The following is a 67295-nucleotide window of genomic DNA, read 5'->3' on the forward strand; positions in this document are numbered from 1 at the left end:
TCAGACAGCTGCACGTTCCCATTCTGACAGCTCCTTCTGGCCAATTTTTAAAAGCCCATTTGGGCAGCCATCGAGCTGTGGTATTAAATTGTACCAGGGAGGATGTGTAGGTGTGAAGTTGCAGGCTCTCCGCTCTAACGAGTTTTGGAGATCTTTCTGGTCATTATCACCTGCCTCTTCTGCTTCTCGCATTCGCGCCGCAACAGCCAGTGACTTTGAAACGCAAACTTGAGAGAACAAGAAGCCTCTGATTGTGTCCGGGCGGCATAACAGAGATACTGAAACAGAGTAGTGAAAACATAGAGACTTTGCCGAATGCCTCCATAAGCTAACTCTGAGGATCAAACCGTGCACAAAAGGTAGAATCCATTTTTCGAAACTTGTTGAGAGTGGAATTTCTTGGCGGACGGGAGGATTTATCTTGTCAGGCTACAAAGCAAAACAAAAATATCAATATTTTCCTCTGTCACTGCGGCTACATGGTCAGAAAGCCCAGGGAAATCGCAGATCACGCTAGCAGGTTTCACCAAGCAGATGATGGCAAATTAGCAAGGTTGATTTATTGGGACCTGTCGGCATGTTGACTCCTATAAATGGGTGTGATACAGTCCCGTTGGTTGCCTGTTAATTGCCTGTCAACACCTTTGGGCAATGAAAGAGAAGACCCTAACACGCAAAGGAAAAGGTGTGAGATATTGGCCTCCTTAAAGATAAAAGAAAGAAAACGAGGGCCTTTGGTTGAAAGTCACATAGAGGACTGCATGTGATGATAACTGGCGCTTGATAGCTACTGGTTTGGCTTGGTCTGGGGTCAATATGGCACAACAGGGAAGGGGAGCGATAAAAGATGGGTTAGAAATGAATTTGCTAAGCAGTGCTGGACAAGATGACAGGGAGAATTCGAAACCAATGGGACCAGAGGTTCTTGAAGGATTGGACTAAATTTGAGAAATATTTGAAAGACAATTGTAAACAAAAAATGACGCTTGTAGGTTTACAAGAAGTTTTGTAAGGAGAACTATATGAAATAGTTCCCCCAGAGTGGCTGGGGGAACCCAGCCAGATGGGCGGGGTATAAATAATACCGTATAATAATAATAATAATAATAATAATAATAATAATAATAATAATAATAATTACAGGGAAAAGGTAAGAAAGTAAAATTTGGTTATTGTTTTTTAAAGTACTAGCGAATTACAGAATAGAAGAAGAAGTTAGGATGATTGGAAATCTTTAGACGTGGCTGAGGAAAGTCCAAAAAGATTGTATAAGATGTGAAGAAACGTTAAATGATGTATGGGATGTATGCAAAAACTTAATAAAGTATTTATTTTTAAAAAAATAGAAATGAATTTGCTAAGTGGATCAGAGCCTGGAAAAAGCCTTGCTTGTCACAAAAAGGGAATAATGTGCCTAATTTGCTGTGAACATGAAGAGCAATCTGATATTGCAATGCCCATTGTGATGGACTGGGTATCTAAAACCATAGAGCAAAGAGGAGGCAGAGGCATATCGAGCGGTTGGTGAAACCAGCTCCAGGAGAGGTGCAAAAATCACCCCGTAAATCTATCTCCAGTTATCTGTGTAAGGTCTTGAGTTCAGACAAAAGCTCGGATCTGAGCGGTAGAAGAAATGGCAAGGCGGCAAGAAGGGGGAGACTATGGAGTGTTTGGCATATATGTTTATGTGTCGTGCCACTGCTGTTGCGGCGAGATCAAGCATGGGAGAAGCTTCCTGTCTTTCTCACACTGCGGCACAAAGACATGCAGTAAAGTGTTGTTGTTTTTCTGGTGGGGGGGTGCCAATACAGTTCCTTCCTTGCCAAGGGTGCAAGAGACCCCATGTTTGCCTCTGAGAGGAGGAACCTAGAATCTTTGAACTGAAAGCTACTATTGACGATGGTAGGCTATGGATTTTTCTGCACGCAGATAGGAGTGCCCCTTTATCATTGCATCTCTGTGGCGCAAGCCTTATGTTATCAGCATCAGCAGTCAGCGGTACATTTAGGTAATTTTAGATTCTTTCTCGACAGGAACAGGGAACTGAATCCAGCAGGCAGACCGGATCCTTATCTCCCCTTCCTTATTCCAAAGAAATGGATCCCTGGGCAAGCACCCAGAAACCCTGGGATCCTGCACTGCTTGAAGATTGGGGTGGCATGCAACAAAATTTGCAAGCTGCCAAGTCCTTCTCTCACCCACAAAAAAAAACAAGTGGTCTGGCATTGCTTATTTTTGTCTCAAATTTGTTTGTTTGTTTCTAGTACAGTGGTACCTTGGTTCTCGAACTCAATCCATTCTGGAAGTCTGTTTGACTTCCAAAACATTCAGAAACCAAGGCGTGGTTTCTGATTGGCTGGTTGGCCTTGGAAACAATGGCGACTGTCGAGACAGGATTTTTTGCTTCCAAAAAAACGTTCACAAACACCGGGTTTGCATGGACAGGTGGAGTCCCCCAAACCCCAGGCAACCCCTGAGTGGAATAATGACTCAAGACAACTTGCTATGGGATTAAAATTGGCCACAACATTATTAAGATTCAGGTGTAGGGAGACCTTGGCTCAGGCATTGGGAGTTTATCCCTCCCAGCCTGGGAGACTTCAGGGTTATCCAGAATGTGTGGGGATTGGGCTGGCGCTGGAGAACATATGTTCAAGCAGAGAGCCTGCCCCCCATTCGCCGCCGCTGGAGGGGAGAGCAAAAGTTGTGATGTATTGCTACGGGAAAGGCGAAACCTGCCAATGCAGGAAAATTCATTTCCGGCCCTTCAACAGTGGCCCTGACGTAGCAGCGCCTGCGTATCTATGGAAAATAGAGGTTAACCTGCATTTTCCAGGGAGAAGCCCTGGAGCCGACTGGTGCTTCCCAGATAAGATTCACCTTCTTTCTGTGTGCTGTATGATCCCTCCCCTTACCTGGCAACCCCCTGGCAACTCCTCCCCAGGCGGGATTGGCTGATTGGCTGAGGTAGGCGGAGACCCCAGGTATCCAGCCTGGGGAGGATGCCAGTCCAAACTACCAGGGGCCGCTCTGGGATCCAGGGGGCTGCGCGTGACTGCGCAAAAGTCACCCCCCATTTGATGTGGGGAGCAGTCATTGGGGTGTTTGGGAGCTGATTTGTTCAGAAGCCAAGCCATCCGGGAACCAAGGTACCACTGTACTGCCACTGTTAGAAGGTGGAAAATGCAAATAACCCCCCCCCATTAAACTGTAGACTATGGCCAAGTGCCAATTGCACTTAACATAATTGCATGCAGTGAACATCTCGAACACAAACTCTGGATTCCCCCCCCCATTGCAGCACCATGGAATGGCAGTGAAAGGGTTTTTAACGCCATCTCCAACTCCTCAAAAGATTCCATCAATGATGTCTCCGAAAATTTGTATGCATCACTAGGAAAGACAGGCAGACTAATGTCAGTGTACTGGAAGAAGCAAAGACCACTAGCGTCGAAGCAAGCATTCTTCAACATAAACTTCATTGGACTGGTCATGTGGTGAGCAAGGGCGTACCCACCACGGGGCAAGTTAGGGCAGCTGCCCTACTCTAGAAGCAGGGCTGGTGGGCAGAGGCGGAGCACAGCCCAGCGGAGCGCGAGTTCGCCATTCCCGCCGTGCCGCGCCGCACCCTCCCTCCAGCTCCCCGGCGCGCCCTCAGGCAAGGCCAAGCGCGGCGGGGAACCAGGGAGCGCGGCGCGGTGGGCGGGAACGCCGAACTCGCGCTCCGCTGGGCTGGGCTCCGCCTCCGCCCACCAGCCCTGCTTCTAGGGAGGGGCACAGCCCGGCGGAGCGCGGGTTCGCCGTTCCCGCCCGCCGCGCTGCGCCCTCCCTCCAGCTCCCCGTCGCGCTCTCTGGCAAGGCCAAGCGCGGCGGGGAACCAGAGAGCGCGGCGCGGCGGGCGGGAACGCTGAACTCGTGCTCCGCTGGGCTGGGCTCCGCCTCCGCCCACCAGCCCTGCTTCTAGGGAGGGGCACAGCCCGGCGGAGCGCGAGTTCGCCGTTCCCGCCCACTTTGTGGCCCCTCCCCTTGCCCCCCCTAATTTTGATCCTGGGTACGCCCATGGTGGTGAGGATGCCTGATTATCGTCTTCCAAAGCAACTACTCTATTCCCAACTCAAAAGGCAAATCTGAAAAAGGTAGTATAAACACCGACAACTGGGAAACACTGGCCTGCGAGCGCTCCAATGGGAGAACAGCCTTTACCAAAGGTGCCATGGGCTTTGAAGAAGCACAAACTCAGGACGAAAGGGAGAAAAGTGCTAAGAGGAAGGCACGTTTGGCAAACCCTCTCCATGATCAACTCCTGCCTGAACACCTATATCCCCACCGTGGAAGGATGTGTGCATCCAGAATTGGCCTCCAGTGTCACTTATGGACTCACGGTTAAGGCCACGTTCATGGAAGACAATCTTACTCGGTTTTGAGTGATCGGCAAAGAAGAAGGGTTTTTTGTTGTAGTTTCTGCTTTTAAAAAATGGCATTTAACTGGGTGACATGTTATTAAAAACACTTGTTCACCAAATTTGAATAAAGGGTCTCCCTGTGGAAGTCCTGCTAGTGGCACAGAAGGATAATGGTGAGCCAATGGTGTTTGTGGAGGAATAATGAAAGGTAATGCTTGGCTTGCTAGACTTGTGATGATAATGTGAGCTGGAAAGAGAAGCCATCTTACCGCTGAGAGTGAATCTGCACCTAGAAGATTAAACAAAAAACAAAAAACCACCCTCTTCAAAAATGAGCTATTTGATCTGGATTCAGGCACAGTCTCTATGGAAACCCTGCAAGGCCATTTCTGAATAATAACTTTTCTGGTAGTGCCAGCTGAAAGAGGGAAGGAAGAGCAGAAGATGAGACACACACCCCCTGGAGGAAAAAAAGATACGTGGTCAAACTGTAAGTTCACCTGCCACAGTAACAAAGAAATGTGAAAGGCACAAATATATTCATCTTCATAAGGGCAGTTAAAAGCAGATTGTAGAGCATGGAATTGGATGTCTCTCATCTCCTATAGCATCCGCTGGCCCAGCTGCATCAGATTTATCTGTGAGAATTTTATGATCCCGCTCTACAGTCCAAAAAAAAAAAAATGCTCCCAGACCACCTTCCAAACCGCCCACCATCTATAGAGACACGACGCAAAAGGAAAATGAACTGGGAGGGAGAAGGAAATAATCAAGTTCTTAGCTACAAGTTGTTCTTAAGACTGACCTGCTGAGATGGAAAAGTTCGAAGGGGTGGGGCAGTTCAATTGTGCCAGCATCTGCAGCCTGAATCTCTCAAACTATATGTAGAATGCCCAGGTTTCCCCTGGAAAGTCTTAAGATGCGAGTGGAAGACCTTAGACCCAGGGGTGTCTCTCCCTGGCCCGGCTTCACAGTCTGAGTAGCTTTTGCCTGGCTAAAATGTGTCTCAGACTCTGAAATCGGCTCCCTCTTGTCTCTGTGGAAGTTAGAGAGAAGTGTGTGTGCGTGTTGTGTGTGTACAAAGGTGAAAAATTTGATTAGTTGCTCCACCCTCTCCGATAAGAATTTCTCAGCCACTTCAGTAAATAACCTTTCCTAGGATTCTCAGAGGACAATTGGTTTAAATCTGCAGCACAGATACGCCCTCATGTGCTACTCTCCTTCAACGGTGGAGAGAACAGCCAAGTCGTGAAGCCTAGCAGTGTGGCCTAGCAGTCAGAGTGTCAGACTGGGCCCTGGATCCCCACTATCCCAGGAAGCTCCCTGGGTGCTGCCTCTCAGCCTAACCTACCTCACAGGGCTGTTGTGAGGATAGAAAAAGGAGGGGGAACCCAGAAGGAAATATGCCAAGCGAGCATAATCTGCCATGTTTGGATACCTTTTCAGTGTGGATCTTAAATATACATATTTGTTGTCAGGGTGCCAAGCCTTCCGGCAAACTCTGCTGTGCAAATCATTAACCAAGCAGAGGTGGAATTCCCCCAAGCTGACCTTTGGAACTGTTCCCAGCTTGCCTATTCCTTCTTGCAAACAGAAAGGAAAAGAAAGGGTAGCCGGAGTATTTTTCTTTTTCTTTTTACTTCCTTTTGCAGCATACACACACAAAAAGCAGCTCCGGTGGCGAAAGGATTTTGGTTTTAGCCTAAAATACCCCCTCTTCCTTCTCTGTTATGCTCTCTGTACAGGGTTCAGTCGAGTTTTGCAAAGCCAAAAGAAGATGAGATCACGCCCTGCCACTGCGGAGAAGGTGTCTTAACAACTGTTTGTCGGAGGGGAGTGCGAGAAATTGCAGATTTAAGAAAACCAGGTGAGTCATGAAGAGAACTAGAGGATTGGAGGTCCCTGTTAGATTCCCCATCATAGTTTGTGTGTTCTAGGTGGATATGAACCACCACCTCCCTCCTCCTCCTAGATATTTACAAGATTAAATGGGGGGGGAGGCATAATTTAAGTTTAATCAGTAGAGGACAAGCAACCATCTACACAACAGACACTTAAATACTTGGTCTATTTTAAATGAATTGTTAATAGTGCTAGGTAGTAAGTGTTATGTAGTATTCTGTGCCAGCCCTGCTGTTAGGCACTGTGATACAACTGCCTCAGGCGGCAGATGATGGTGGGCAGCCTCTCTTGCAAACCCCCCTGTTGCAACATGGTCTCTCCCGGGACCCCTAATCTCAACTGCTGCCTCAAGCATGGTCAGGGCCGTCTTAAGCCTATCTGGCGCCGTAATGCAGGGATCCCTCGGGCGCCCCCCCACTCTTCCCTCCCTTCCGCCACCTCGATGAAGCGCAACAGGAGGTCCCCAGCCTGGGAATCCAGCCCCTGTCTCTTCCCTCCGGCCCCAAAGAAGGGCTCGTGCAGGTTTCCTGGCCTGGAGCACAAACGGGGCCACTGCACCGCTCCTCCTCCCACGGCTCCTCTGCCCCCCCCCCGGGCAGACGAGCCGTCTCCACTTTACGAAGATTGTAAAGGTGGCGGCGGCGGTGGCAGAAAGGGAGGCAGGAACACTGCCACCTGTGCTCCACCTCCGCCTGCTCGGCCGAAGCGGCTGCGCAACGCTGCCACCCAGGGAGCCCTGGCTGCCACGCCAACGGGAGGTTTGTGGCCAGCTTCCCCGCCAGGGCCGTCTCAAGCCGGTCGGGTGCCCTGGCGCCGTGGCGAGGAGATCACTCCGGCGCTGCTGCCCTGGTGGGCGGGCGCAGCGCCCTCCTGCCGGCCCGGCGCCCTGGCACCCCGCGCCACCGAGACAACCCCTAGAGCCAGCCCTGTTCCCCGCAACAGCGCCCGCAGCCCGAGAAGAGGCGGGCAAGAGCGGCGCTGCGGCAGGGCTTGAGGGTGGCTCCTCCTGCAGGGAGGAGGCTCTGGGCACAGCACGGCATGGCGGAGGCGCCCTCCAAAGCGCCCTCCAGAACGTGGCACCGTGGCGCCTTGCGCCAGTAGCCTCTATGGCTAAGACGCCCCTGAGCATGGTGGAAGAGACCATTCCATCACTAGTGTTGAAGCAAACTTCATTTGCCTGTATAGCTGGCTTCTGTATGTGGATTGGGGAGAGGGCACTGCCTTGTCCTTTTCTTCAGACAGCAAGATGTCTGTCCTTTTGTTTTTTTAAAAAAATAAATCATTAGCTGTACTTTTTCTTCCCCGCCCCACCTGCTGAAATTCCTTCCGCAACACATTATTAAAAGCACAGGAGCCCCATTTTCCCCCTTTCCTCTTGGCCAGCCTACCAAACACGGCGTTACAAGAACGGATTGCACGTTTCAAAACCACAGAGCAGCAACCATGGCGATTGACGTATTTCTGATTTCAGAAAACTTAAGGTATCTGAGCCGCACCTCGCGGGGCCCCTTTTAACCGAGGCGGAGTGTCCAAATGAGGGTTCGCCTTACAGGTCAGAAACAAGTACTGAATCGACTCCAGAGAGGAGAGGCCAATAAGCAGTGCAGGGAAAAATCAATCCCTGGACTTGCCTTGAGCCGCTTGAGATCCTTGGAGGTTTTCCATCTCCAGCTTCACTCAACAGATTGACAGAGAGGAAGGGAGTCCTATTATAGTCTGGAGATTGAATGTCATCTTTTTAGTAGGTCAGGGACATGCCTGGATGTAGCAATGAACACATCTGGCCTGGCCGGTGGCGGAGTGGCAAAATTCAAAGTGTGGGAGCTCATCATTACAGCCATTATAACCGGGCCTGCAAGGAGACAGCTGGGTTTGATTCATCGTTGTTAGGGATGGGGGTTGGAAATTCAATTAAGTTGGCTCTTTAAATGCAAACTTAACCAATTCGGATTTTTTTTTAAAAAAAAATGATGTGCAAGCAGCCAGGCTTCAAAATTTGAAGTTCTCCAAATTTGGAAATGTACAGGTGAAACTCGGAAAATTAGAATATCGTCGAAAAGTGCATTTATTTCAGTAATGCAACTTTTTATTTTTTATTTTTATTTTTACCAATGATTTCTTTTGGAAATTCCACAGCAATAAAACAAATAGTTACAATAATACAAAAATAAACATCGCTATTACATTTCATTATTTACATTCCATTTATAATTGACCTGCCGAACGACAAATAATTACAATTACAACAAATAAAGGCTTGACATACCTTGCTTTGCATGTCATGCATCTATCTCATATATTGGTTTCACCTTTTAAGTTGCGTTACTGAAATAAATGCACTTTTCGACGATATTCTAATTTTCCGAGTTTCACCTGTAGTTCTCCAGCCAAGTAATGTGTCAAAAAATGCATGTATTGGGGTAAAATGTATTCATGAAAATCATACAAAACTGCACTATATTAGGGGGGAACTGGTTTGCAAAAATGTGTGCATTGGACAAAATAGCATACAAAAGTTAGGTTTCTTATGATAAATTCGCTGCTGAATTTTCACAGCGATTTTGAAAAGATGCAAATTGCCAAAGAAATTTGAAAAAGAACTTGAGAAAACCCAAACTGACAGATCTGCATCCCTAGTTGCTGCAAAATGTCCAACAGCAATGGGAGGAAACTGTGTTTATTACCCCTGGTGTAAGGTCATTGTGATTCAGTTATCATTTAAAGGCATACCTATCCAGTACTCACTTTCTGAAGGCATAATCTCCAATATTTCTCCGATGAAAATAGGGACGTAAGGAACATTGAGAAGTGAGCGTGAGCTCTTTCCATCAAAGCCCCATGATGAGTTCATTTATTAGTCATGCCCATAATAGAATCATAGAGTTGGAAGAGACCACAAGGGCCATCCAGTCCAACCCCCTGCCAAGCAGGAAACACCATCAAAGCATTACTGACAGACGGCTGTCAAGCCTCCGCTTAAAGACCTCCAAAGAAGGAGACTCCACCACACTCCTTGGTAGCAAATTCCACTGTCGAACAGCTCTTACTGCCAGGAAGATGTTTAGGTGTGTTTAGGTGGAATCTTCTTTCCTGTAGCTTGAATCCATTGCTCCTAGCCTGGGACCAAACGATGTGGCTTATGGGTGGTGTGTGGGCAGGGCCAGAATAAGACCTTTAGGGGCCCTAAGCACTTAAAAGATTTGGGTGCCCCCCATTAGGGCTGCCATACATTCAGAATTTCCCAGACATAGCCTGGATTCGTCCATCAAAAACCCAGGTGTATGGCAGCCCATACTGGAAGTGCAGGTTTTTTGGTGATTTTCTAAAAAGAAAAGAAAAGCTCAACAACATTGCCAAAAAAAAGCTTGTGTCTGGATTTTCACTTTTTGAAATATGTCAACCTTAGTCCCCATATTTATCTAATTCAATATATATACTGTAAAATCATTTATCCCCTGCCCCCGAAATGAAACGAAACCTACTGTAAGATGGGAAATAACGCTTATTTTTGTACACTTCCACATTATTTATATTTTGGGGTGGAAATTCCCCTACTTTTTTTAATTGCAAACAAAGCCTTTGATCAGATCCTCAAAACTAATATTACACAACACATCTGCTTCCAGAGTTAGCAGAGATAAGGCATCCAGCCTGCTTTGTTGCATAGTTGTTCTGTCAGGATTTTTAATGTACTTCAGCGGAGAAAATGAACACTCGGCTAAGCAATTTGCGACCATTAATGTTTAAAATCCGGCAATGGAATATTTCTGTGGCACACACACACACCTTTCTTGATGCATGTGCTTATTTCACCTAATGATTAATTCAATCCTGAGTATGGGTGCTTAAATCTCTTCTGGAATGAAAGGGGCAGGGTGGGTGTGCAACAGTGGCCTCTGCCATTAGCTGGCAGTATGACTGTATATGTTGGGACGTGGGTGGCGCTGTGGGTTAAACCACAGAGCCTAGGGCTTGCCAATCAGAAGGTCGGCGGTTCGAATCCCCGCAACGGGGTGAGCTCCCGTTGCTCGGTCCCATTTCCTGCCAACCTAGCAGTTTGAAAGCACGTCAAAGTGCAAGTAGATAAGTAGGTAAAGCGGGAAGGTAAACAGCATGTCCATGCACTGCTCTGGTTTGCCAGAAGTGGCTTTGTCATGCTGGCCACATGACCTGGAAGCTGTACGCCGGCTCCCTCAGCCAATAATGCGAAATGAGTGCCACAACCCCAGAGTCGGTCACGACTGAACCTAATGGTCAGGGGTCCCTTTACCTTTTCCTTTACCTTTATGACTCATCCAGCCTCTGTCCTTGGAAACAGTCGCCCAGCCCAAACCTTTTCTCTGTACTTGCAGAGACCTCTTCGCATCTAATCTGGTGCTGTTTTTCACTAGCAGTCAGCTAGACACCACCCTCCAAACTGGTTCTTACCATTTTTATGGTCAAGCAATGTTGTGTGTGTAGACCCTTTAACTTTCCCCAAATAAATTCAGACAAGACTCAAATTTTTGGTTTGGTTTTTGGCAGAATTTAGGCCACAACTTTACTGATTACAATCAAAAAAATTCCTTCAGTAGCACCTTAAAGACCAACTAAGTTTTTATTTTGGTATGAGCTTTCGTGTGCATGCACACTTCTTCAGATACAGTGAAATGGGAGTCACCAGGCACTTATGTAGAGAAGGGGTGGGGAGGGGTGGGGATGGGGATGGGGGATCACTCAGAAGGGTGGTGGAAATGGGTGATTGACTGACTGATAGCTGTTGATGACCGAAAACGACTGCAAATGATTACAATCAAGTGAGTGGTTGCATAGGCTCTGGTTCGACTAGCTCCCGGCACCCTTACAGGCAGCGCTGACCCAGGTCACACCATAGGTCCACCTTGGGTAAACACCTGGCATAGTGGAAGGTGGGGTCAAGCCAGTCCACCAGCCAGATGCCCCCCTGGACTCTGGCTCTGGGCACAACCCCTCTCAGGGTTGACCAACCAAGAGTCCCAGGATAACTTTAACGGAATACCGTTACCAGACTGCTCTGCCACCCCATCACCTGAACCAGAGCCTTACAACCTTACAAGTTGTGACGATTTGCTACACAGCAGGCAAAACCCAAATGACACCAGGCAATCAGCCAAGTGGGGGAAATTCCTGCCGTAACCCTGTCCCCATGACAGACGACACACGACAGCATAGCAAGGTCATGCGTGCAAGCCCTAAATATAGGGAGAGGTGGGTGGGTGTTCCGATGCACTGGCCCAAAAGAAGAAGCTCAGGGACATGTGCATGGGCTTCAATAGAGGTCCCTCAATACAATTTTGCTTGTGTCCCATTGGTCTGATTGCATCCAGCATTGAGGGACCTCCAATAGGGTGCTGTGGCCATCCAAACGTTCCCGCCCACAACACAGGGTCTGGTTGCCAGGTCACACCGCAACACGTGCCCTCTTGTTAGGAAGGACCTGATATACCATTACATATGTAAAGCTGGCTTTACTGATAGTGGTTTTCTACTGCACATGGCAGCAATAGTTGTTTCCTGCCTTCCACTTCTGTAGCGTACTGATTAACTTTCCTACTTTGTTTTTTTTTTTCGCCCCCCCCCCCAGTAATAAAATAAAAGAGGAGAAAGGGAGACAAGTGAGGAAATGGAATTGCCAGGGTCTCCAGAAAAATGCCAAGAGAGTGAAATCGGCGGTTGTCTTCCCAAAGATTCTCCGCCCTTGAGTCAGCAAGGAGAAAATGAGCCCCAAAACTTCATCAGGGGTATCAGAGAAGCGCTGAGCTTCAGGGGAAAGGCATCAAAACTGACCAAAGAGAAAAAATATGTAAAGCTGGCTTTACTGATAGTGGTTTTCTACTGCACATGGTAGCAATAGTTGTTTCCTGCCTTCCACTTCTGTAGCGTACTGATTAACTTTCCTACTTTGTTTTTTTTTCCGCCCCCCCCCCCCCCAGTAATAAAATAAAAGAGGAGAAAGGGAGACAAGTGAGGAAATGGAATTGCCAGGGTCTCCAGAAAAATGCCAAGAGAGTGAAATTTGCGGTTGTCTTCCCAAAGATTCTCCGCCCTTGAGTCAGCAAGGAGAAAATGAGCCCCAAAACTTCATCAGGGGTATCAGAGAAGCGCTGAGCTTCAGGGGAAAGGCATCAAAACTGACCAAAGAGAAAAAATATGTAAAGCTGGCTTTACTGATAGTGGTTTTCTACTGCACATGGTAGCAATAGTTGTTTCCTGCCTTCCACTTCTGTAGCGTACTGATTAACTTTCCTACTTTGTTTTTTTTTTTCGCCCCCCCCCCCAGTAATAAAATAAAAGAGGAGAAAGGGAGACAAGTGAGGAAATGGAATTGCCAGGGTCTCCAGAAAAATGCCAAGATAGTGAAATCGGCGGTTGTCTTCCCAAAGATTCTCCGCCCTTGAGTCAGCAAGGAGAAAATGAGCCCCAAAACTTCATCAGGGGTATCAGAGAAGCGCTGAGCTTCAGGGGAAAGGCATCAAAACTGACCAAAGAGAAACTGGTTGAAGCTAAAATGGATGGAGATAAAACAGAAATAAGCGGGAGGAATGGGAAATTGGAAAAGCCATCGCAGCCGGAGTCTCCAGCGGAAAGTGAAAGTCTACACTGCCCTCCCAAAGACTGTCCACCCTTGTATAAACAAGGAGAAAACGAGCCAAAAAACTTCATCAGGGGTATCGGAGAAGTGCTGAGCTTCAGGAAACCACGATCGAAAAGTCTCAAAGAGAAATTAAGTGACACTAACATGGATGGGTATAGAACAGAAGCAAGAGAGACTGATGGGGAAATGGAGCTGGCGTCAGAACCAAAGTCTCCTGCAAAATGCACGGACGGTGGAGAGGCATCGAAATCTGCCGAAGAGAAATCTACTGAAGTCAACGTGGGTGAAGACAAGACAGAAATAAGGGAGGCGGACGGGAAAATGGAGCTGCCATCAGAGCCAAAGTCTCTGGCAAAACATACGGAGGGGAGTGAAGATGGCAATTGCCTTCCCAAAGAAAAGGAGCCCCCAAACATCAATAGGGGCCTGAAAATAAGAGGGAACTTGAGGAAAGGTAGATCAAAATCTCTCAAAGAGAAATCGGTTGAACCTAAACTGCATGAAACTAAAGCAGAAATAAGGGAGAAGGAGGAACAGGAGGAGGAGGAGAAAATGGAGCTCCCAGAACCTTCAGTGAACTACACAGAAAGAGAAGGTGACCACTTATTGTTGTCAATTGTTTTTAATGTTGTTTTTATTGCTGTAACCTGCCTTGGGACCTTAGGGTGAAGGGTGGGAAATCAATCAATCAATCAATCAATCAATCATTGTCTTCCCAAAGGTTATCATCAAGGAGAAGACGAGCCAAAGAAATTCAAACGATGGAGCTTGAGCTTGATAGGAAGTGCATCAAAATCTGTCAAAGAGCAATCGGCTGAAGAAGTGGATCCCTCCAGGTCCAGCACACGTCTTTCATTCTTAAAGAAAATAAAGACCAGGCTTCCAAAGGAGAGTAAGGAGCCTGAAGAAGAAGAAGAAGAAGACCATGTTCAGAAAGAACCACTGTCTGGTAAGAAATTGAAGATGCTTGATGTTGTTTTTCTGGGTTGTTCCGGATGCCCAGTCTTGAAAACAGGTGTACAGTTCTTTCAGCATATCACAATACAGGGCATATTTACTATACCAAATCAAATATTGAAACTGAGTTGAGTGCTGGTGCCTTCCTTGTAAATTTGGTCAATGACGTTTATCAGATACCCCTACTGAACGAGACTCAATGGGTGTCTATTGGAAGCAGGGACTTTTGGGTGGTGGTGCCATCCTGACCACTGGCTGTGTTGTTTCATGGATCTCAGGGTCCTGTACCGTTCAGCCCCCTTTAATTTTTATTCACATATCAACCTGGGGAGGGTGGTTAGATCTGAAAGATACTGCTCTGAGAGCTCACAGTGAGCTTTCTGGATGAGCAGGGAACTGAATTCAGGTGTCCCACAGCTATTATAATTTGTGGGAACGACAATTAGGAGACTTGCTTTCTTGCTTATAAGTGGCTCTTCTGCTTTTGCTTGCTTTCAGTTTTGCGCAAATCTCTTTTTATCTGCCGGAATGTGCTCAGTGCTTGTTTCAACTTTGCCTTGAAAGGAAAATTGGGAAATTAATTGGGGTCAGCCACTTTTTCGAAATCTAATCTTCAGCGCCTGCCAGAGCCCAAACTCTCTGTCTGTCAGCGGTATTTTGGTACAAGTCATTACTAGCCAGCTGCCTTTGCTCACATCACACACAGAGGGACGGCACAAATAATTTCTGTGCATGTGAACTACACAACCGCAAAGTGCAGAGCAGGAATTTAACTGGGCCATGATGGGAGCAGTCTCTCATTACATTACACAGTTTTATCAATCTCCGTCATGTCCTTACTTATTGAGTAGAATTCCATGACACTGACTTCCTTGCAAAGCATTTTGAGGACAAAACTGCTTGCATCCATTGTGATCTTGACTCCACTGTTACAGCAGATGAATATCATGAGTACCTCTGGATTAAAGTACAAGGTTCTCTTGAGAACACAGAAGAAGTTCTGTAACTCCTTTTATTCTTGTTCTGCATGAAAGATCCTCCTCCTGCCGTGAGACTTAAACAATAGCCAAAGCATCTTGTTTAGGTTCAATTTTATTCCAACAGAGCATGGGTGGGACACCTCTGGCCCTCCAGATGTTTACTGACTCCAGCTCCCACCAGCGCAAGCCAGCTTGGCTAATGGTCAGGGGTTTAGGGGCCTGGAGTCCAGCAACAAGTACGAGGTCACGGGTTCCCCACCATTGGCCCAGAGGAACTATTCCAAATTATTTCCGAAGATGAAAACATGCAGTAGATGTGGCTTGCTCTCACATTCCATTTCTCTCTTTAGTTATGCAGATCAATGAACTTATTAAAAACAGGCAACTTCTAGAAGCCTTCGAAAACATCAAGGGTTTAGAAAGGGAGCTTCTGGCTGAAATTGATGCCAAGAAATATGAAGACAACCCCAAGGAATGCATTGTGAAGGCCAAGGACGTTGACTTGCTCTACGACTCTGTTTCTAAGGCCATCCAGCATATCGTGGAGGAAACCCTGGAGCTTCCCAGGGTAAATGCAAAGGCTTTAAACACTCTTGTGACTCTGATTGCAGAGGAAGAAAAAGCCCATGCTGGGGCTACAAGCATCGCCGCCCCATCCGAGGCCTTGTCCCACCTTGGGTTAGCCAGGAACTGGAGGCAGCTTTGGGAAGACGCTGTAAGGCAAAGTGTGGAAATCAGGGTCTCAAAAGTGCCTGTGCCACTGAAGGAGGACAACACGTCTTGGCTGTCTATACACTTAGGATATCTCAAAGAAGTCATAAGAAATGATTTGTTGACAATCAAGCACTGGGTACACAAATGCTATCCACCAGACTACAGTGTGGGCGATGTATACCTGAAGGCTTTCCACGAAGCCGTCTCTTCGCATTTACGAAGCATCCTGGAAGAAGATGAGAGCCTGGGATACAATCAATTCTATGCAGTACTCAACTGGGTCACTAATGTATACCGCAGGTAAGTTTACCATTAATTACATGGTGATTAAAGGTCAAGGTACCCCTGACCATTAGGTCCATCGCAGACGACTCTGGGGTTGCTCCCAGTACGTTTCCGAGCACAGTTCAAAGTGTTGGTGCTAACCTTTAAAGCCCTAAATGGCCTCAGTCCAGTATACCTGAAGGAGCGTCTCCACCCCCATCGTTCTACCCGGACACTGAGGTCCAGTACCGAGGGCCTTCTGGCGGTTCCCTCGTTGCGAGAAGCCAAGTTGCAGGGAACCAGGCAGAGGGCCTTCTCGGTGGTGGCACCTGCCCTGTGGAACGCCCTCCCATCAGATGTCAAAGAGAAAAACAGCTACCAGATTTTTAGAAGGCATCTGAAGGCAGCCCTGTTTAGGGAGGCTTTTAATGTTTAATGGATTATTTTATTTCATAGTTCACAACAGAAAAATACAAAATGAAAATACAGAATGCATAATAAAACAAAAACAAACCAATAACCCTTCTCCCACAAAAGCATTTTAAAAGCCATGGATTTTAAAAATGTGTATGTTAGTAAAAAATAACACACCAAAACGCATTAGATTAGGGACCACCCCAGCTGCTGCCCTCCTTTCCTTTAAAGTTTTGGGAGGGAAAGACTTTGCCAAGACCAGTTAGGTATTTTCTGTAAGCCAGATTCTGTCCACAGGCTTCTGGACGAAGGTCCCAGATATACAAACATCATGGAATGCTCTTTTTGTTTTTGTAGTGAAAATCTCTTAGGATGCCCAGACCTTAAACCAGAAATAAAAACTGAAGCTCTGCCGGATTTGTTAACCTCAGAAAATTTAGACAAACTGAAGAGCAACTACATTAACTCTGTCCAGGTAACATCTCAATTTCCTTGAATAAATCAAAGGAGAGGGCGGGGAAGTTTGCATAATTGCTAACTGAATCCTTTGAAACCGAACATGTGCTGCTTTTATTCCAGACTGTAGTGCTCAATGCCCCAACTTCCTTTGGAATAAAGTGATCGCCTTAGAAAATGCATTTATGAATGGGATCCAAAGGCCCCTTAAACTTCCACAGGAGCAACGCATTATTGGTTGAATGGAGATTCCTACTTCCTGGGTTACGTATAGGGATGGGGGTGGTGGGAATTCGATTCAGTTATCATTTAAAGGCAAACCTATCCAGTACTCACTTTCTGAAAGCATAATCTCCAACATTTCTCCGATGAAAATAGGGATGTAAGGAGCATTGAGAAGTGAGCGTGAGCTCTTTTCATCAAAGCCCCATGATGAGTTCATTTATTGGTCAAGCCCACAATAGTGTGCAGTTTTGACTAATGTACACATTCTTGGAAGCAATTTCTCCTAATATAATGCAACTTTTGTGCGTTGTTTTCACTTTACCCTAATTATATGCATTTTATACACATGACTTGCCCGGAGAACTGCATTGCTAAATTCGGCAAATTCTGAGGGATGGCTATGTTTTGCGGTTCAACATATCGTTTCCAAAAGGGAAGATTTGAAAGGGTTGTCTTTAAATGCGGACTGAATTGAATTCCCACCCACCTACCCACCTTTAGCGGTGGGGCAATCTGTTTTGCAAGGCAGTTTGATTTCTGCAAGGCTGATTTTTCTCCAGCAGCAGAACTTGACTGGCTTCCAAAGCATCTTTTGGACCCATTTTGAAAAGTATTTTGCTGGAGAGCTACGGATAACTGGAGTGCATGTGCATAAAAGAAGTGTCTGATTATGCTGAGCTGTGTTGTTCCCCTTTATCTAAATGTTTAGCAGGAAATCAAGAACTGCTTGGAGAATATTTTGACGCTCGAGACCAAGGAAAAGTGGAAAGGACAGCCAGATGAGCAGAAAAACCAATACGATTCATTGCTGTCCTACGATATTCAAACGGTATTTGCTGAGATTGTGCATAGCACATGCATGTTCTTTGATTCCAGGGAAATTGAAATATTACCTTCTGGTATGTAGGTGTTGCCTACTGCGCTAATTTATGTTAGTCACGTCCTCGGAGAACGTATTAGCAAAATGTAGTTTTATTACAATTTTTAACACTGCCACCCCTCGCTTCCTAGCTACAAATTAAACCTGCTGTCAATTGTGTTACAGACATAATAGGCAACTGATTTTCAGAGTCTTTTCAGAAGGGAGTGCAGAGAACAGGATTGTTACACAAAAAAAACCCCATTTGGTGGGGAGAAGCCACTTGCTACTAGGCCTGCGCAGCCTGGAAGGCGGGGAGAGAAGGAGAGAGAAATTGGGGGTGGGGTATTTGACCACAGCAGAATGACAACCTCCCACATTTAAAGAGAAAGAAAGAAAAGCCCCTGCTAGTTTTAGGGATTGAGGGATCAATGAAGCCAGGAGGAACTCATATTTTTGCAATTTGCAATGGGCTGAGTCATTTCAATTAAAGTAAATAAAATGCAAAAGAAATAATAAACCCATATTGGGAGAAAATAAAATTTAAGATGAGGTGTTTTGGAAGCAGGGCTTTTTGTTCTGCTTTCATTACTAACATTTCATGGGGGGGATTATATGTTTTCAAGAATCAAGAACAGGGGTCAGCAAACCTTTTCAGCAGGGGGCCGGTCCACTGTCCCTCAGGCCTTGTGGGGGACCGGACTATATTTTGGAAAAAATATATGAACGAATTCCTATGCCCCACAAATAACCCAGAGATGCATTTTAAATAAAAAACACACATTCTACTCATGAAAAACATGTTGATTCCCGGACCGTCCGAGGGCCGGATTTAGAAGGCGATTGGGCCGCATCTGGCCCCCGGGCCTTAGTTTGGAGTCCCCTGATCAAGAAGGATATGGATTAGCAAAGGTGTTGGGAGTTTTGAAAGGGGATGCAGCAATTGCTTTTGTGTCCTGCTTCCTGGCTTCCCTGAGCATTGGCTTGGACCACCTTGCAGAAATAGGGAAGCTGGATGCAGTGGACCTGATTCAGCAGCAAGGCACGTCTTATGGCCTTAGTTAAAGTGTGGCCATCCCTCAGAAATCACAATAAAACAGGCCTGCTAGTAGGGATGGGGTAGAAATGTGATTCAGTTTGCATTTAAAGGCAACCCTGCTTAATTCACACTTTCTGAAATAAAATGAGAACTGGAGCATAACCTTCGTTCAAGAATTGCACTTCTCAAAAGCTACACCCCCCACACACACTTTTTAACCCTTTCCCTGACCATGAAAAAACAATGAGGTGTTTTACTACCATACCCCAGTCGGTTAAAATTCTAGCAAATAGATTTCCCTTGCCTCACCCAGGTCATTCTTGTGTCCTCTTTGCAGAATGCCAGCTCTGGTATGTTCTGTGTCAGCCACACCTGGAAAAATCATTGAGTTGCCCATTGTACTCATCAAACAAAGCCATTGCCTGTCTGCTTTTTGTTACATCCCTTGTCCCCCTTTGGTCTAGCTCGCCATACAACACAGAAAGGTAGCTGGCTGCATTTGCGAAAAAGTAGAAGCCGCCGTTCTCAAAGGTATCGTGAAAGAAGTGACAGAATTCCTACCACGGTAACGTCTGCTCGTTTCAAGATACCAGTGTCTAAACTGGATCACGTTTTATGCTTAATGGTTCTAGCAAATAGGCATGGTGGGAAAGCATCAGCTGTTCTGAGGACTTGAGCATCAGCTGTTCTGAGGACTTGAGCTTTAGCTCAAGTGCAGAGGCAAACACTTCCTCTTCAAATGAATCCAAATTCTGACTCTGACATTGCCAGCAAAAAGAACTTCAGACAGAAGAGCTGGAACAGAAATCTGGGGCCTGTTTGGCCATCTCTGCACATCACAATAACCTCTCATAATTATTATTATTATTATTACCGGTAAATTATTAAATTATTATTATTAAACTGCGGGAGGCAGTGGAAGACAGGAGTGCCTGGCGTGCTATGGTCCATGGGGTCACGAAGAGTCGGACACGACTAAACGACTAAACAACAACAACAACAACAACAACATAATGATAATGGTGGTGATGATTATTATTATTTATTTGTACCCCGCCCATCCGGCTGGGTTTCCCCAACCACTCTGGGCGGCTTCCAACAAAGATTAAAATACATTAAAATGTCACACATTAACAACTTCCCTAAACAGGGCTGCCTTCAGATGTTTTCTAAATGTCAGGTAGTTGTTTATCTCTCTGACATCTGATAGGAGGACGTTCCACAGGGCAGGCGCCACCACCAAGAAGGCCCTCTGCCTGGTTCCCTGTAGCTTTGCTTCTCACAGTGAGGGAACAGCCAGAAGGCCCTTCGCGCTGGACCTCAGTGTCCGGGCAGAATGATGGGGGTGGAGACGCTCCTTCAGGTATACTGGGCCGAGGCCATTTAGGGCTTTAAAGGTCAGCACCATGTCCCCAGCAAATGTATATTGCTTCTCTAAGCATGAGAGACCCATTTTAGGTGACCAGGCTAAACGCAATTGATCGATCTATCATTCAATAACTCCTCTGACTTTTATTTTATTTTTGTATATAATTTTTATTAAATTTTCTAAATTACATTTCAAAATATTCATTTAAACAACCTTAAACCAATGACTTCCATTCTTCTCTTTCTGTGGTTCATTTTGCATACCATACATCCCTGCATATTGTACATGAACCATAAACCATTCAGTAATCCATTGTTACAACCATCAAAACTTATTTACACTGTTGGATTTATCTTAATGCTAACAGCGTTTTTAAATGAACACAATTTTCACCCATATACAGTATTCAGTAAACGTTTCCCAGTCTTCTTTAAACGTGTGTTCTTCTTGTTGTCTTTTTCTATATATTAAATCTGCAAGCTGCACATATTCCATCAGTTTAAGTTGCCATTCTTCTTTGGTTGGAACCTCACTTGTTTTCCATTTTTGGGCCAACAAAACATGGGCCGCATTAGTACCATATATAAATAGGCTATTGACACCTGGGAATTATCCCCAATGAAAAGGACTCTGGGTTTTTTGGAAAGGTATTTTAAAACATTTTTTTCAAATCATTATATATCATTTCCCAATCCTCCTTTACCCATTTACAAGTCCACCACATATGATAAAACGTACCCTCAACCTCGTTACATCTCCAGCACTTATCTGATTCGGACTTACACATTTTAGCAAGTTTTCTTGTTGTTTAGTCATTTAGTCGTGTCCGATTCTTCATGACCCCATGGATCAGAGCACGCCAGGCACTCCTGTCTTAGCAAGTCTATTCGGAGTTAAATACCAGCTGTAAATCATTTTCAAGAAGTTCTCCTTCAAAGATGCTGTTCACATGCTGTGAACTTCAAATCGCTCTCCCAAAGTTTTCCCCAGCTCCTCTGACTTTTTAAAAAACCCACATTAGACAGTGGAGTTTGTTGTAAAGGAAGCCAAGGAACCAATAGGTTATTCCTTAACCCAGGCATAGGCAACCTTGGCTCTCCAGATGTTTTGGAACTACAACTCCCATGATCCCTGACCACTGGCCCTGTTAGCTAGGGGTCATGGGAGTTGTAGTTCCAAAACATCTGGAGAGCCAAGGTTGCCTATGCCTGCCTTAACCCCATGGCTTTTGGACTAGACCAGTGTTTCCCCAACTTGGGACTCCAGCTGTTTTTGGACTCCCACCATCCCTAGCCAGCAAAGCAGTGGTCAGGGATGATGGGAATTGTAGTCCAAAAACAGCTGGAGACCCAACTTTGGGAAACACTGGACTTGACAGACAGGATTCCTGCCAATCCTCAAATGCAGGGTAGCTCTTACAGGGAAGGATGCTGAAATCTGTGTTGTTTAGCATAACCTAATATAACTTATATAATCTCAACATATCTTAACAAATACAATTTAAGGAAAAGAAAGAAAGAAAGGAGAAGAAAAGGAGAAAACGAACAAAGAAAACATATATATTTCAAAACACTTTAGCATTTACACTTACTAAAACCTACTTAGGTTATGCTAAATATTGTTATATGTTATGTTACGTTATGTTATGTTATGTTAGGTTTTTTAAGTTAAGTTTTTTTTTTCCCCTTTTCTTTTCCTTTCATTTCATTTCAAGTAATTTTGAATTGACATTGATTTCTGTTTGGTTATGTCTGTCATACTTGCTATTTATACTTTATTCTTTCTATATGTTGAATTTTAAAGATTTTCAATAAAGATTGTTTTTAATTTTTTTTTTTAAAAAAAAGAAATCTGTGTTGTTTATGCTTGTTCTGTGTTTATCGCCGGTTAGTGGCCACTTTTAATAAGCAATTTTTATTACAGCTTTGGAAAAGCATTTCTGGACCAAGCGAAAGATCACCCCCAGTTTCTGATGTTCATGATGGCCTACCTGAACAGCTTCCAGGACTTGAGGTAAACCTGCCCCCCCCCTCACACACACACACATCCTGTGTTTTGAAGAGGAGATGTTGGACCAGGTCTTGGGATTTAGCACAGAAGGCAAATTGATTGTGTCCTTTTGGACAACGGAACATCCAGGGATCGTTTTGCAGGGGAAATACAATTCCTCAGTCTCCGCACATTGTGCTGGGTGGAAGTACCAGTATCAAGGGAACCTATTGAACAAAGGTAAATTAAGGTGTGACACAAGTTCCCTATGCCTTATAATTTTAGTGCCTTATAATTTCTTTTTAGAAAGCAGCCCTGCACAAAAATTACTAGTGTACTGTACCCCAAAAAAGATGAACCTGCCCACTAAAAGGCCAGTAACCCCCATTTCCATTCTGGTTATGGAGATGGGGAAGTAGACACCCCTTTCATACCCTCCAACATATCTCCAATGAAAATAGGGACGTCTGTTGTTGTTGTTGTTGTTGTTGTTGTTGTTGTTGTTGTTGTTGTTGTTGTTGTTGTTGTTGTTATATACACCACCCATGTAATTGGGTTGCCCAAGCCACTCTGGGTGGCTACCCAACACACAGTATATAAAAACATAATAAAACACTAAACATTTAAAAACTTCCCAATACAGGGATGCCTTCAGATGTCTTCTAAAGGTTGAATAGTTACTTATCTTCTTGGCTCAGGGGTCGGATAACTCCATAGCCTCCAGCATTTCTCCAATGAAAACAGGGACATCCTAAGGAAAAGTGGGACATTCTGGGATCAAATCAGAAACTGGGACAGCTACTGTAAATCCGGGACTGTCCCTTAAAAATAGGGACACTTGGAGGGTATGCATTTGCCCATAGTCACCATGGAAATCAATGCAATAAAAATTAACACGCAATAGGAAAGACAAGAGAGACAAAAACACGTTATCATCTTACAGCCGTTCAAAATCTATGTAAACACAAAATATAACTAAAAGCATATTTTTAAAAAATAATATCAGGAGCCCATTTCACAAATATATACTGTATATACTCGTGTATAAGCTGACTTTTTCAGCACATTTTTAATGCTGCAAAAGCCCGCCTCGGCTTATACTCGAGTGAGGGTCCCATCCGAGCGCATTTCCGACAGTGGCAAAGGCGACGGCGGAGGAACGAGCCGCCCGAAAGCAGCCCTTTTGAGCTGCTCCTTCTTCCTCTGCCAGTTTGTGGTGTGGTGAACCAGCTAATACTCGAGTCAATAAGGCTTCCCACTTTTTTGTGGTAAAATTAGGTGCCTCGGCTTATATTCGGGTCGGCTTATACTTGAGTATATACGGAAGTATGTTTTTAGAATTTATTTTTATGCACTAGCAATATTCTGCCTCTAGGTGGCAGGGCACCTCCAGTAATTAGCAAGACAGTTGAAGGGGCTGGAAATAAATTCAGCTTCTTGCTGTCATTTTTTTTTATCCAAAGAAGAAACCCAAGCAAGCAATTAAAAGAAAAACAAGAAGGTATTGTGTAAACGTAAATATACAGGTTTTTTGTTTGTTTTGAAGGGTTAGTACACCCAGCAGTGTGTAGGATGCATAATTCCCCCAAAAAACATGGTTAAAAAAACAAACCAATTGTAATAACTAGGGACGGGAAAATATGTCAGTGTTGATTGTACTTAGTTTCTTGTTTTTCCCGTCTTAAGTTCAATTTACCACATTTCTGCACTAGTTTGCAATTTTAAAAAGAAGCTGCTCATGAAAATTCACCTGCATTTTAGTGTACATTTCTCCTAGTATACATTATCAACTAGTATACACATTACTGCAAGCAATTTCCTCCAATACGTAGACATGTTTGTGCATACTTTTTGTTGTTGTTGTTGTTGTTGTTGTTGTTGTTGTTGTTGTTGTTGTATGGCATCGCAAAATTCAGAGATGTGCATATTTTAAAGGATAACTGTGTTCCTATTTGTGAAATGCGTTGGAAAGTATGAATTAGGTAGGTTTGCAATAAAATGTGAAGCGAATGAATTTCACTCCTCCATCCCTAGTCTGGGTTTCCTGTGGAATGAGGTACAGCAGAGACTTTGCAACCTGAGCCTACGATAAAGGTTCTGACAGCATTAACACCCCAAGAGGACTTTGCTTCCCCCATAGCTGCAGCCTTGGGTTCAAACTGAAATCAAGCATCACTCTCACTCTCTACCTTCCCAGCCTGTTGCTATCCCCCTTCTAGCTCACATCACTCAACTCCCCATTCTGGCCTTTTCTTTTTCTAACAACCAGCCAGTTGAGGGAGGAGCCCCACTCCTTTGTCACAGATCCATTTCCTTTGTTCCCTTAATGGCCCACAAACCTAGGCTATCACCTCACCCGGAATTTGAATCCTTCCTCATTAACACCTAGATCCACAATAATGCTAATAATAATTTTATTATTTATACCCCGCCCATCTGGCTGGGTTTCCCCAGCCACTCTGGGTGGCTTACAGCACATAAAAGCATTAGACGTTAAGAAAATTCCCAATACAGAGTTGCCTTCAGATGTCTTCTAAAAGCCAGGTAGTTCTTCGTTTCCTTGACATCTGATGGGAGGGCGTTCCACAGGGCGGGCGCCACTACCAAGAAGGCCCTCTGCCTGGTTCCCTGTAACCTCACTTCTCACAGTGAGGGAACCGCCAGAAGGCCCTCAGCGCTGGACCTCAGTGCCCAGGCTGGACAATGGGGGTGGAGACGCTCCTTCAGGTATAGTAGCCCAAGGCGGTTTAGGGCTTTAAAAGTCAGCACCAACACTTCGAATTGTGCTTGGAAACGTACTGGGAGCCAATGTAAGTCTTTCAGGACCAGGGTTATGTGGTCTTGACAGCCACAAGTCCACTCCACCCCATGTTTGCATTAAGCTGTGATTCAAAGCATAGAAAGCTGTTTTACACCCGTTCGGGCCATTGGTCCATCTAGCTCAGTACTGTCTACACTGGCCGGCAGTGGCTCTGGTAGCACCTGCTCTAGAACCAGCATGCAGTTTCCAGGCCTCTCTAAGGCACCAGGTTCACTGATTCCTAAATTGTGTGCTGTGTTACACATCTTAACCACAATACTCCACCTTCTCATTCACTTTCTTGATTAGATTAGAGACCAATTGACGGACCGGTTTAAATATCACCAGATAAACGATATTTCTAACAAAGATAAAATAAAACATGACTTTAAAAAGAGTAAATCAAGCATAGAATTAATATTAATAGAAGGAAAGGCCAAATTACTAACCCTATCTACGATTATCTGTTAGAATGGAACAATAAAGATGAGGAAATCAAAGCGGTCATGACGAAATGGGCAATAGATGTGGGTCACAACATCCAGTTTGAGGCATGGTCTAAACTCTGGAACAAGGGCATACAATTTACAACATGTACTGTATTAAAGGAAAACACCATGAAGATGATGTATCGATGGTATCTCACCCCAACCAAGTTGGCAAAAATGTACAGGACTGGAAGTAAAAAATGCTGGAAATGTTTAGATGAGGATGGCGATTTTTACCACATGTGGCGGCTGTGTGAAAAAACAAAGGCAATTTTGGGACAGTATATACCGTGTCTCCCCGAAAATAAGACACCGTCTTATATTTATCTTTCCTCAAGAAGACACACTATGGCTTATTTTCAGAGGATGTCTTATTTTTTATTACGCATCCAGCTTCGCCTCTTCATTGGCGCCCTCCAGAACTGCGCCTATCACTATGTCTTATTTTCGGGGTATGGCTTATATTGCGCAAACGCTTAGAAATCCTGCTATGGCTTATTTTATGGGTATGTCTTATTTTAGGGGAAACAGGGCACAATGAACTATGGGGGAGGGATATTTAGATATACCTTCCCTAAAAGGCCAGAGGCATTTCTTTTAGGAATGGTTGGGGATGAGATACCAAATGAGATGCTGTGTTACACAGTACGCCACCTACTCAACCACTTTCCTTTTTAAATAATTTTAATTCATTTTCCAAATACAAAATCACAAAAAGCAAAACAAAAATTCAGAACAAGAAAAAGAAACAAATAAAAAAGACAACCGTAAAACATAAAAAAAGAAAAACATCTCAAATCTTATATTATTTACTTAACTTTGTTGACTCCCTCAATTCCCCCCTCATTGGGTCCATTTTATTATTCCAGTTAAGCAGTTTTCATCTTATATCTTAAATTAATCTAACACAATTTATCATTAACACTCGAATATTCTATTCTATAAATATCATCTATTCCTCACCAATAATTAATCAATTTATCAAAATCAAAAATTATTTTCTCTTCTTTCTATCTTCTGTTTCTCCCCTTAGCCTAATTTTTTTACCAAGAACTTAAATTTTAATTCTTATATCATACTAACATTTAAACGCATTACAACAAATTTAGCCCCCCCTTCCCCTGAACTCAGGGTCTCCCAGATTCTTCAGCGAGTTCCATAAGTCATTCCAGTTTCGGACCATCTAAATCAATCAAGAAAGTTACATCCATTACTACCTCTCACCCCACTCCCACCCTGTCCCAACCTACCCACCACTCTTCCTCAATCATCTCCTGATGCCTCCCCAATTCTTCAAATGCTGTAGTACAAAACCATCCAGCAATATTTCCAATTCCCAGCCCTTTCTCAGTTTTTATTCCCTTTAGATTCTGACCCCAGTATGGATCCTGCCCTCCCTCTCTCACTGGGAGGGCATTGCTCCATGCTGGTTCTTCTTTAGTGACTCCTTGGATCAAGCAGATGTTCTGTTCCTCCCCCTCTCACTGGGGGAACAATGTTCCATGTATCTTCCTCCTTTTTTCAAATCCAATTACCCTGTCCAAGACTGATTATTGTTCCTCTTGCTTGACTTCGCTCTCTGTTAGAGTTAATCCTTTTTCTCTGTCCTGACAATTCTGATTCCTTTCATGCCATTCTGTATTACTTTCAAGCAACAATATATTATTTTGCCACAATTCATTTCTCAAGTCCAAAACCAATTCCAAAAGTTCCTTCTGGAAGTCCAAGCCATCAGGTGATGTTTTGGCTAGAGGCATCCTGTTCATCTCAGATTTCATGGGAGCAGAGCAGAGCAGGAAGTGGTGCAGATTGTATTTCCCAGAACATCAAAAACCAAGTTTATTTCCAAACTGGTTATAGTCTCATTTTTTAGTTCTTCTTCATGTCTTAAAACTCTCGTGTCCATTATGAAAATAGCAATTGTCAAACTTCTTATACACAGCCTTATATTTTACACTTTCTTCACAATTGACAGTTCTCAGTCTCAAAGAGATAAACAAATTCCTTTCTATTGTGATGTCATAATGGCGGCTCGCTGCTTCCTCCCGGGACCCGACTTCAGTTTCCAGGGGGGAAATGCTCCTAAGCAAATTGGCAAAGGCGGGTGCAGAGCTAGGCAGTTTCCCAGTCCAAAATCTTTGCAGGGATCTTGATGAATTTAATCCTTCTCCCCTTTACCCTGCCTCCGGAGGAAGGTGTTAAGTCCAATCCTTAGTACTTAGTAGGTTCCGTTCACTTTTCCGGCTATAGGCAAATTAACTGCGTTACAGTCCTCTCAATGGGGGAGATCGACTTCCTGTTTGAATCTCCTCTCGTGGCCAATTCATTCCAATTACTAAAAATATTTCTTAAATATTTCTCACAGTATCCAATGTCTTCAAATTTTTCAGTTTTTAGGAAGAACCGATCGCTGTTGCCTGGCAGGATTGCAGCTTCGTGCCTCCGAGATAGCTATGCTCTGATGTGTCACATTAGCTCAAGATCCCCTGCTCTCTCACCGCCCAAAAATAGGCTAGCCGAGGGAGGGGGGAGCTCGCTTCTGGCGTCTGCCGGATCCATGTCCCCGAAAAGCTCGATTTGGGGTTTCTTCTGGGGGGGCCGCTGCGCTGGAGCAGTCCCCCCTTGCCTCGGAAGCACCACGTTCCCCTCAGCTGAGGAGAACGGTGCCCGCCATTGCTGCGCGATCGGCCGGAAGTCCCACCTTCTCAACCACTTTCTTGAATCCATCCACTGCTTGACGGACCCCAGAGCACAAACATCTCAAGCAGCAGCAGTTTTTCCTCCTTTCGGCCAGCATGTGAACAGTGTCACAATCCTGGGGATCCCTGAGGGGATCCCACCCTGTGGCTGACAGCATGGGGGGAATTCCAGCAGCATATCCATCGCTCAGGAAGCAAAACACAGACCAGCTCCTAAGCAAATTGGCAAAGGGGGATGCGGAGCTAGGCATTCTCATACCCTCCAACATTTCTCCCATGAAAATAATGATCATTCGACGTTTTATACCCCACACATCTTACTGGGTTGCTCCAGCCACTCTGGGCAGCTTCCAACATATGTAGAAACATCATAAAATTTTAAACATTAAAAAACATTTTTTAAACATTAAAAAAAGACCCTCCCCTATACAGGATTGCCTTCAGACATCTGGGGGGGGGGGTCATATCATTCCATACCCTCCAACACTTCTCCAATGAAAACAGGGACAGCCTAGGGAAAAGTGGGGCATTCCAGGATCAAATCAGAAACCAGGGTGGCTTCTCTAAATAATAATAATAATAATAATAATAATAATAATAATAATAATAATAATACATATTGTATTAACAATTTTGCATATTGTCCTGAGAATGTTCATGACAGAATTCTTAGACATCTGAGATTATGTTTGGTGTTTTCAATTTGTTCTTAATATAATTAATAAATGGTGCCCAAATTTTTATAACTTCATCTGAGTTCTTTCCTCTGATTTCTTCATAACTTTTCGCTAAATTATAATAATTAAATAATTTTATAATTTTATTTTTATTTGTATACACATTTTTCTTTTATCTTTGTGGTAAATGAATGAATTAAGGTATGTAAAAACCATGTGGAACATAAGGATAAGCTCAACAACAGGGTGAGAAGTTTGGGGGGAGGGATAGGGGAGGGGTGGGATGAAAGAGATAAAGTGGGTTTAATAATGAAACGAGACGTATGTTTTTTTTACAGATTTTATTGGTTTGTATTGTTTAATCTCTTTTGGTATCAATAAAGTTTATTTGAATCTTTAAAAAAAATTGAAAATAATAATAATAATAATAATAATAATAATAATAATAATAATAATAATAATTTATTTGTCCCCCGCCCATCTGGTTGGGTTTCCCTAGCCACTCTGGGCGGCTTCCAACAAAAATTTAAAATACATTAAAATGTCACACATTAAAAACTTCCCTGAATCAGGGACATCCCTGGAAAATAGGGACACTTGGAGTGTCTGCATTTCACATTTGCAAGAAATATAGAAACACAGGCTATCTGGAACTCCTCAAGGGGTGTCTTGGCCCACCCCAGTTCCTGACATGAACCAAGGCAGGAATCCATCTTGGAAGAAAGGTGGGGTAGAAATTTGAAAAGCCCAGCCAGCACATTTGGTGAAAAGACTTCTATATTAGGATCTAAAAATACACAGATGTATTAAAATGTAATCAATTTGTTAACTGATTAATCAGTTGAAAGCCAAAACCTTTAATTGGTGCATGACTCCTCTTTCGATTCTTCTCTTTATCATTACTTTGAGTTCATTATTCATTATTACTGGTACGCAGCGATCAAGCTGGCAAGTTGCCATCTAGCATGCAATTTAATTTCAGGCTTTTAATTTCACCTTCGCTTCTGTTCCTAACGATGGCAAATTAAGGCTTCTAATTAAGACAGAGGTTGGCGAAAATCAGTTTGGATCTGTGGGAAATGCCATTTGTTCTGAAGTTGTTAAAAGAGCGAGCCGTTTAATCAGGATAACCAGCGGGAAAATAAGCGGCCGAAAAAAAACCCTTAAATTTAAACACCGTTCTATTTGGCCTTCTTTGGTCTTCGTCAGAAATCAGAGTGAAATCATTTAGCTGTGGGTTCCTAGACTGTTTACTCTACATTAAAAAGCTAGTGATGCTTTTTGACTGCTGAAAGCAGAGAAAGGGGGTTGCTCTTTAACAGATAAAGGATTCCAATGGAGTATCGGCTCTATAGATTACACATTAATGAACATTGACTTGTTGGCCTTTTCACTACAGGATGAACTTGCAAGCCACTTTTTACATCAACTGCGAAGAACTGGAGAAGACCCTGGCTGGTCTGATGCTGAGATACAGGAAATGCTTTTTAAATAAATTGAAGCTGGAAACACAGGTAAGAGGAGCGTTTTGCAATTCAAGAAGACTGCGCTAGAACCCAGCTGCTGAGATTCCAAGCCGCAGCAGTTCTTGTTGATTTCCTCCGTGAGATGCCATCACTGAGCCAGAATTGTCACACCATGCATTCAGAGCACACCCACCACACATTTAAAGCATGTGGCTTCCCCCAGAGAATCCTGGGAACTGTAGTTTGTTAAGGGTTCTATGAATCATGGCTTTATGGTGAGGAGACTGCTGCTCCCAGGATTCTGAAATGAGAATAACAACAACAACAACAACAACAACAACAACAACAACAACAACAACAACAACAACAACAAATTTTTATTTATACCCCGCCCTCCCCAGTCAGAACCGGGCTCAGGGCGGCTCACACCAATAAAATTACAATAAAACATAAAAAGCAATTAATTAAAATACAGAATAAAATACAGTATTAAAATTTAAAATGCAGCCTCATTTTGAGTAGTCAAATTCAAGCCATGAGGGAGGAAAAACGCAGGGGTCAGACTAAGTCCAACCCAAAGGCCAGGCGGAACAGCTCTGTCTTGCAGGCCCTGCGGAAAGATGACAAACCCCCGCAGGGCCCTGGTCTCCTGTGAAAGAGCGTTCCACCAAGTTGGGGCCAATACTGAAAAGGCCCTGGCCCTAGTAGAGGCCATTCTAGCCACCTTATGGCTCGGGATCTCCAGAATATTGTCGTTTGTGGACCTTAAGGGGCATACCAGGAGAGGCTGTCCCGTAGGTACGAGGGTCCCAAGCCGCATAGGGCTTTAAAGGTCAAAACCAGCACCTTAAACCTGGTCCAGGAGCCAGTGCAGCTGGTAAAGCACTGGATGAATGTGATCCCGTGAGAAAAGGGGCCTAATTGAATTTCCGTTATGAACTGATGAAATTTTATTTTATTATGAATCAGGCTTCTTTGAATTAGGTCAGGCCTCTTCGAAAAGCAGGTGGGGAGTATATCTTTCGAGCAGTTTAACTGACAGCCTTGCACACGTCCTTGGAGGAATAACTCAAACCACATCTTCTTTAATGTGGCAAGAACGGGAGCTATTCTAAGAAATTGAATAACTTAAAGTTACGGTAATTTCTCACTTTGTTTCACTTTCGAGCAAAGCCAAGGTTGCAAAGGACAGCAATGTTTTTTTACAACTGTAAAGCCCCTTGCAAGGCAGAATTATTGTCGAGGGCAGACATCATCCCTACTTGCAAGCTGCTCTTGGCATCTGCACAGGGGCTATGTGCCAGCATAGCTAACAGTCAGTGGCAGTGGCAGCCAATAAGTACCACTGGTCAGTGGCTGATCACCTGCTTTCATAGAATCACAGAACTGTGGAGTTGGAAGGGACCCCAGGGGTCATCTAGTCCAACCCCCGGCAATGCAGGAATCTCAGCTATAGCATCCACGACAGTTGGCCCTCCAACCTCTAAGGAAGGAGAGTCCAGCAACTTCCAAGGGAGACTTCCACTGTTGAACATCACTTACTGTCAGAAAGTTCTTCCTTATGTCTAGCCGGAAGCTCCTTTCTTGTAACTTGAAGCCATTGGTTTGAGTCCTACCCTCCAGATCAGGAGAAAACAAGCTCGCTCCATCTTCCTTGTGACAGCCCTTGAGATATTTGAAGATGGCCATCATATCTTCTCTCAGTCTCCTCTTTCCATTCAAAACGTCGAATCCCCGTTATCTCCAGGCAAGGATGAGAATATTGCCTGTTTGCAACAGTGGAGTGAGTTGGTGTAGACCAGGGGTCCCCAGACTACGGCCCGCGGGCCAGATGCGGCCCAATTGGCCTCCCAATCCGGCCTGCGACGACCCCCGCCGCCCGCTGCCGCCGCCTGCTCTTATGGCGCACAGCGCGGCGGTGCTCTTCCAGGTCAAAAAAAAGCGCCGAAAATCGTTTGTGCGCATGCATATGGGCCTCTCCCGACCCAGAAGAGGTCATTTCCGGTGCACTTCCGGGTCGGGGGAGGCCCATACGCATGCACACAAACGATTTCCGGCACTTTTTCCGACCTGGAAGCGTGCCACCGCAGCAGTAAGTGTGCGCGCATGCGCACGGGCGTGCACTCTCCTGCCCTCCGGCCCGCCACGCGATCGGCGCGGCGGGCACTGGCCCAAAGCCGGGTAAGTCTGGGGACCTCTGGTGTAGACAATATTTAGTCTGCTTTGCTGTTAGGCAGCTTCCTATATCTTATGGGCATTTCCCCAGTTTCTCAGCCACCTCAGGCAAGGTGGGGAATGTGCATGAGTTCTAAATGTTGCTCTGGCGGGGGGGTGGGTTCCTAACAACTCCCAGCACCCTTAAGAAACTCCAGTTCCCAGGATTCTTTTTGTGAAGCCCTGACTGTTGAGATTTGTGGATGTAAACAGAACCCTACTGCTCCAGGGATTTTTCACATTTCCAAGATAGAGGCTTTAAACATATACTGTGGACATTACCATAGCATCAGAGACCGACAACAGTGCAGGAGGATTTTGCCCTGAGATGTTGTGATTACTTTCCTGGCGAATGTGGATCCAAAAAAATAAAATAATTCGAGGCATGCTTTTTCTACCCCAGAGCAGAGCATTTCTAAAACCAGATGATGCTCGGTCATTCAGTATGCATCAGCACCTCCTTGTCTTCGCAAAAGAAATAGACTTGTGCTACTTTTTAAAAGCAGAGGCTCCTGGGCAGAGCACCAACAAAAGCTGCTCAAAGTGATTTAGCACAGCTCATTGACCTGCTCCTCTATCCCACTTTACTTTCCCTCTGATTTACATTTAAATTGGTTCCTGTCTCTTTAATACAGTTACCAGCTGGTGGAAAAGGCTTATATTTATCTAGGGGAATACAGTTTAGGGATCTGAAGAAGCCCAGAACTCATGGAGGCATTCCAACTGCCCATAATCCCTTAATTAGGTGGCACATATATGGTAAAGAGAGAGCTGGACCATGCAGAAGGCTGATCGCCAAAGAATTGATGCTTTTGAGTTATGGTGCTGGAGGAGACTCTTGAGAGTCCCATGGACTGCAAGAAGATCAAACCTATCCATTCTGAAGGAAATCAGCCCTGAGTGCTCACTGGAAGGACAGATCCTGAAGCTGAGGCTCCAATACTTTGGCCACCTCATGACAATAAACACATCTTATCTTAAAAGACCCTGATGTTGGAAAAGATGGAGGGCACTAGGAGAAGGGGACGACAGAGGACGAGATGGTTGGACAGTGTTCTCGGAGCTACGAACATGAGTTTGACCAAACTGCGGGAGGCAGTGGAAGACAGGAGTGCCAGGCGTGCTCTGGTCCATGGGGTCATGAAGAGTCAGACACGACTAAACGACTAACAACAACAACATATACGGTAAATGCATACAGGCCACCCTTGACAATTACCAAAGCGATCTGCAGCACTTCCTGTTTTGAGCCTTCCTCCTCCCACACACCTGAACTGTCTCTATGATCTTGCATCACACCCTAGATCTGAAGTACTGCGTTGACGCTCTGCCAAGGCCCAGGGAAGGACCAGACCCGGGGCCTAACTACATATGACGCACACAGGGGTTTATTGAAAACCCTTCCCCCACCACATCTCCACTTGAAACTGTCCTCACCTGCGCAGTTTCAAACAAGAGAATTCTGAGGGCAACGGTAGGGAAATGGTGAAGCACACCCACCCCGTCGGCTCCAGATAATTCCTCCCCAAATGTGCTTTTCCTTAAAATTGTTGTTCTTCCGTTACATGTATTCATGCACAGCGTTCAAGGGATTCATAAATCCTAGTTCTTCAGCTCCACCACTGAGCTGAAGCCCTTCCCCTGGATATCAACTCATGTTTTTTCCTGGGACCTGATTATAACATATGCATCGTTTTGCGTCTAAGAGTAACATGGTCGTGCACTTTGAATCTAGGGTGGGGAAAAGTTCCGGGCATCAAAAACCTGGGAAACTGTTTATTTGGCTGTCAACAATCTCTTTTTAAAGTAGGAATGATAATTAGATTTTTACATTGACATAGAAAATAAACTATCCTCCTACTGTAAAACTTAATAGCCAATACATACTGCCTTATCTTCAGGTTGAGTTCTATTCCAGTAGGGCAGGGATGGGCCAGTTGTGGTCCTCCAGAAGATGCTATGCTCCGGCTCCCATCAGCACCAGCCAGCATGACCAATGGTCAGAGTATGGGATGATGGGAATTGAACAGCTTGTGGAAGGTCACTGCAATAGACAGTTGCAAGAACCTGTCCCCCAAGTGATCTTCCCACATTTCTTGGGCATCCTGAGCTTTTATAGTGTGTGAACGTGGTCCTCAATATTGTATGTTAAAGTCTCCATGCCCAGACTTCCATTGTGAGGGGCTATATTTATTACCCAAACTTTGCATACATAATTCCTGGCACGGATTAAGATGTTTCCCAGTAGATTCCAGTAGTTTTGTTTTCTAGCTGCGTTGCTGGACAGAACGATGTCCACCTATGAAAGAAGTGTTAGCAGATAGATCAATGGTGTTTTAACCAGGTTGTTCTTAAATGCACTTGTATATTAGCAAAACATTGACACAGGAACAGGAGGCCTTGTATGAAATATTTGTGGAAGCATGTGCAAAGAACTTAAAGCTGATTGAAAAGCTATGGGAAAAGACAAAAGGACTATGATCAAGATTTTGAAGAATGAGAACCCAAGGAGCCACAATCCTTTAGGCCCCAATCCTTTAATGCCAGCTGTAAGGAACCAGAGGTGCTTTGAGGGTGGCATGATTGGTGTGGCCACCTTGGGCACCACAGCAATGGTGTAGAACAGAGCCCAAGAGGCGGTGGCGCCAAATTTTAGCATTGCGCAGGGCTCCACTGAAATTTGAGAGCTTGATGTCTGCCACTGGAGGAATTTGGCCATACCAAATGGCGCTGATGGAAGTTGATGTCCAACGGCATCTGGAGAGCCATATGCAAGAGTTTCTTCTGGGTTAGGCAGGCCGAGGATTGCCATATTCATTTCATGTTTCTCAAACTGCACTCCCCTCGTTGGCAAATGGCAAAATGCTTTAGAAATGAAGGCCTTCCCATGCAATTTGTGAGGGGCCCTGGGGTGAGAGGAGTATGCACCACTCAAAGAGGGGGGTGTCCCAAAACTCTTCTGAGTACACCCCAAACCCCTGGGTAGGCCCTGGGCATAAGGGTTTGAGTAGGCCACACCTTAGAATCAAAAGAGATGCTTTAGTAATACCATGACTGACACGTGTGTGTGTGTGTGTGTGTGTGTGTGTGTGTGTGTGTGTGTGTGTGTTTACCAGCCAATGTTCAAGAAAATTCTAAGCCACGCGTGGGTTGTAAGTGGCGGAACTTTCGATTCGTTCATCATGAAAATATTGTCCGTTATTGAGGAGTCTTCAGAACATCTAAAGCATTTGAAGGAATCCGTTTGCAAGGTAAGATAAATAATAATTAATAATTATTAATAATTAGTAAATAATAATTAATAATAATAATTAATAATTCAGTAATGATTTTTTATTTAAAAAATGTTTGTTTGCTTATTAAATTTATATTCATCACAAGATCTCAGGGCAGTTCACAGAATAAAATACAAGATAAAAACACAAGTAAGTAATTAAAACAAAAAGATTCCTAACCTGTCCTTCACACAATGTACACATGGCATAGAGTATATAGAGATGTTTTGAACTATTGTCAGCTCTCATACTGGCTGGGCCTCGTGGATGTTGTAGTCCAGGGGTGCGCATCCTGCGCCCCTCCAGATGTTTCTGGACTACAACTCCCATCAGTCCCAGTCAGCATAGCCAGTGATCAGGGATGATGGGAGTTGTAGTCCAATCCAGTTAGAGTCCTCTGAGGACTGGGCTGAAGCCTGACAAACTCTGTTTTTTTATATCCATAGGATAACAACAGATTTCGAAAAGTTAGTAAGCAACAACAGCAACAGCAGATACATATTATTTTAGGACCCAGCTTATTTCAGTGATAGTAAGTTGTTTTAAACTGTTTTTGACATTGAGTTTAATTGTTGCAAACCTAGGACCTGAGGGTGGAGAGACAATAGATGATGATGTTTTTCTTTTTCTTTTTCTCTCTTTTATTTACCTCTCACCATGTTTAGTGCACATCTAATTATGCACTTTTTAAACTTTCAATAAAGATGTCAAGGAAAATAATAATAATAATAATAATAATAATGCGATTTTAGTATTGTTGTTTTGCTTTGTTTATTATATTGATCTTACACGTGGCAGTGCACTGAAAAACTCATCCCACGGGTTTCTTGTGATCCCTTTGGGTTCTCTGAATCCCTCCCAGTCCTTGTGGATTGGCACGGCAGTAAGCCCCTGAATCTGCCCTTGTGCTCTGGCCAACCCATTGGTTTTTTTATTGCTCGTGTTGTATTTCAGGATTTTCTCAATGAAGTTCACAAGGATGTGGTCAAAGAGTACATCACGCAAACACTCAAGCCAAGAGGCAGAATGAGGAAAACGAAACGGAACGAGGTCAGCAAAATAATGAATCAAGATGCCACAGCTATAAACAATACAATGCAGCACCTGGTAAGGAATTCCTGCCGTTTGTATCTACATCATAGCACTGGATTGATGTGAAAGTGCCTGGGGTTATTTAAATGCAAGCGAGCCAATGAAACCTCAAGATTTGTAACTTTTAAAGTGGTTTCTTTCCTAAAATGTGTTCACAAGATTCGTTTTAAGGGTAGTAGGGTTAAAGGTAGAACCTTAGAAGCTCTTGTCTTAAGTGGAGTTCCATTAGCATTGACTTTTCCAACCAGGTGTTTTGGAATACAAGGCTGTTGGGATTTACAGCCCAAAACATCTGGAATTCTTCGGAACCACAACATTAGAAGCTCTTGCAGATCAAGAAAAGTACCATCAAGGCCAGGCATAGGCAAACTCCGGCCCTCCAGATGTTTAGGACTACAATTCCCACCATCCCTAGCTAACAGGGCCAGTGGTCGGGGTGGTGGGAATTGTAGTCCCAAACATCTGGAGGGCCGGAGTTTGCCTATGCCTGATCAACGCCAAGAGGATGTCTGCGTGGTAAGAGTCAAAAAAAGGTTATTAGAGGCAAGACATCTTCCTTTAGAACAGGGTATCCTAAACTTTGGTCTCCAGCTGTTTTTGGACTACAATTCCCAACACTGGTCCTGCTAGCTAGGGATGATGGGAGTTGTAGTCCAAAAACAGCGGGAGACCAAAGTTTGGGAAACAGGAAAAAAATGGACACAAACTTTGGCAAAATAAATGCAAGCAGACTATAAAAGATGCTGAAAAAAAAACCCAAATTGAAGGGCACACTGCTAAAAAGATAAAGACCACAATAACAGTAAGTATTGAAATACATGAATAGTAGGAGACCAGCTAGGAGTGTGATCGAACCTTTGGGTGACAAAACGTTATCAGAGAGATACATTGCTTTTTCGAAACCTGAATGCTTCCATCTTAATCCAGGTCGTTTGGTGGGGGGAGAATAAACCAGGTATTCTAACATATTTCCAGGGTTCCACTTCTGACTGGCTCACTCCTGCCATAGAAGACATTGCTAGAATAATTGGCGAGGAAGAAAAACCCAGAATCAATGACCACATTAACCGTTTATACCAGGATTATCCAGACATCAGGTATGCCAACCCATTCCGAATAGCTGTAACTCGCAGGTTTTATTATTACGATCTCTCTCGTTCTCTAGGTGGAGGTTTTCTGCTTGCAGGTGCAAAGTGACTCCTAGGGAGTGATCATATGTATGTCATATCCCCCACTCCACTGCTGTATTAGTAGCTGCATTTTGGTGGGGGGAGCACTCCTGCTTTTTCAGTTGTGTTGCAATTAGGGATGGGCGAACCTGCCAATTTTGGGTTCTCTAAAATTGGAACGATGAGAAACTGAGAGGGACCTAAACTGGCGGGTTTGCCCATCCTTGGGTCTTATAGATGCTCCCCCATTCCCTTCTTTGTGGGGACACATTGCTGCTTTGATTCACTGGTTTGTTTCAGATAAATTTTACTCAGAGTAGACCCTCTGAAATTAAGGACCATCGGCAACTTAGGTCCATCAATTTCAGCAGGTTTATGCTGAGTGTAAGTAAGTAAATAAGTACATAAATAAATTGTTTTGAGAAAAACAACAAACAAACAAACAGTTAATTAAAATACGGCTTAAAATAAATCTTAAAATACAGCTTAAAATGCATCCTCATTTTAGTAAAGGGACCCCTGACCATTAGGTCCAGTCGTGACCAACTCTGGGGTTGCAGCGTTCATCTCGCTCTATAGGCTGAGGGAGCCGGCGTACAGTTTCCAGGTCATGTGGCCAACATGACAAAGCCGCTTCTGGCAAACCAGAGCAGCACACGGAAACGCCGTTTACCTTGGAGTGGTACCTATTTATTTACTTGCACTTTGACGTGCTTTCGGACTGCTAGGTTGGCAGGAGCTGGGGCCGAGCAACGGGAGCTCACCCCGTCGCAGGGATTCGAACTGCCAACCTTCTGATCAGCAAGCCCTAGACTCTATGGTTTAACCCACAGCGCCACCTGCATCCCTCCTCATTTTAGTAGTAGCCCATAAATCAAGACCATAAAGGGAGGAAACATCAGATATTCACCCGAGCCAGCTATCCATGCTGGTCCTACATGGGCCAGCAAAAAAAGCCAAGGGAAAATTATATACCAAATCCCATATAAGGGTGAGTCTAAGCCCAAGGCCAGGAGGAACAGCTCCATCTTGCAGGCCCTGCGGAAAGATGTCAAATCCCACAGGGCCCTAGTCTCTTGTGACAGAGCATTCCACCACGTCGGGGCCAGTGCTGAAAAGGCCCTGGCCCTAGTTGAAACCAATCTAACCTCCTTGAGGCTTGGGACCTCCAAAGTGTTGTTACTTATGGACCTTAGGGCCATACCAGGAGAGGCGTAGATACGAGGGTCCTAGGCTGCATAGGGCTTTAAAGGTCAAAAACAGTAACCCATTCTATTCTGCTGCTTCCTTTCATTTCCTCCTGAATTTTGCTTTAAATTTATCAGGTGGAGTTTGGGGACCCTTAAGTGCATTCTGTATAGGGTGAGCCCATCTTATCCCTTCTATAACACCATGTGGGTATTTTTTTTGGGGGGGAGGCATACCTGCCAAGTCCCGGACTGCAGAATCCGGGACCGGCAGCCGCGGGACACCGGAAGTTGCATAGACGCAACTTCTGGTGTCGCTTTGCCCATCTATGGGCACCAAAAATGGCCACCGCCGGCTTTGAAAGTCGCGTCTACGCATGTCCGGAAGTGCGTAGACACAACTTCCAGTGTCGCTTTGCTCATCTATGGCCACCGCCGATACCAGAAGTCGCGTCAACGCGCTTCCAGACATGCATAGACGTGACTTTCAAAGCCGGCGCTGGCCATTTTCGGTGCCCATAGATGGGCAAATCGGGGGGGGGAATGGCCACCGTCAGGAGAAAATAATGGAGAAAAACAGGAGACGAAGTGATAGGGGGACCACCAGGAAAAGGTAAGTAAAAACGGGGGGTTTCCCGGGGAAAACGGGGCACTTGGCAGCTATGAGAGGAGGCAGAGCAAGATGATCAGAGTTGGCCAAACATCTTGGTGCCTGAGACAATTAAATGGCCCCACCACCCCCCAAAAAAACCCACACTCAAAGTCATATTGTACCCACAACTGGCCAAGTTGTGTTTGTGCTTAAGGCAAAAACTCCCCCCGACTACCTCTCCACCTCTCTGGCAGCAAAAACCCAACAATAAGAAATTAAAATTACTAACCATTTGCTGCCCTTTCATGACAGCTATCACCATCTTCCCCTAGGCAGCCACCGCACTTTGCCTCGGAGAAGATAGGAGAGCAGAGAAGAAGCAGCACCAAGTCATTTCCAACCAGCTTTGCTTGTTTACAGGGAGGGATAAAGAGAATTGGGTAGAATTCAACTAATAAGTCCCATCATTGGAACCATTGTGCAATGACTTCTGCTTGCGCAAGAGGGTTGCCTGATTCTCCTCCCCACAAAACAAACAATGTGTGTGACATTGAATGCTTCCCCATTTCCTCTTCCATGTACTTCTTTCCTCAATCTACAGCAGAAGACAATAATTTTACTTTTTTTAGAGAGAGAGAGAGAAAGATGTTTAAATAAACATTCCTAACCAGCTTTTTTAAACAGAAACTTAGCACAGATGCCAGCCCTAACTTTCATAATTCTTGACACACTGGCTATTACTGCAACAATAATGAAATAACCATTGCCTTTTTTAAAAAAGCAAACAACTATTTGCCAGAGAAGAGGTGCCTCCTTTCTGTATGCACTGGGAAGTTCCAGAGTTGTTCCTCTTTACAGGGTTTGCTTCCTCATGATAAGAAAGAATTCTGCAGATGATGGGTGGGGGGGGGGACTCAGTTAAGTTTGAAGCAGAACACATATGAGAACCAAATACGATATGCCAAAACACAGCCATCCTTCAAAAATCGGCATTTCTCTAAAATATGCAGTGCTGTTCTCCAGCCAAGTAACACATTGCAATAATGTGTAAGCGAGTGTAAAGTATGCATAAAAATGCATAATATACAAAAATGAGTTGCCGTATTTTTCCGTGTATAAGACTAGGTGTTTTTTTCCTTTAAGATGTCAAAAATTAGGGGGCGTCTTATGCAAGGATAGATCTTCCTCCATTTTCTTAAATCTGAGTCTCCAAAAAACCAGGGGGGGGGGCGTCTTATACATGGGGCGTCTTATAGACGGGAAAATATGGTATAGCGGTGGGAAAGGCGCACAAAAATGCTGGTTAATTTCACAAGGGTTTTTTTTGCATAAAAATACACACAATTGTTGCGAAAAGGTGAATTTAAGACTGGAAAAATGAGGAACTTCAAGAACTGAAGGCACAGAGAGGACCATCCCTACTGTAGATTTAGCGCCGTCTTCGCCAAACTGGCACCCTCCTAATGCTGGGGGCTAAAACTAACTTCAGCACCAGTCAAGCACAGCTGGTGGTTCTTGTAATCCAAAATGTCCATATTGGCTGGTAGTGGTGGGAGTTGCTATCCAAAACACTTGGAGAGCACCAGGTTGGTGAAGCCTGGCATATGGTGTCTTCACAATATCTGTTTCTTTGCAAATATACAAGCCGAACATAATGGAAGCAATTAGATTCCTAGAACAGGCAGCACAACCACTAACTGATAATATAATATCACACAGATAAAGGTGCTTTCTAAGATATGGCAATTGTAGGTAGGTTAGGAAAATCACTCTCCACCTTGGCTAAATGCCCCCCACAAGACCCTCCTATGTCAGTGGGCCAGGTGGCAAAAACAGGCTATAGCAGGCATCCCCAAACTGTGGCCCTCCAGATGTTTTGGCCTACAACTCCCATGATCCCTAGCTAACAGGACCAGTGGTCAGGGATGATGGGAATTGTAGTCCAAAACATCTGGAGGGCCGAAGTTTGGGGATGCCTGGGCTATAGCACTCTGAATCAGCACTGGGCAGCTAGAAGCTGCCATTTTAATTTCCCACAATGCCTCCCTCCATATAACATTTCTCCAGGTGCATTGTGGGAGTGTTAAAGTGGAAACTCCTCAACTTAGCCACTTTCTACAAGGAGGGACTTTGCAGAATTCCCTCCCCTCGCACCCCACCACCCCAGACGTGGGGAAATGACTTTGTAATTGAAGCCCTATGGTCTTTTACCTACAATTGACTGGATTACAGTTTATTGGATGACAACAGCATTTTACAAACTCCAGGCCTCTATGATCATTTGGGTGTCAATGTTTGCCAACTGATCTTTTTATTACCCCATTTTGCTTTTGTTTTGTGTGTATATTTCCCCCGTTTGATTCTTGGAGAATTCACCTTCATTGCATTTTGCAGAAAGGAGCACATTGTTGCTGTTCTGGCTCTCCGAGGATTGAGTCGAAATAAGAGGCGAGCGATAGCTGACCACATGAAGCAGCCATCAGAAGAGTCAGGACACAGGACGCTCTTTGCTGAAATAGAAGTCCCAAGAACCACCCAGTGCTTTTTTTAAAATCTGCAGAAATGAAATGTTGAGCTATGCTTGTTCCCATGTATTTATGAACATACAAACACTTGAACAGAGTCGGGCCATTTGTCAATCTATTTGTGGCTCTCCACATCTTGCTCCTTAATGATCCTCTTAGCAGGAGACGCCTGGGATGAGTCTCAGAAGATTATATACTTGCTAAAAAATGGACACTACTTAAAAATGGAAAGTGTAATGCTGGTGGTCAACAAAAGAGGTCTAAAGAATCACTCAAGGGAAATCTTAAAAAATGTAGTAGAAACACTGACAACTGGAAAACACTGGCCTGTGAGTGCTCCAAATGGAGAACAGCTTTTACCAAAGGTGTCATGGACTTTGAAGATGCTCAAACTCAGGATGAAAGGGAGAAACATGCTAAGAAGAAAGGATGTTTGGCAAGCCCTTACCGCAATCAACTCCTGCCCAGAAACCTATGTCCCCACTGTGAAAGGACGTGTGGATCCAGAATTGGCCTCCACAGCCACAGACTATCTATGGAGACCATGTTCATGGAAGACAATCTTACTCAGCTATGAGTGATCTCCAAAGAAGAAGAAGACTACCTCTGAGCTATAGTCTCTCTCCAATTTAATAATGAGAAGGTCTTCTCTCCTTACTTTATTTATAGATCTGTTTGCCTGTCCTCTTTCAGGTGTGGGAAACCCAGGGCCATCTCAAGCATATCGGGCGCCCAAGCACCGTGGTGCGGCGATTCCCTCCGGCGCTCGCCCCCCCCTGCCCTGTTTCCAGCCCACAAGTCAACTTCTTCCCTGCAGGGGTCCCAGTTTAGCACACCAGATCATTCCCTGCAAACCACAGCTGCCTACCCTACACCTGATGTGGGGCAGGTGGGTGTGGTTTCAAAGGCACAACTGGGAGATTAACATGAGCTTCCTATTACTCCTTTGCTAGAGGAAAGCACATTCCCATCGCCCAACAGATAATTCTTAATTTTAGAAGGGTTTTTAGAAAAGCGGGAGTGCCTTCAAATATGCCCATCAATCATGTCAGGTGACTGAAAGATGGATGACCTCACCCATCTATCAGATTTGATCCATGGAATACTCTCCCCAGGGAAGTTTGCCTGGCACCTTCATTACACACCTTTCGGAGTCTGGTGAAAACTAACTTCCTATATCTATTTAAATGTGTTTGATGGAGGGGGGCGGTATTGGTTTGATTTGGTCTTGTTCTTGTTTTCATTCTGTAGTTTGTGCTTTTATCTTGTAATTTTTTTATGCTGTGAACTGCCCTGAGATATATGGATGAAGGGAGTACAAATTAATTAAAGAAGGGGAGATGATATGGAGAATTTGACTAAAAGCATAGCCCCACTCCCAAGAAATCATGGCCACACCCGACACGTGACTAGAATTAATATGACACAGACATTCCCCAAAAGAAAACAAAGACGATCTGTTGGCGACCAGCTGTCACACGTCAAACACCACAACAGACCTTCTCATCACTTGATTTTCCTCCTGATACCATACTTTTCAGAAGAGGAAGTTCAGCCAGTTTTTGTTTTTTTAATAGTTCAGTCAAGTGATACAAATCTCACCTCTCACCTCAGAGTGGATGTACAGCAGGCCTAATAACATCAGCATTCACATCTTTTGCCTTAGCCCAGCCCCACTGTTGAGCCTTTGCCTTAGAAAACATGTCTGCCTCAAGGAGTTTCCATTTCAATATCCCACAATGCCTTGGAGGGGTGCTATGTTGAGGGCATTGTGTGGAATTTAAAAGGTGGTTTCTGTTTAAAATGGAAACTGCTAGAGCTGCCACCAAGTAAGTCAGAAAGGGCAGAGGAGAATCACCAAACATCATTGGTTTGGTGATTCAGTTCCTATTTAAATACCTCATTTGTGCTTTCTGAAACAATACAAAACTGAAATGCAGCCATGCTTTGAAATTCACACTCCTACGAATTGTGCAATGCAGTTCTCCAGTAAATTTCATATCGGCTTTCCACAGCTTTCCCCAAGAGTTCATTTCTATATTATTGAAACCAGTCCAATACATACAAATTCTACTTTTCAAGCCACAGGACCACAGACATTTTTTTAAAAAAAAAAAAACAGAGCAAAACATACCAGCAGAGTGAGAAAAACAAGCTAAGGGAGTTCCTTTGGTCTTTCATAATAAATACAGAAAGTTCATGCAATGCAGGAAATATATATTGTTAGGGAAGTAGCTAGGCTTTCCTCACCCCTCAAATGGGAAAGCAAAACTAGACAAATGTCTCCCCCAGCACAGTTATTCAAGATAACAGGAGCCCTGTCATCTGTTATAACTGAGTACCCCGTGAAGAGTGAATCAAGCCATACAAGCGATTGGGGACGGGGCTGTGATGCTCCGATAGTTGCGGGAATTCAATTCCCATCATCCTTGGTCATGCTTGCTGGGGCTGATAGGAGTTCAACAATGTTTGGAGGGCACCAGGTTGAGAAAGGGTGCTCAATAAAATAACCCACTTTGTTTCGAAGAGCTTCTGGTTTGACTAATCCAGGGGCCAGCAAAGTTTTTGTGGCTTGTGCTGATTCATGGTCCCGCAGATGCCGCGGTGGGACAGATTGCACCCACGCATGCATGCGCTATTGCTATTTCCGGCGCTCCTTCCGGCGTGGAGGTGGTGTGTGCAGCTTCCCATTGGCTGCAGGAAGTTCCTGCAGCCAATGGGAAGCCGGCCAGCATCGCGGAAGGCGGTCTCCGCTCTGCTCTGTGCCGGTTTAGCGCGGTGCACAGTTGCCGACCAAGCGGGCGACAGGGGTCCCCGAGTGGGCAGCGGGGATCCATGGGCCGGTTAAACAACCCCCATGGGCAACTTGTTGCCCCGTGGATCTTAGGTTGCTGATCCCTGCCCTGGGAAAGCGAAATTCATGGGTTTCCCCCATGATGATGTGAAGCAGGGACAGGCCAGGATGAAGCACTGCCGTTTATTTCACAGCAGAGACACAATGATGTCATCTCCAGGGAAGCTATGTGCCAATCTTCTGGGTGCTGGCTGAATAAATAAGCTTTTTTTTTTCCTCAGAGAGAAACCCGTCAAATAAACAAGGGAGAGGATGAAGTAGGTGACATAAGCATGAATGGCTAAGGATTTCATTTTGGAAATATTGCCAACCAAAATGTGACAAAACAAGCGAGCAAGGAGATTCTTTTGCAGACTGGATGTTAAATAAAAGGGCTGGAGGTGAGGGGAAAAAAGTTGGCTTGGTACTGATGTCTGCCACTGGTCAACATTTTATTTCTGTTTTACAGTTTTAGAAGGGCTGCCATGAAAAGCACCTGCATTTCATAATTTCCACACACCACTGAGCTTTTTGCAGTAAACCAGGCATCCCCAAACTTCGGCCCTCCAGATGTTTTGGACTACAATTCCCATCTTCCCTGACCATTGGTCCTGTTAGCTAGGGATCATGGGAGTTGTAGGCCAAAACATCTGGAGGGCCGCAGTTTGGGGATGCCTGCAGTAAACCCACACTCTTAAACCAGCAAACCATAATGGATTGTAGCTATCCAACAAAGCCATGCACAAGAGTAGACCCACTGAAACAAATGGACTTAAGTTAGTAAAGGCCACTGATTAACTCTGAGTATGACTTAATTAAATTCATTGCAAAGCAAACAACAATCAAGCAATTGTCTTTTAGTTTTCTGGAGCTGTGCAAGAAAATGTTCAGATTTTTTAAACTACTGTATCTCCTTTAAAGATCCTCTAATTTGCACTTGGGGGATAATTCATAGAATCATAGAATCATAGAGTTGGAAGAGACCACAAGGGCCATCCAGTCCAACCCCCTGCCAAGCAGGAAACACCATCAAAGCATTCCTGACAGATGGCTGTCAAGCCTCTGCTTAAAGACCTCCAAAGAAGGAGACTCCACCACACTCCTTGGCAGCAAATTCCACTGCCGAACAGCTCTTACTGTCAGGAAGTTCTTCCTAATGTTTAGGTGGAATTTTCTTTCTTGTAGTTTGAATCCGTTGCTCCGTGTCCGCTTCTCTGGAGCAGCAGAAAACAACCTTTCTCCCTCCTCTATATGACATCCTTTTATATATTTGAACATGGTTATCATATCACCCCTTAACCTTCTCTTCTCCAGGCTAAACATACCCAGCTCCCTAAGCCGTTCCTCATAAGGCATCATTTCCAGGCCTTTGACCATTTTGGTTGCCCTCTTCTGGACACGTTCCAGCTTGTCAGTATCCTTCTTGAACTGTGGTGCCCAGAACTGGACACAGTACTCCAGGTGAGGTCTGACCAGAGCAGAATACAGTGGTACTATTACTTCCCTTGATCTAGATGCTATACTCCTATTGATGCAGCCCAGAATTGCATTGGCTTTTTTAGCTGCTGCATCACACTGCTGACTCATGTCAAGTTTGTGGTCTACCAAGACTCCTAGATCCTTTTCACATGTACTGCTCTCAAGCCAGGTGTCTCCCATCCTGTATTTGTGCCTTTCATTTTTTTTGCCCAAGTGTAGTACTTTACATTTCTCCTTGTTAAAATTCATCTTGTTTGCTTTGGCCCAGTTGTCTAATCTGTTAAGGTCATTCTGAAGTGTGATCCTGTCCTCTGGGGTGTTAGCCACCCCTCCCAATTTGGTGTCATCTGCAAACTTGCTCAGGATGCCCTCAAGCCCATCATCCAAGTCATTGATAAAGATGTTGAACAAGACTGGGCCCAAGACAGAACCCTGTGGCACCCCACTAGTCACCACTCTCCAGGATGAGGAGGAGCCATTGATGAGCACCCTTTGGGTTCGGTCAGTAAGCCAGTTACAAATCCACTGAATGGTAGCATTGTCTAGCCCACATTTTACCAGCTTCTTTACAAGAATATCATGGGGCACCTTGTCAAAGGCCTCGCTGAAATCAAGATAGGCTACATCCACAGCGTTCCCTTCATCTACCAGGCTTGTAATTCTGTCAAAAAATGAGATCAGATTAGTCTGACATGACTTATTTTTCAGGAACCCATGCTGACTTTTAGTGATCACAGAGTTTCTTTCTAGGTACTCACAGACTGTTTGCTTAATGATCTGCTCTAGAATCTTTCCTGGTATTGATGTCAGGCTGACTGGGCGGTAATTGTTTGGGTCCTCTCTTTTCCCCTTTTTGAAAATAGGGACAACATTTGCCCTCCTCCAGTCTGCTGGAACTTCGCATGTTCTCCAGGAATTTTCAAAGATTATTGCCAGTGGTTCTGAAATCACCTCTGCCAGTTCTTTTAATACTCTTGGATGTAGTTCATCTGGCCCTGGAGACTTGAATACATCTAAACTAGCCAAGTATTCTTGTACTACCTCCTTACTTATTCTGGGCTGTGTTTCCCCTGCTGAATCATCTGCTCCATATTCTTCAGGTCGGGCGTTGTTTTCTTTCTTGGAGAAGACTGAGGCAAAGAAGGCATTGAGGAGTTCTGCCCTTTCTCTGTCCTCTGTTTGCATTTCACCATCTTCTCCTCTGAGTGACCCCACTGTTTCCTTGTTTTTCCTTTTGCTACGGACATACCCATAAAAGCCCTTTTTGTTGCTTTTAACCTCTCTAGCGAGCCTGAGTTCATTCTGTGCTTTAGCTTTTCTGACTTTGTCTCTACACGTGCTGGCTATATGTTTGAATTCCTCTCTGGAGATTTCCCCCCTTTTCCATTTTTTGTACATATCCCTTTTAAATCTTAACTCAGTCAAAAGTTCTTTAGATAGCCAGCCTGGCTTCTTTAGGCACCTTCCATGTTTCCGTCTCATTGGTATTGCCTGAAGTTGTGCTTTTAATATCTCCCTTTTAACAAACTCCCAACCATCATGAACTCCCTTCCCTTTTAGTATTACTGTCCATGGGATTTCACCCAGCGTTTCCCTAAGTTTTCTGAAGTTGGCTTTCTTAAAGTCTAGAATTTGGACCTTAGTATGCTTGGTTGCTCCTTTCCGCTGGATAATAAACTCCAGAAGAGCATGGTCACTCCCACCTCATGATCCTGCCACTTCTACCCCACTAACCAAGTCATCACTATTGGTTAGGACCAGATCTAAAATGGCTGATCCTCTTGTTGCTTCTCCCACTTTCTGGACAATGAAGTTGTCTGCAAGGCCAGTGAGGAATCTGTTCGACCTAATGCTCTTGGCTGAGTTTGACATCCAACAAATATCAGGATAGTTGAAATCCCCCATTACTACTATCTCACTTCCTTTGGAATGCTTGGCCATCTGTTCCAGGAAGGCATCATCTGTGTCCTCAGTTTGGCTTGGGGATCTATAGTAAACTCCCACAATGAGATCACTGTTGTTTTTCTCTCCCTTAATTTTGACCCAGATACTCTCAATTTGGCTTTGAAGTTTTAAATCCTGGATCTCTTCACAGGTATACATATCCCTAACATATAAAGCTACTCCTCCTCCTTTCCTGTTTGGTCTATTTCTCTTAAATAGATTGTATCCCTCTATTACTACATTCCAGTCATGAGACTCATCCCACCAGGTTTCAGTGATGCCTATTATGTCATATTTAGTTTGCTGTACCAAGAGCTCAAGTTCATCTTGTTTATTTCCCATGCTCTGTGCATTAGTATACAGACATTGAAGACCGTTGATCATTCCCCCATGTCTCTTATTTAAGGATATTTTCGTCCCACCACTAGGTCTGCATGCTGCTTGCTCCATTTGGTCCTTTACATTTGGATGTCTTCAGCATTTGATAGACTCCTACCTTCAGGACCACTGTCTCCCTCCCCCACATAAGTCAGTTTAAAGCCCTCCTGATGAGGTTTTTGAGTTTTGTGGCAAAAACATTCCTCCCAACTTTTGTGAGGTGCAGTCCATCACTTGCCAGAAGTCCATCTTCAAGAAACTGCAGACCGTGATCTAGGAATCCAAACCGTTCCTGTTTGCACCATTTGCGAAGCCAGTTGTTCACTTCCCCTATTTTTCCCTTTCTCCCTGGGCCATGTCGTTCAACTGGGAGGACAGAAGAGATGACAATTTGTGCATCTAATTGCTTCAACTTCCTGCCCAGAGCCTCATAATCATTTTTGATCTTCTGTAAGCTATGGCTTGCAGTGTCATTGGTTCCCACATGCACCAAAAGGAAGGGGTATTTGTCGGTGGGTTTTATGATTCTTTAGGAGCTTGATTGAGTGCACTAAGAACATAAATGCAAATGGTTACTAATGGACAGTGTGTTCTCAGAGGCAAGTGGCCTTGTCCTTCCGATGGACGTAATAACCTTAGCACAGTGATAAATGTACATTCGACTGCTAAAACAAGGAGAACAGACCCCCATCCTTGCTCCTGAGTAAGTCCAATTTCCCCTCCATTGTTATTAATGTTTGTTTTGGCAGTTTTGATCACAATCTGATTAAAGAATGTCATCCTCTCCAATATTTCAAGTGTTATTTTGTAAAGGGGTATTAGGGTGGAAGGGGAATAAAATACTTTTTATTTAATAACTAAATCTCCAAAATGGGGGAGGATATGCCTTTCCCCCCCCCTAACCTTCGTTAATGTTGCAAACTAACCATTGCAAAACAACAGCACTTGTGTGTTTTTTGCATTCAAGCCAGTTGCTAGAGAAGCAAGGGGGCAGGCAGAAGTTTTCCTCCTTTTTGCTAAGAAACGTAGGAAGTTGCCTTATACTGAGTTAGACCATTTGTCCATCTAGTTCAGCATTGTCTGCATTGAGTGGAAGTGGCTCTCCAGCATTTCATAGGCACATGGCTGTTCATGTGGGATCACCATTGAACTCTGATCTTGTTTGTGGGGCTTCCTGGTGATGTTGAACTAAACCCAGACTAAATGGCCAAGTGCTAAGAAAATCCCGTGTGGTCACATTTGATTTCAAAAGAGAAAACTTCCCCCAAATGAGGGGATTGGTTAAAAAAAAAAAGGAAGTTGGAAGGCAAAGGCAAAAACACAATGAACAGAAGTTCAACTGGAAAGAAGGAAAGGTGCCTTGAGAGCCAAGAGGATGCCAATGTGATTAACAAGCAAAGAAGCTATTGGAGGCAAGAAGGCTTCCTGCCAAATGAAGAGAACAAAAAGGAAAACAAACTTTGGCAACTACAAAAAGTGCAAGCAGGCGGCAAGGGTTGCTAAGAAGAATTTGAGGAGCACATTGCTGACACCTTAAGACCAACAACAAGAAGCAAATTAAATACATTAGTAGCAGGAGACCATCTATGCAGTTGGACTGTTGGATGACGAGGGAATCAAAGGTGTGCTAAAGAAATAAAATGAGATTGCAGAGAAGCTGAATGAATGCTTTGCCTATGTCTTCACTCTGGGAGATATGGGGCAGATCCCAGTGCCTGAATTAATTTTTGCAAGAGGAATTGAGTCTGAGGAACCAAGGCAGATAGTGGTGAAAAGAAATGAATTTCTAAGGACTAATCGACAAAACAGAAACTGGCAAATCACCAATCCTGATGGCAGCCACCCAAAAGTTCCCAAATAACTCAAATGTGAAATTGCTGAAAATATGTATCTTGTCCCTCAGATCAGCTTCCATACATGAAGATATGATATAGCCATTATAATACCATTAAAAGGGGGGGGGATCCAGAGGAGATCCTGAATAGTACCGGCCAGTTAAGCTAACATCTGTTCCAGGAAAACAGGTGGAAAGTATTGTTAAGGATAAACTAACCAAGCATATAGAAGACATTTCTAATGGGCGAGCTTCGAAAATTTGCACTTCTCCGAATTTTGCAAAGCAGTTCTCCAGCCAAGTAATGTGTACAAAAATGTAAAATGTATGTTAATATGCATACATTAGAGAAAATAAATGACTTTGCAAAGAGGTTGTCAGGAGTATGGGCAGGAGTCAGGCTCTGGGGCCTGTAGTGCTTTGCAGGACTGGGGCCTGCCTCAGCTTGTGCTGGAGAAGCAAGGAGTGGTCACTCAGGTGAAGACCTCAGCTTGTGCTGGAGAGGCAAGGAGTGGTCACTCAGGTGAGGCCATTTGAGATCTCACTGCACCTGGTGGCAAGAGCTGGGAGGGATAAAAGCTCAGCATTTCCCTTCAGCTCTTTGCCACAGCAACGCTATCTGTGCCTGGTTGCCTCTGGCCTCTAGCTCCTTGGACCCTTGCCTTGCTGATGCCTTGATCCTCGACCCTTGGACCTTTGCCTTGCTGACGCCTTGCTCCTTGACTCCCAGACCTTCGCCTCTGCCTTGCTTCTTGACCCTGTGACTGCCTGCTGCTGGACCCTCAGCCCTGCACCTGTTCCTGCATCACCATCTTGCCTCTAGTCCTGACGTCCTCAGTTGGGGCTTCAATCGCCCGCCGACCGGACTGTGACAGAGGTCTATATTAGGCAAATCTGTAAAAAAAAATAATCACAAACTGATATGCCAAGTTTGACAAAACAGACCTATCCCTAACTGTAGTCCACAAAAGCTTACGCTATGATAAATGTGTTAGGTGCCACAAGACGCTTCATTGTATTTGCAGCAGGAAACTAACACGACTACTCTTCTCCAAACTCATTTACACAGGCATTCCAGCTTTTATATATCCAGCCTTGGTTGTGCTAGTTGTACACTTCTGTTGAGTTTTGTATTGAAAGGCCTAAATTGGCTCCCAGTACATTTCTGAGCACAATTCAAAGTGTTGGAGCTGACCTTTAAAGCCCTAAATGGCCTCAGCCCAGTATACCGAGCATCTCCACCCCCATTGTCCAGCCCAGACACTGAGGTCCAGCGCCGAGGGCCTTCTGGCGGTTCCCTCCCTGTGAGAAGTGAGGTTACAGGGAACCAGACAGAGGGCCTTCTCGGTAGTGACATCCGCCCTGTGGAATGCCCTCACATTAGATCTCAAGGAAATAAACAACTATCTGACTTTTAAAAGACATCTGAAGGCAGCCCTGTTTAGGGAAGTTTTTCATGTTTGATGTTTTATTGTGTTTTTGATATTCTGTTGGGAGCCACCCAGAGTGGCTGGGGAGGCCGGCTGGATAGGTCCAGTATAAATAATAAATTATTATTATTATTATTAGTATTATTATTATTATTATTATGATGCTTACAGGCCTCTTGATTAGGTTGGGTTTACAAACAAATTTAAAATTTACAACCAAATAATGAAAAAACACCCAATAAAAATTGACATAAAACATTATTAAAAACAGATTGAACAGTACAATTTCACACCACTGATTCTTCCAAAATGCCCGGAAAACAAGGAAGTTGTTGCCTGGTGCTGAAATGATGATAAGGTTGGCACCAGGTGGGGTATATGAAATGAGGTATATAAATGATTATATTGTTAAACAATCATTATCCTTTGCAGCAACAAGCTTTATAAACTATAACCACCAGGGCTTTTAATAGCTGTCCTTAACAAGTGATGAATTGCCTACATTGTTCAGGACTGAACATTACACAAGGGGTATTCCAGAGAGCCCTTAAGGGAGCAACTGCAAATGATGCAATCATTTCTAGGCCTCTGCTAAACTGACCACTCAGCATTGCTGTGTTGCTCTGTGAAGCAAGTGACAAAAAACCCCACTGTGTTGTAATTTCCACTTTGGCACAAGCATGAGCTAACCTGCAAAGAATGGCACTCAATGGATATCTACAGATGCCTTGTTCCTAGAGAAGGAAGCAGAGCTGGGCAGGGAGAGTGAGTTGCTTGCTCTGAAAATTCAAGAATTCTGAAATTCTTGATTTCCTCTCTCTGAAATCTACATATAAATAAAAATGTAAAGATGACCGTGGGCCTAATCGAAAAACTCTGAAAGCGCTTGACTGATCACTTTGAAACTTGGACACAACGTTGGCACACCGTACACAAGTGTTTTTATATACCTAGATTACATAGATGTCTCACCTGTGACAAGTTAGAATACGATTTCTAACTTAAAACATTGCCTGGGTAACATCTGCTGGATGTCAAAGCAGCACAGCTGAGGATGCCTCAGCTGCTGCCATTGGCTGCCGGCTGTCTGTGACATCACAATAACATGGCATTGCTCAGCATAGCCCAGCCAGGGGACCAGGCCCACCCCAAGAAGCACATGGGATGGGAGAGAGAGAGGAGTTGGTGAGACGGGTGCCATCACACCGGAGGAAGATGACGTCATGCAGCGGGATGACCAGAGAGAGGGGTGTCATGACATGCGGCTTGGGTAAGGAACGGGGGCGCTGAGTGGGGGTGGGCTGTGCCTTTGGAAAGGATTAATGGGGCGGGGCGGGGTTTCACCACGGGGTGGGTGGGGTGGGGTGGGGGACATGCATGAGTGGGGGAGTCTGAAGGTGGGGGGGACACGGGGGCACTCTACTCCGTTTCCATTTAATAGACTGAGCCACAGCAATGTGTGGCCGGGAACAGCTAGTTGTCAATATTTTAGTTACCTATGAGGCTCAGAGGTGCCTCACAATTAATTCTCATGATGTCAGGATCTTGACCTGGGCCAGACTGTGTTCTTAGGGCATGCCTTGTTTCCCATCAGTAGGAAATACTCACTTCTGCTTTAACTTGCAAGCATATTGCAGAAGTCATATGAGCACCTGTTTCCTGTCTTGCAAATGAAAAATGGAAAGTTTTTTTCATCCAAAAAATGAACTGAGGGAGGGGGGATGAAGCAGTCCCTCTCATCACCGCATACTCTGTCACTCAAATTTGTAGTCTCTTCTGAGGCTCATTTTTAAAAATAAAATAAAACCAATAAATAATAATTAAATAACAGAACAGCAGCCCTACTGGGATGGTAAACCAATCTTTACTATATTTGGTAAGCCACGAATGACCCATGGTTTGACACCATGGTTTGTTTGGAGTTAAACAAGCCACAATCCATAAACTAGGATGACTGGATATTATATAATGTGTATTCAGGATAAGGAGGGAGGAGAAAATTCCACTTCGTTTGCATTTTGATCCAATTTTATTCGCATTCGCACTTCTCAAACCAATATGTGAAGCGAAACACAGCTGCCCTTCAAAATCCACTCTTCTCTGAATTTTAAAATGCAGTTCTCCCACCAGTGCACAGAAAAACATATATCGGGGGTAAACATACATACAAAAATGCATTAGAAGAAATTGCTTACAAAAGTGGACATACACATGCACAAATGTGAAAATCGCAATAAAATGCTAATGAAATTTCATGAGGATTTTTTAAATTAAAAAAACACACAGATTCTGCAGAAATATAAAATAATAAAAACATAAGAAGTGACTGCTGGATCAGGCCCATGGCTCACCTTAGTCCAGCATCCTGTTCTCACAGAGGCCATTGTTGTTGTTTAGTCGTTTAGTCGTGTCTGACTCTTCGTGACCCCATGGACCATAGCACGCCAGGCACTCCTGTCTTGCACTGCCTCCCGCAGTTTGGTCAAACTCATGTTCGTAGCTTCAAGAACACTGTCCAACCATCTTGTCCTCTGTCGTCCCCTTCTCCTAGTGCCCTCAATCTTTCCCAACATCAGGGTCTTTTCCAAGGATTCTTCTCTTCTCATGAGGTGGCCAAAGTATTGGAGCCTCAGCTTCACGATCTGTCCTTCCAGGGAGCACTCAGGGCTGATTTCCTTAAGAATGGATAGGTTTGATCTTCTTGCAGTCCATGGGACTCTCAAGAGTCTCCTCCAGCACCATAATTCAAAAGCATCAATTCTTCGGCGATCAGCCTTCTTTATGGTCCAGCTCTCACTTCCATACATCGCTACTGGGAAAACCATAGCTTTAACTATACGGACCTTTGTCGGCAAGGTGATGTCTCTGCTTTTTAAGATGCTGTCTAGGTTTGTCATTGCTTTTCTCCCAAGAAGCAGGCGTCTTTTAATTTCATGACTGCTGTCACCATCTGCAGTGATCAAGGAACCCAAGAAAGTAAAATCTCTCACTGCCTCCATTTCTTCCTCTTCTATTTGCCAGGAGGCGATGGGACCAGTGGCCATGATCTTGGTTTTTTTGATGTTGAGCTTCAGACCATATTTTGCGCTCTCCTCTTTCACCCTCATTAAAAGGTTTTTTAATTCCTCCTCGCTTTCTCCCATCAAGCTTGTGTCATCTCACAGAGGCCAACCAGATACCTATGGCTCCACAGCCATTGGCATGCCTTTCTCTGTTGCTTTAATCATGGAAGTGCATTGAAGTTCACTGAATAGCAGTGATGTATCTAACACAGCCATTTCATTAAAAGTCTGGCTAGTCGAGAAATTAAGAGACTACACATTATCTTGGCTGGCTGGCTGGCTTTCATGGAATAATGAGAAATGCATGTATTCATATTCCTTGGTAGCTCAGTAGGTAGAGCATGAGACTCTTAATCTCAGAGTCTTGGGTTTGAGCCCTGCACTGAGCAGAAGAGTCTTGAATTGCAGGGGGTTGGACTAGATGACCCTTGTGCTCCCTCCCAACTCTAAGTTTAGAAGTGCGTGCCCCAATACTGATCCTTAGGAGACTCCGCTTTCTACATCTCTCCATCCAGAGGACTGTAAAATTATTCCTATATATGAGGATAGACGAATAAAAGAATGAGTTAAGACAATTTGGAGTATGCAGGAAAGGATGAAAAATAAATGTAAAGAACCTTGGAAGTCAAAATTGAACTCAAAGAAGCTGTTTAGGGAAGCTTTTAAGGTTTAATAGATTATTGTATTTTAATGTCTTGTTGGAAGCCGCCCAGAGTGGCTGGGGAAACCCAGCCAGATGGGCGGGGTATAAATAAATTATTATTATTATTATTATTATTATTATTATTATTATTATTATTATTATTATGAACAGACGGGTATAAAATGGTGCTCAATGTCCATTTCTCCCACTGAAAACAAATGAGACTCGGATAACTGGTTGAGTGTCCATGTGCCCTCTTACTTCATTCAACACATTGGTGCCTAGTAATGCATACAAAATCCAGCAGAGTTTATGAGAAATGGCTTACATCATAAAGACTGCAGAAGTTTCCCAGATCCGTGAACTAGCAGCTAAGTCTTTCTGCTTATTATTATGCAAGAATCCCCTAACAAGCCTCACCATTTGACTCGAGGGAAATTTATGAGCTACAGAAAACCTGGTATTACAACATGCTTTTCTGTCTCTCTATAGCTCAGCCCAAACCCAGTGCGTGCTCTTGATCGTTAAGCAGAAAGCAGTAATTGCTAAAGCAATTCTGTGGCCCCCTAAAGGCCCTATGGGGAGGTCAGGTGTCAGTAAATGATCAACCGTTAAACCACTCTGGCAACTGTAGCTCTGAGGAGAATAGGAGTCTCTTTACAACTCTCTGCACCCTTAACAAACTACAGTTCCCAGGATTCTTTGCAGGAAGACATGATACTGCTTTAGGTGTGGTATAACACAGACAGGGTCACGAAAGCCCTCTGCATCCACCCCACCCAGTCACAAATACAGGAACTTTGCAAGCGAACAACACTGAGCTGCATTGCTCGCCCTTATGCTTAATCCAAACCGCATGCTTTTCGCTCAATTGAGCACCTGCTTTCGCACTAATCTGTAAACTAGCAGAGCAGCTGCCTGATGATTCAGAGCCAAAACTATGCAACATGTTGCCATTCTCCAGAATTTCTCACACACATTTACAAAGGGCTGCAGATGTTTCTGGCCCTCAGCTAAGTCGGTTATCTTCACCGTGTACATGGGAATGTTCATCTCTCCACCAGACCCACGCAACTAGAGAAGTCCTGGAAATGAGGGGAAATATTGCCAGCCTCCACCCCAATGGGTATTCTTCAAGAATGGCCATTCTCCCATTTCGCTGTTCTTGCATTGGCAACACACAGTTTTACTCATTTTTTGTTTTTTATTTGCCCCAACAGCGAGTTTTTACATAAATAATCTCATCTTGTTTTCCTTTTGTTTTCCTTTTGTATTGGCTCTAGAGGCAAATGCATCTCATTCCCATAGCTGTCAAGTTTTCCCTTTTCTCGCGAGGAAGCCTATTCAGCATAATGGAATTTTCCTTTTAAAAAGGGAGAACTTGACAGTTATGCATTCCCTCCATAGAGGTGGGGCAAAGCCGCCATCTGCCTGAATCCTAACCGTGTCTACTCAAAGGTGTCCCATTGAAGTCAGTGGAGATTACTCCTAGGTAAGCCGTTGCAGATACAGTCCCACTGTTAGACACAGTGAATAACTATTGTCTAATTATTGTTACGAGACCCCTAGTCACGTCCCAGAACTACAATTCCCAGAGTTCCCTGGGGATTGGTTGTTAAACCACTCAGGGGGGACGATGGGACTAGAAGTCTTTAAAGAAATATCACCATCCGTAACAAACTACAGCTTCCAGAATTCTTTGGGGAGGGAAGCCATGGCTGTTTGAAGCAGTATCACAATGTTTTAAATGTATGTTGTGAATGTGGCCTAAGTGGGTTTAGGATTGCAGCCTTTGTTTATGTATGCTTATTCAAAAGTAAATCCCACCCCCATCATTCAGCCCGGACACTGAAGTCCAGCTCCAAGGGCCTTCTGGCGGTTCCCTCACTGTGGGAAGTGAAGCTACAGGGAATCGGGCCTTCTTGGTAGTGGTGCCCACCCTGTGGAATGCCCTCCCATCAGATGTCAAGGAAATAAGCAACTATCTGACTTTTAGAAGACATCTGAAGGCAACCCTGTTTAGGGAAGTTTTTAATATTTGATGTTTTATTGTGTAAACTCATTTACACAGGCATTCCAGCTTTTATATATCCAGCCTTGGTTGTGTTAGTTGTACACTTCTGTTGAGTTTTGTATTGAAAGGCCTAAATTGGCTCCCAGTACATTTCTGAGCACAATTCAAAGTGTTAGAGCTGACCTTTAAAGCCCTAAATGGCCTCAGTCCAGTATACCGAGCATCTCCACCCCCATCATCCAGCCCAGACACTGAAGTCCAGCACCGAGGGCCTTCTGGCAGTTCCCTCCCTGTGAGAAGTGAGGTTACAGGGAACCAGACAGAGGGCCTTCTCGGTGGTGGCGCCTGTCCTGTGGAACGCCCTCACATTAGATCTCAAGGAAATAAACAACTATCTGACTTTTAAAAGACATCTGAAGGCAGCCCTGTTTAGGGAAGTTTTTCATGCTTGATGTTTTATTGTGTTTTTGATATTCTGTTGGGAGCCGCCCAGAGTGGCTGGGGAGGCCGGCTGGATGGGTCCAGTATAAATATATTATTATTATTATTATTATTATTATTATTATTATTATTATTATTATTGGACACCACAACATCCCTGAAATGTAGCAAGCACTGCAATCTTACCCTAAAGTAACCACTATTGAATTAATGGGGTCTCAGACTATGTAAGATGATGATGTTGTTGATGATGATGATGATGATGATTACTTCTATTATTATTGCTGCATTTAGGGAAAACTTTCTCCCTTTAGAAAGCAGAGCACAAGATCCTTATGGTTCTAGATTCAGGTAGGTAGCTGTGTTGGTCTGACACAGTCGAAATAAATAAAACTTCGAATCTGAAGAAGTGTGCATGCACATGAAAGCTTATACCCAGAACAAACTTTGTTGGTCTCTAAGGTGCTACTGGACCATTTTTAATTTTTATTTATTTATGCCTATGGTTTAAGTCTTGATCACTGAGTAAAGAAGGCACCTCTGTTTGAGGGGGACCCCCTTCCTCACCTGCTCTGTTTCTAGAAGGAGCCCTGTTTATTGCTTTGCAAGTCTGGTTGCTGTCAGATAAGCAACAACCCACTCTCTCTCTCTCTCTCTCTCTCTCTCTCTCTCTCTCTCTCTCTCTCTCTCTCTCTCTCTCTCTCTCTATTCCCCACCCACTATGTTTCTTTCTAGAGGTTATTATTACAGAGGTAATCCTATGCATGCTTGCTCAGAAGTAAGTTTCACTGGGTTCACTGAAGCTTGCATCCGGGAAACTTAACGTGGATGCAAGTTAAGTTAATTAATGATAGATATTTGTAGCTGTGATAGTTGCCAGTGGCATTTTTCTGAAACTAACCCAGTGCTGACAATGAGCGAGTATGCAAACAGCGGCAATATCCGCACTTATTTCTGCGTCGACCAGAAATCTCTGACATCCCAAAGCGCTGGTCATCCAAAGCATAATCAACATGAGAGCAAGATCAGGAGTCAGGTACATTTACTGAATTTCCTGACTGGCTTCGGTAAAATTCCTGGAACTTTCATTAAGGAAACAGATTCCATTAAAAAAAATATGTGTAGACACTTCTGAGAAGTCAATGCTTTTGTTTACATACCCTGCCGTGAGCGGTATGATTAAAGTGTTTTCCTGCTTTTGAGATTAACCACCGGAGATATGAATTAAAGTAATCATTGGGAACCTGGCTCCAAACTCTACACAAGCAAGGGAGATCTTCCTGCCAAGTGATACAATAAATCCTAAACATAAAGTGACCCAACTGTGAAAGAGCTCCTTTGGAAACAATGGGATATGGTTCAGTGTACATGTGGATAAAATTGGATTGTGAGCCAATTAAAAACCAATACATACAGTTTAAAACAGTTTTAAAAGCTTGGAGTTAAAAAATAGTCACCAGAAATAGGGTGGGTCTAATTTACACCTTCTAAAACAACGAGAGCCAATTCATAACCGTCTTCCAAAATTTGCACCTCTCTGAATTTTGCAATAAGAGCTCTCCAGTCAGGTAATGAGTACAAAAATGCCTATTACTGAGGCAAAGTGTGCTTTAAAATGCATATATTAGTGACAATAACCTACAAAAATGCATATACAAGTGAAAGCAACATCTAGCAATGCATTCTATTAGGAAAAATTGCTTTGCAAAGGACATTTGTATTAGGCAAAACTGCATACAAAATGTGCATATTAGCAGAATGTTGACGAATCTTCGTGAGGCCTTTAAAAATATTGCAAATTGGAGAACTAAATTAATGATGGGAAGAATGAAGAAACTGAGAGAAGCCCAGATTGGTGGTTTCACTCATCACTGCTTTACATAGAAATCATTAAGATGCTCGAGGGAATAAAGTATGTCTTAAAATGAAGGCCGAAAAGATCATTGAGTGGGCACCAGGCAAGTCCTCTTTGTTTGATTATTTCTTTAACAGAGTCATTATCCACTTTTAACACGGTCATAATCCAGCACTGCCTTCCCAGAAGATGAATCACTGTCGCTGACTGGAAAAGAGGGAAGAACAACGCAGCAGGGAGGTCATTGCCGTGCAAACTTGTGTAGCAGTTGCACTCCACTCAGCAAGCAGCTTTTAGAAATCCCTCTCCTTTGTTGAACTCTGACTGTAGTCACACTCTGAAAGGTCCACCCTTGGGAGAGGGAGAGCCAGTCTCAACGATTCCCCCAGAGAGGCTGGAAGGAAGGTGTTTTTGTTGGGGGGGGGGACGACCCACTGGGAGAGGATGTGGGCTCCCTGAATCCAAAGCCATCCTCTTCCCTCAAAATGCTTCCAAAATGGGGGACAAACTACACTAGCAATTGTTTCCCTCCTGCTAGACTCAACGAAATGGAAGGGATTAAAAAAAAAATTCTGAACAGGAACGAAAAAAGGAAACCCGCTGTTGGAGCAAGCCAAACGTTGCATGGGTTCTTTTCCCATCCACTTTTGCTTGGGTTTTTGTTAGGTTTTCCTTCCCCCAATATGTGTCTTAATTCTGTAAACTGTGGAATATGCTGATCCCACCTTGTTTCTCATTGGCCCCGCCTTGGTGGCGGTCCTCTCGGCCCTCACCAGCTAAGTTCGCTGTTGGAGGGAGCGAGGATGAGGATTGTATATTTGCACCCGTAACCCTTCTTCTCCCTGAACACTCTGAGCAGCTGACACAAACTCAGGAGGGCTGGACAGGAAATGGGAAATGGGTATTACTGACTCCTCAGGAAAATTAGATTAGCCCTGGCAACTACAGGGGAAGCCAACCCATCAACAAAGGGGATGGAACAGAATAAACATAATTCTCCTTCTTGGCTGGCTGTGAGGGAACAAAAATTCAAAACAACTAGACTCTGGTTGTAAATTATATTCAAAGGATTTCCAGTGCTGTAAACGTCGGCTTTCAGAATGAGTTTGTTGTTGTTGTTTAGTCGTTCAGTCGTGTCCGACTCTTCGTGACCCCATGGACCATAGCACGCCAGGCACTCCTGTCTTCCACTGCCTCCCGCAGTTTGTTCAAACTGTTTGGTCATCCCTTCATGGATCAATGCCTTGTCGTGGCGAAGGGGCTTGAATAACTCAGAGAAGCTATGAGCTATGCCGTGCAGGGCCACCCAAGATGGACAGGTCATAGTGGAGAGTTTTGACTAAACGTGATCCACCTGGAGAAGGAACTGGCAAGCCACTCCAGTATCCCTGCCAAGAAAACTCCATGGACAAAGGCAACAGAATGAGTTTAACTCCTTATTGCCTATGCTTGGGGAAATGGCATTTTGTGTAATAAACTTCATTTGTGATAAGTAAACCCCACATCAAGTGTCAGAACCTGAGAAGATATTGCATATTTTTTGTGATGGCTTTGGCTAAAGAAATAATATTTATATAGTCCATCTAGTCCAGCATCCTGTGATCAAACAGATGCCCTTGGGAAACTGGCAAGCAGGACCCAAGCACAGAAGCACTCTTCCCTCCTGTGCTTCCAGTAACTGGTTTTTAGACACATTGTTGCCTCTGATCATGGAAGCGTACCATTCATGTTTTTCTCTTTGACCTTGAAACTATGAAACTAGAGCTGATTAAGAATAAACTGAAACAGGGCCTTGTCTGGATTTCTAAAAACTGGATTACTACTGGAATTTGTCTTATTATTCTCAACTTAAAACTTTCTAAAAATTATTTCACTACTATTCATTTGATTTTCTCAACTCTCCAAGGACTCCAATTTATTTAGTATTAGACTTTAATAATAGGCCAGGAGGAGCCTGAATTTCACATTTTCTGTTTCTATCTCTTTTCCGCTGGCATGGTGTTCTGTATGTAATGTTAAGGCTTAGTCTTATTGTAAGTTTAAGTTAAGTCTGCTGCAACTGGACTTCTTATGGACAGGGTCAATCCTGAATGTCTTGGATTTGTGACCATTATGCTCATTTGCCTTCAGTAGCAGTAAAGCTCTGCTGGATGAAATATAATTGCCTCTGGCCTGTTTGGGGGAAATCCTGCAACATGTTTAAGTTGTTACTCTGCTAACTATACATTAGAGTTCTGCTCTGGATCAATATTGAGTAGAATTCTAATGACAGGGCCTTCTTCATGAAAGGCCACTTCACCCTGCCACTGAGTCCTTCCTCCAGTGTTATAGCCAGATCCAGACCCAGTCCAATATGACTGGCGCTTCAACTCCTTTAGATGGTCTGCCGTTTCAGGACCACGGCCAGGGTGAGCTTTCATATCCACAGGGCATGTGGTTTTCCCCAGTACAAATGCAATGCTCTCAATAGAACCAGGACATTTACACAGGACTCCACAAATGTATGTTATGAAGGAGCCCTCCGCCTCCTGCTCATTGCTAAGTGACTCTCTCATCTTTGCCAACCATCTTTCATCACTCCCTCGCTGTCTTCCCCCCCCTCCTTCCCTTTTCCATTGTGATTCTAAATTCTCTAAAGGCCCAACACCTTTCTGCCAGGAATACTTTCTCGTGCATCTGGTGGGATTCCCCAACCAAAGCTGTGTAGCCCAAACAGGATCCTGTGACCTTTTTGAATCAGCACTTGGTTTTTCCTCAGCTCTAAATTTAGGTTTCCCTTACCACCGCCATCCTCAGAATGCAGGCTGGGCTTTGATAGTTATATAAACAGCAGCATTTCGGCATACATGTGTTTTGAGTGTGCAAAAAGAGCGGGGGAAGTTACAGAGTGAACGATGTCACAATATTAAAATTAGCATTCAGTATTTAACATTCAAATTTGTCTCCAGCAAAGGGGCAGGTGGCTTAGGAAAGCTGAAAGTGAAATGGACTTTGCTGCATAACTATTCTCAGTGGGGTTTCAGGTAACAAAGTGTCCTCAGTCAGGAGGGCAAATGCTTTCTAAACGGCAGCCGGAGAGCCTAATTCAACTAAACATTTTGAAAGTGCTTTAGAGCAGTCGAACTGCATAATCTCAATATCCATTACAACCGCCCTGCAAGGTAGTGCAATATTATATGGCCCTTCTGTAAAACCTACATTAAAATTAACATAACTACCCCCCCCCTTAAAAAACAACAACCAGGCCTGGTGTTGTCAACATTGTTTTTATTTTATGCACATCAGCATTCATGCTCTTGAGTGATACGGCCAGGGAGTGTTCAGCTTCTACAGATAGATAGATTACTGGCTTTCTAACTAGCTAGGACAGCTAACAAACATTATATGTCTCAGAAAAACAACAACTGGGTGACTTGTTTATTGATAAGTGGAGCATCTTAGTGATGTAATAAGACTCAAGAAAATGTCCAACCATACTACTAAACAGCAGTGTAGCGAGCCACTGCAACACCCGGGGCGGCAAATTGACGTGCACCGGGGGGGGGGGTGCAGGGGCGCTACGTAATGACACATGTGTGTATTGCCGCCGCCCCCCCCACGCTTCCAAAGCCGCACGCTTCCAGCTCCAAACTCTAGGTTAAAAGCCTGCTCAGCGCGGCACGTCGTGTTACGTGGCAGGGTATCGCCGCCCCCAGTGACTCCAAAGCCATGCGCCTCCAGCTCCAGGTAAAAAGCCTGCTCGGCGCGGCAGGGGGCATGCCACTTGGTTCCCCCACCCCCGCAACTCCCAAGCCGAGTCTCCAGCCTCCCAGTAAAAAGTCTGCTCCCAGTAAAAAGTACCGGGAGGCTGGAGGCTCAGCTTGGGAGTCGCGGGGGGTGGGGGTGCCAAGTGGCCCCCCCTGAGTGGAACCTGGGGCAGACCGCCCCCATCGCCCCCCATTGCGACGCCCCTGCTACTAAAGAGCAGTATCTGACATAGTTACACTTAAGTCTATATTTATTCATGCCTACACTTCGTTAGGCTTTCCCGCTATGAGATGACTTTTTATGCTGTGTCTTTGTTTGTTGTATATCTTGCATTTCTATATAAAGAAATTTTAAAAAAAATGAGGGGGGGTTACTTGTTCCACTTGTGTTCATTGCCCACTTACTTTTGGATTGGATTTGTTTTCAGCGTGAATCCCAGGCTTAAAGGGCGCTCGAAAGCCTACCAAGACGCCTACTTCCTAGCGAGTAAAAGACACTTACGCAGTGGTGTTATCACAGGGGCAAGAGTCCATTGCCTCTCCTCCTCAGAGATGTCACAGTGACTAACCAACCGTTGCCAATACATTCAACACCACATTCCCCATTGGGTTGGGCAGAAGCAAGTGGTTGTGTGCCGCATTTGGGGGAGGGGGCAGCTTGAAATGTTTCCACAAAACACTCCAGGCATGTACAAATGCCTGAAGGGTGGTTAAGATCACAGAACAGTGAGAGGATGGGAAGAGGACCAGGCTAAAGGCCATATTTAGCACAGCAACCTGATTTCTACAATGACCAAACAAATACAGTGGTACCTCGACTTACGAATTTAATCCGTTCCGAACGGACCTTCGTAAGTCGAAAAAGTCGTAAGTCGAAGCCAATGGGGGGGGTTAAAAAAATTCTTAAGTCGGAAAAATCCTATCTAAAAATTCGTAAGTCGGAAAAATCTAAACTGCATCCAAAATGGCGGACGGAACTTTGTTCGTAACTCAAAACATTCGTAGGTCGAGTCATTCGTAAGTCGAGGTACTACTGTAAATGCCTGTGGGAAGCCCTCGAGTAGACCTTGCAGCTGGCAATGGCACACTTCCACCCCTGGCATTCTCTCACAGTCAGGCTGCGTGCAGTCCTGGAAGTAGCATTTAGCCATCCTCACTACAAGCCATTGGCAGCTTTATCCCAAATGAAGTTGTCTCACCACTTCTTGAAATTGTGTGAGTTGGTGGTCATCTTGCAGCGGAGGCTTGCCCAAGGGGAGCAAATGGGGCTTTGCTCCACCAACCTCAGTTTGCCCACAGTCAACTCTCTCTCTCTCTCTCTCTCTCTCTCTTTTTTTTTACACACACACACACACACACATCAAAGAGGTGGCATTGCCTATCAGCCTCCTCCACTTCCGTCTCAGTGTTGCCCTTGTAGAACTCAACCCAACTGGAGGATAGGGACAAAACTTGAATTTAGTTGGTTCTCCCTGTCATAGGCTCTGGTTCCAACTGCAGTTGGGCTCCCTGCCTTCTGCCCCAGCAGCTCAAGGGGCATCACTTAGCAATGACGATATAGGCAACTCCCCATTTGTGCAGGGCTTGCATTCCAGGTCATTGCACACTTGCATGAAATTACGTGAAATCGGAAACCTGTTGAAAAAGCCTGCAAACACCCTGTCCTGCCCGTTTAGTGATGTTTCAGTGATGTCCTTATGAGTCACTTCAGTGTTCGGCACTGTGCTCATGTGCGCAATCGTGCACATATTGGTTGCGCCTAAAATGGGAGTTGCCTGTTTTGAAGAAGTGCTTTCTTTTCTTCTGTCCTGTATCCTCCAATATTCACCTTCGTTGAATGATGCCAGGTTCTAGGATTATAAGAAAGGAAGAGTCCTTCCTGTTCATAATTTTATTCACCTCCCTGCAGCCACCCCTTAATTGCCTTTCCCCCCGAAACTAAAAAGCAGTATGTGGCCTCAGTTGCTACAACCACCTAACACAATAACCATATAAAATTATCTTCCAGCAACAAAATATATCTATACACCCAAAGTTCAAAGCAGACTTCCATAAATACCATGTGCCTCCTATTGTAAGGACTTCCTTGTTTTGTACCGGAAACCTTGCACACTATTTGGTGACGTTTCGTTTGGCCTAATAAAAGCATCATTGCCGTAATACGCATTTTGGAATTTTTCTTATTTAAGGGACAAGGGAAGCTCTGAGAAATGTCTACCCATTTTCCTGCGGTGGGCCTTTGCTCCCTTCCGGATGAAACCGGCATCTGCATCCCAGATCATTATCAGGCCTCCCAAGGGGAAGGAGAAAAAGCATAAATCCTTTCCTTTGTTAGCAGATATCTACACACCCAAGGTACTCAAGAGCCAGTCTGCTCCGCTGCAGCCAAGAAGCTTATTGTCAGATGGAAGGTGACATTTCCAGCACTGAAAGAAATTCTTTGTGCGATGGCTTTGTGCTGAGAGAGCCAACGCCATTAATCCTAGGCGTTGTGTGTTCCCCCAGGCAAAATAGGCATGTTTACACAGCAGCACTTGGTTCTAGATTATTGAATCACAGTGACGCAACTTTCTGTATACAGTGGGGGGGGGTGTTATGAGGGCTACATTGGCAGGCAGCCCTCCTCCATGGATCGCATGCCAACATTTCCCACCCATGCGTATGCACACATGCAGTAGCAGACCCTTCAAATGTCCATATTTTCCGGGGACAGTCCCGGGTTTACAAAAGCCATCCTGGTTTCTGATTTGATCCCAGAATGTCCCGCTTTTCCTTTTAGGACGTCTCTATTTTCATCAGAGAAATGTTGGGGGGCATGCAGGCAGCACACATGCAGACCACACCCCTAAACTCATCAGACACAGAATTTCTCCTTAAGGACATTTATGTGTGTGTGAGACCATTAATAATATCCAGTTACTATAGATTCCGTAATTTAAGATGTTATTATATGAAGCAGCTTCCTTTGATTGCCCTACACTCAGAATTTTTACGGAATGAGTCTGATTCTGTTGAAGAAGAATAGCTTCTCTCTTTTTTTACTTACAGGTAGGTAGCCGTGTTGGTCTGGTGTTGTCAAAAAAAAAAAACCCAGTAGCACCTTAGAGACCAACTATGTTTGTCATAGGGGGACGCGGGTGGCACTGTGGGTTAATCCACAGAGCCTAGAGCTTGCGGATCAGAAGGTTGGCAGTTCGAATCCCTGTGACGGGGTGAGCTCCTGTTGCTCGGTCCCAGCTCCTGCCAACCTAGCAGTTCGAAAGCACTT

At 44.4% G+C, this 67295-nt stretch overlaps 1 protein-coding gene and 1 long non-coding RNA gene across 3 annotated transcripts; both read left to right on the forward strand.

Moving 5' to 3' along the window:
* The first annotated feature begins 12252 nt into the window (after positions 1-12252).
* Positions 12253-43721, forward strand: EXOC3L4 (exocyst complex component 3 like 4). Of its 2 annotated transcripts, XR_015946630.1 has the most exons (13): positions 12253-13513; positions 13640-13867; positions 15206-15869; positions 16605-16722; positions 17638-17757; positions 19291-19391; positions 22119-22208; positions 30248-30362; positions 35645-35779; positions 36250-36335; positions 36758-36910; positions 37871-37992; positions 42238-43721. XR_015946630.1 is itself a non-coding variant. In XM_088655656.1 (12 exons), the coding sequence occupies exons 1-12, from the start codon at positions 12643-12645 to the stop codon at positions 42392-42394; spliced, it is 2874 nt and encodes a 957-aa protein (XP_088511782.1). In that variant the 5' UTR covers positions 12253-12642; the 3' UTR covers positions 42395-43721. The 2 variants fall into 2 exon arrangements, 1 of the variants encoding a protein (XP_088511782.1); XM_088655656.1 differs by lacking the exon at positions 36250-36335.
* Positions 33513-35000, forward strand: LOC148687739 (uncharacterized). The gene is made up of 2 exons (XR_015946631.1): positions 33513-33715; positions 33833-35000. It is a non-coding gene; the product is annotated as an uncharacterized LOC148687739 (long non-coding RNA).
* Positions 43722-67295: the final 23574 nt, after the last annotated feature.

This window comes from Zootoca vivipara, chromosome 1 (genome assembly GCF_965207765.1).
Source record: "Zootoca vivipara chromosome 1, rZooViv2.hap1.1, whole genome shotgun sequence".
In the NCBI taxonomy this organism is placed as follows: domain Eukaryota; kingdom Metazoa; phylum Chordata; class Lepidosauria; order Squamata; family Lacertidae; genus Zootoca; species Zootoca vivipara.

Coding starts and splice junctions, on each gene's coding strand:
- EXOC3L4 (XM_088655656.1), top strand. CDS start 12,643: ATGGAATTGCCAGGGTCTCCAGAAAAATGCCAAGATAGTGAAATCGGC. Junction 16,723..17,637: donor ACTACATTAACTCTGTCCAG/GTAACATCTCAA, acceptor CTAAATGTTTAG/CAGGAAATCAAGAACTGCTT. Junction 19,392..22,118: donor GTGACAGAATTCCTACCACG/GTAACGTCTGCT, acceptor TTTTTATTACAG/CTTTGGAAAAGCATTTCTGG.